The sequence below is a fragment of the Acanthisitta chloris genome, unplaced genomic scaffold (assembly GCF_000695815.1).
Source record: "Acanthisitta chloris isolate BGI_N310 unplaced genomic scaffold, ASM69581v1 scaffold23466, whole genome shotgun sequence".
NCBI classification, from domain to species: domain Eukaryota; kingdom Metazoa; phylum Chordata; class Aves; order Passeriformes; family Acanthisittidae; genus Acanthisitta; species Acanthisitta chloris.
The window spans coordinates 1-58,277 of record NW_008679053.1 but is presented as its reverse complement, the minus strand read 5'-3'; the positions used below and the strand labels follow the sequence as shown (position 1 = coordinate 58,277).

The 58,277-nt window shown below is 42.1% G+C and overlaps 1 protein-coding gene across 1 annotated transcript; it reads left to right on the top strand.

The window, feature by feature from the left end:
• Window positions 1-13,033: 13,033 nt before the first annotated feature.
• LOC103804544 (neural-cadherin-like) lies at window positions 13,034-54,943 on the top strand (the record flags this gene model as incomplete). Its single annotated transcript, XM_009077159.1, has 32 exons — window positions 13,034-13,228; window positions 13,670-13,895; window positions 15,190-15,394; window positions 15,790-15,901; window positions 19,494-19,743; window positions 20,654-20,796; window positions 21,143-21,315; window positions 21,651-21,819; window positions 23,641-23,811; window positions 27,277-27,449; window positions 27,577-27,744; window positions 29,074-29,323; window positions 31,977-32,104; window positions 33,281-33,467; window positions 33,626-33,769; window positions 35,448-35,731; window positions 36,669-38,286; window positions 41,041-41,134; window positions 41,900-42,084; window positions 42,620-42,852; window positions 43,863-44,140; window positions 45,807-46,021; window positions 46,317-46,444; window positions 47,251-47,378; window positions 47,529-47,661; window positions 47,744-47,924; window positions 49,145-49,311; window positions 49,969-50,233; window positions 51,109-51,289; window positions 52,706-52,959; window positions 53,875-54,029; window positions 54,454-54,943. Coding segments are annotated over 32 exons (7,595 nt in total), but the record flags the coding sequence as incomplete, so codon positions are not given.
• Between the last annotated feature and the right edge of the window lie 3,334 nt (window positions 54,944-58,277).

Sequence of the window (58,277 nt, the reverse complement as noted above, 5' to 3'; positions counted from 1 at the left end):
CGGGAGGGGACGAAAGGTTGCCCCGAAGGAGGAGGATGCTGAGCGGGCACGGCCGTGCCGGGCGCTTGTCCCTCGAGGAGATGCGGACGCGGCGATGTTGCTCTCCGCGCGGTGCGGGGAGCCGCGGGCAGCTGTGGAAGTTGCCCCCCGGGCTGGGTGGGTGGTGTGGGGATGTGTCGGCCGGTACTGCCTACAGAGCTTTTGCCCCCTGCCTTTGGAGGAGTAGCTGAAAACGTGCGGGATGGTGTTCTAGTTACGTTGTCTTGCAAGGAATTCTTGTCACAGCAGGTTCGCTTTTGTAGGACCAGAGAGGTCTGCTCATGGGTTAACAGGCAGTTAAAGCCTGTTACAAAAGAGGGCACACCACAGTAGACAGTTTGTCTTATAGCGGGGGCAGTTAGCAGGGAGCCTTTTCGGTCACGGTGGTCCTCCGTGGCCTGGGGAGGGAGAGGTGATGCTGCCCTGGCTGTGGGCGCTTACAGAGCTGCAGCTGCCGCGCACCGCGCTGGGACATCCTCGGCGCCTGGTGGCCGATGCTGGGAGTCAGCTACAGCGCTAGCGACCGCTGCACGGGAGGGAAAAGGAGTCGTTGCAAAATTGAAGACAATTAACTTAGGGCAGGCAAAAAAGAAAAACTGAATCTGGAATCCTAGGGGCTGGTGCAGAGAACGAAGTGGAGATACTGTTATAGCACTAGGTAAACCCTCTATACATCGACTGCTTTTGTATTGTATATCGCTTTCCTAATAGCATAGCAGAGAGAATGCCTAGACTAGATAAAGTCAGACTGTGTTAAGCTTGAGGTGTGTTACAGCTTTCCACGTGCTGCTTCCATTTTATTCAGAGTAAGTTTTGTAGTGTGTTTGTCACCTGCACAACACATCCCATTCCTGCAAGAGTAAGTTTCTTAGGCAGGCAGGCATCTCTGGGATTCTCAGACAGACACAGCACATGATGGCAAAGATCACAGCCCCCACATGCTTCAACACGTTTGTTTTCCTCCCAGCTCTGTTTCACATTTCCTGAGCATTAGGCTGTAAAATCCTTTTGTAGAAAGTAGTAAATAGTGAAGTTGTTCACTTCTATAGTGAAGTTGTAAATATTTTTTTAAAAAGCAAACAATACAAAACAAACCCCAAGCAAATGATAACCAGTAATGTTAGCAGAGACGTGAGCTGTGGTTACAAATGTTTAACACAAGAAAACCTCTGCAATGTGTTTCTAGGTACTAATTTTAAACAGATCACCCGATGTTTAAAGTAGAACTTCTCATTCAAGCTAAAGATGGAGTTGGACAGGGGATGTGCTGCTTGACCATCTTGCTTATTTATAATGGAAGCAAATAACCTTGTGAGCAGTGTTCAACAAATGATTAATTGTGTTGTCCTCTCCAGTCTGGTGGTGTACGGCATGTTTTTACCGCTGTCTGTGCACTGATAATGTATTGACAAGAGATGAGCCTCAGGGAGAAAGGAATTCAATGATCAAGTGGGACAAGGTCATTTAGACACTCCTTTAAGCTACTTTGAAAATAAAAACTCATAACTTTGTACAGTAACAAACTTGGGGTCTTTTTCTGGCTGCGTATTTTATGGAAATATAATGAAATGGTGAAAGGATTTGAACATCCTTTTTTTTCTTATATCTGATGAAACTAGGTGAACTGTCTAAAATCCAACAGAATTAACTTTGGTCTGCTCCGCATCTCCTCATGCCTCTTACTAAATGTAATTAACAGTGACTCACATAGTAATCAATATTATGGAACATGTTCCAAACTTTTAATCGCCTCTTTAATTGAAAAGCAAAACTATTGGACCCTTATTAATTGCCATCTCTTACGTAAAAGTCATGAATGCACTTAGGCATTTCACAGGTGCTGCTTCTCCAGTGAAGTGTGTGTCTTGGGGTTTTGGTTTTGTTTTTCCAAGAAAAGCAAAGCTTTTTTGGCAGTTATAAAAAGAATAAAAAGGAGGTCAGGTAATAACTTAGAGCACTGTTTCTTGCAACTGCAGTCCTAGGAAGACAAGGTATTCCTGTGCACAGTTGAAATACTGAAATAAACTGAGCACAGAGTGTAATAACCCTCTGAGTCTTCCCTGTTGCTCAGTATTGCTCATAGCAGTGAAGGGTATGGGGCTGCTGCCTGTTCTGTGGGGTCACCACTGTGAAAATACAGTTCTTCTCCCATTGAATATACACTTGGTACGTGGACTGTGCATCACAAAGAGGTTTGCACAAGTTCTGTGGCTTGTCTTATTTACAAGTTTGCATCTTCTTTAGGAATCTGGCAGCAGGTTGCTTCTGTGTGTCTCTCAAAGCCTTGCTGTTCTGGGCTCTGTGTATGGGCATAGTTGTGGATTGGACCCAGAGTTCAGACAAAACTCTTATACAAGGATATGAGCTGCAGACCCACCATTTCTCATCCAAAGTTTCGTTTGGGACATTTAACAACCTGGAAACACTGAGTGCACTGTCAGACCAGCACATAGCCTGAGCATGGAAAGGGCTGTGTGTGGTGGGGAAGGGCTGAAGCTCTCTTCTTCTTCCAGTCTACCTCTGTTCATGCACACCTGCAAGTACCTACGTAGGTTCTCATATTTGTTAGCAACTTACACAGGGGATGTGTGCAGCACAACTGTTTCCTCTTCTGCCCCCACAGCTGTCCTTTCTGATGCTGGGAATAAGTACTGCTGCACACTGTGTAGAAGCTTTACATTTAGGACTTTATCATGCTTCAGAAAGGGAAGGAACACAATTTCTTACTCCTGTTCTGTGACTCCAGCAGACTTTTAGCTCTGTTGGGTTTTTTTTGTTTGATTTGGGCTCTTTGTTTGGTTGTTTTGTTTTGTTTTGTTTTTAAACTTGAGAGCCTGTCACAAAGGGCTTATAGAGTGCAGACTGTCTTGGCTTGGAATAGGGAGCCCCAGTGGGTGATGTCCATGTTCCTGCACACACCAACACTGCAGATACACCCCACATGCTGTCAAGCTGAGAAAAACCGTGTAAGATGTCAGACCATAATCTACAAAGGTTATTTTTCTTTGGCAACAAGAGAGTCTGAAAAAAAAGTACAGTGAGACAAATTTCTTCTCCTCCCATATGTTTGCAGTGCTCTGAAGGGTTAAAGGGTAAAGGCTAATAACCCTGGGATGCCTCAAGACATCAAAGTGAGTTTAACACCAGCAGGTAGTTTATGGCTGAAATTAATAAAACAGTTGCAAGGCTGTTCAGTATTTTCTTGTTTTGGAAGTGAGATGGATATCTCTTCCCCTGTTCTCTTTCAGGTGGGATAATAGCAATTTACTACTGTAATTGAATTCCAAGAACTTTTTTTTAACAGAGCCAGAAATGGCCCATTGCTTCCTGGCACCTCTTGACATTTTTAGAACAAGATAAATCTGACTCCAGAAACAGAAATCTGACCTGATCAGGTTTGGAGGTCATCCTATATGCTTTTTTTTTTTTGGAGGTTGTGGGGATGTTTCCTGCCTGTTATCAGACTGATTAAAACCATCTGTGGATACCATTGCTATGCCTCCAAATTCAGGTGCTGGCAGAAAAAACCTTGCTTCACTTAAACCGTGACACTGTTTTAGTGGCCAGGGATCACTGGACAAAAGGGCAAGCTCCAGGATGAAGGTTATTGTGTTACCCTGTCTATGCATATCTCTGGAAAAATCTTGGTGCAAAAAAAATTGAGGTAAATATATATAATGATTCAGAGGCAATAAATAAGTGGTAAGAATGTCTGATAAAGTCAGACATTCTGAGAAACCAACAAAAAGCTTAAGAACTGAAGAGGTAAATGTAAAGTTTATGTTACAAGTGTTCTTAGTAAGGTACATAAGTTATTTAAATTATGAGAAAACCTTTATCATAACAAGTTAAAGAGAAAAAGCAATGAGAGACCTTCAAGACAGAAATTTCAGCCCTTTATTCTTAAGATTAGCGTCTTGAATCCTTTTCTATAGCCTATGATTTAATATTTCTGAGTTTTCATTACATTACAACAGCAGAAAGACATTTAAAAATCTGGTTTAGACTCGGATCTAAGCCGAACCATGCCAGAAATGTCCCTGCATGCTCTGAGTGTTGTTTCACACTCCAAGAGCACTGTGTGGTACGTGGCAGTGTTTGATGTTTGGGCTGACCTGAGGCTGCCTTTTCACACCTGCATTACACATGGGAGGCCCAGAATCCACACACACCGTGTTTGCAGAAGCAGTCTGTTCATATTAGCATCCCTAGGCAGGTGTGCACACAGCCTTCTCTTTTGGGAATGTGATGGAAGTGGAATTGAACTTGCTCCCGTTCCTAGGTCTCCAGAGGGCTTTGAAAGCTGGGTTCTGGGCAGAGAGCAGTGGCCTCACAGCAGGTGTTTTGGTGCAGACATTAGTGTTTTCTTGCTAAGCAGTCAGACTGGCTAGCATGTAACTCAACAGTACTGGAGTTTCAGCTTGAGCAGTGAGGCTGGCTTGCTAGTGGAAACTGCCCAAAATTTTAGAGGAAGTAAAGCAGAAAGTTTAAAAAAAGCTTTTAAAACCTTGATCTGAGGAAACAGATTGCTGGAAAGGACTTGAGATTCTGCTCCCGTATCTATATGCTTCTCCCTGGCTTGGATGTTACTGATGGAATAACCTAAAGGCAGGGCTTGGTGACAGCAAAGTAAGGAGCCTTTGTTCCTGCAGCTACGGATGCACTTGCTTTGCATGAGCTGGGGTGGCTGAGCTTTTGCCTGAATAAACAAACACTATATATGGAATAGACATCTGCTTCCTGAGAGAGAAGTAGCAGAGTCCAGGGCTATGTCTGTGGAAGGGGAAGAGGATCTGTTTATAAATTTAGCATATAAGGAGAACTGAAAGGTAGTGTAGCCACTCTACCTTTTCATTTCTTGTGACACAGCACAGCAGCCAGCACACTGCTCCACCTTTACCAAGGGGACATGTGCTGCTGCTCTGAGGTGCTTCTCTCACAAAAGCATCCACATTCCAAACATGAAATGTTGCTACAATGTCTTTTGGCGTCTATTTGGTCATATAAAACACATATCTGCTGTTCTGAAACTATTTCTGTTTTGTTGATGACAGTAACTTTTTAAGTGTTTGGAAAGAAGTTAGAAAGACCAAAGTATGGTCACGGGAACAGCTCTAACTGCATAAAGACTCAGCAAGCCACTTTTTGTTTTAAAAACATTTGAACAAACTTCAAGGGGAAGAGAATTATGTTAAAGCACAACATGACAAATGCCTGTAGTTTTTCCACAGAAAGACTGGGGTTGGAAGTGAGGTGATTCCTAACCACTGGCACAATCAGATTCTGCTACACCCTCGCAGGAATAAGATTTTTTATCTCCCACACAAACTACTTGAAACTTAATAAGAGATATTTTGATGAGGAAGAGTAGGTGCTGTGTTGTGCAGGATGATAGGAAGACAGAGGCAGTGACTGGGAGCTTGTCCAAATCCTCCAAGGATTTGGTTTCTTAAATGATGCTGCCCTTATGAAAATGTTTAGGACTATTTTGTGGCTATACATTTTGAGACTTTTTTTGTTCGCAGACAAGATCTTGCAGGTAATTTCATTTCAGTGACATGAGTACAGCCTTGTCTCTGTTACTGGGGTGTGCTGTACCACACAAATGCCGATTTTTCTGTATTACTTCATCTGTCCTCTGAAATACTGACTGAAGAGTGGAAGATAAAAGTTGTGGGGGATGAAAACAAACTTAAAAAAATTGCCTCTCCTTCCTGTTAACAGTAACAGTTGAAAGACCTGCAAAGAGCAGCAACTTTTAAATACCAAAATTGTAGCTGTGTTTTACTACACTGTCCTTCTTTAAAAAAAAAAAAGTAGAAGATTGCCCAAATGTCATCTGTGCTGCTGACTCCACAGCTACCCTTACTATGTCAGTGTGGTCTGACCCCCTCACCAGCTGATGTGCCTGCAAATAGTTACGTGTTGCATAGCATTTAATAACATTTTTAATGGGGATTAGTGGACTGTAAACTGGCAAACTGTAATAAAAACCCCAGTTTATGAAGAATCCTGTTATGTGGAGGCTTTTGAGAGCCTGTAAATAGTTGTACTTGCCACTTTCTCTGCCGTGCTGTGTGTTTCTAGTTCTTGTGGTTGGGTGGTAACGATTGGCTCTTGGCAGATACAGTAGGTTTAAAGGTTGAGGCAGAGGTACTCCTCTTGTAATCACAAGTCCGAGAGTGCTTCAGAGCTTTCCTCTGGGAACAAATGTCAAAATTAAAACAGATTTTAAAAGCTAGAGGATAGCACCATAGGCAGGATGATGTGGTGGCAGTAAAGATATGGTGGATTTTGAAGTCCTGTATCTGCCCAAAGCTTTTCCTGTGATGTGCAGACGTCTGCCTGTGGCGGTGTCTTTGCTGTCCAACAGATGCCATGGGTGCCTCAGACACACAGTGTGATGGAGATACCCACTATAGCTGTACATTCACACAAAAAGTGAAAAATTGGCTGAAGATTTGGCTTTGCTACCTGTGTGTGCAATAGTACCTGCAATTGCCATTTACATTGATGCTCCCACTGGATGAGTCTATAGGCAGTGTTGAGAAAAGCAACACTTTGCCTCCTAAAATTGGTGAGGTGGTGTGTGAGTAGAAAACATGTCCAAGTGCTGGTGTATATTAAGAAATATGTCATGAAAATAATTCAAAATGGTCTCTGCAGGCTGTTCTGTTGAGCTTGTTGGTTGTGGTTAATGAAGGAGGGAAAATTGAAACCCACTGTCATAGTTTTAGACAAGGCCGTTGGTACAGTCACATTGCACATCTGTGCTGTGGCTGTGGGCTCTTCATCCACAAGCCAAAGTAGTCGTTTGTGGACTGCCAAGGGAGTAAACAGGCCAATTGCCATAACTGTGGTGGTAAGGGTATTACCTTGCCTTCAAGGCACAGCACTCTCTATTTGGTCCAGTATGAGTCCAGTCAGTGCCCTAGTGTGTTGCAAGGGGATATGATACCCCTGAGCATTGTATCCAAACCTTTGGAGCAGTAGTGAGGCACTAAATCCATTAATAGGAACATCACCCTCAGGAATCTCTCATCAGTGTTTGAGGTGGAGCTGGACCTATCATGTTCATGACTGTAGACTAGTTGTACTAAAGGTATCCCCATACAACCTTTCTTAATAGAGTTGTAGAAAAGAAATTCACCAAAATTGAGCCTTTAATTTTGAAGGGGAGATCTGTGTGGTGAAGGCTTTCCTTGCTGTGAGAGCTCCTTCCTGCCCCTGCACTTCTCCCAGTGGGGGCGATGCCACATGCTGTAGCTGGGGCAGAGGCATGAGCATCATAGGTGTTGCTGACCTGACTGTTCCTTGAGACCAAGTAAAAGCTTTCCCTTTTCCTTTCCCTCAGTGAACACCTTTATTTGGAATGTCCATCCTCGGGCCAGCAGCTGGTGTTCAGGCTTGTAGGAATAAATTTGTCACCAGATTCAAAAGCCACTTGGGCAGGAGAGAAGGGCACAGCATGACTGTGTAAATATCACTAAAATGCTAAAAAGCATTTCCAAAAGTCATGATGAACTCTAGTTAAAGATAGTTACTGCCATAAGGCATTTTGTTCTAAGTTTAAATATGCATAAGTAGATTATTCCTATGTATAGTTTAGCTTTGGGGATATTTTTGAAAGGCACAAAAATGCACATGGAAGTTTTCAGATGTAGGTCTGTGTGTATTTAGGGTTTTTTCAGATTCAGTACTTTTTCACTTATTTGTAGGATGCTGCATATGGGATGAGGCCTGGATTGCACATGCTTTGAGAATGAGGATGTATAAAATTTAGTTTGTTAGTCACTTTACACAGTGACCTAATCTTGCTTGATCCTCAGGTCAAACTGGATTATATGTGACTGGGCCGTAACTACAAAACAAAGATGGAACATTCAAAACCAACTTGAATTTTAACAATCTTTGTCGTTACTCAAGGATAATAAATAGAAACTGGATCACCATAGAGCATCTAGTTATGAAAAAGATTGATGAACTGGCATTTACGGCTTGCAATGTGGTTTATGTGAAGCTGTCTTATGAAATCTGAGTGAGAAAAGTGAAAAGGACTTGAAGTAAAAAAATAATTGAAAAACTAAGGAGAATCATCTGTCTGCACCTTTTGAGATGCCTCTCAGTGCCTAGGCATAACTCTGCTGGGGGTTCCACCCCATTTCTAGCCCTGTTGACTTGCAGAGATGTCAGCGATGGCAGTCAGTGGCTTTTTCTCTAGTCCCCAGAAGAGCAGGAGATCTTCTCAGGCATCTCTTCAAGGGGCAGATCTGCTAGCTAAGGGAAGGGAAGTATTCATTATGGACAGTGGTTTATCTTTTAATCACTCTGTGTTGGGGAGGAGATGTGAAGTATCCTTAAACTCAAAGGATTGTGGTTTCCAGTTAGTCCTGGTTTTTTTTCTGGTCTTCCTGCACAAATCCTCTTTGTTTTCCTTCCCTTGATCTTTCTTGAGGCTCCTCAGATCTGTCACATGTTTGGCAGAGTGGAGCATGAGTTGCACATTGTAACCCCTGATGACTGTAACATTAAACATAAAAAAAAAAAAGAAAACCAATTTCTTGTGGCAGTTAGACAGTCTGGTTTATGCTACAGATCTTGGAATAGGCAGTGGTTCTTCCTATTTCACATTGAAGTGCAGCGTTAATGCATCGTGTGCTCTGTTGGTGGTGTTCCCTGGGGTAGCTGTTGACTGTGAAGCATTTTACTCTGCTGCCTCCTTGCCTGCCCTGTCTGTGAGGGCTCTGGAGCCTGAAGGCTACTTGAGCCTAAATAAATGAGTCCTTTTTTACTGAAATATGCTGATCTTTTCATACTCTTCAGTGTATCTGATTACTTTTTAAAAAATTACTCTTGTAAATTGTAATTTATAAGGAAAATTGCAAATTTATAAGGCAAGAGTTTATAGGACTTCTAGAAGTTATATTTCTGTGTATGTACACACACATTTGAGATAGAAGTTTATTAACTTACTGCATCAGGTGTTTTCTGGCAATTAGGTTATTGTGAATTTGAGGAAATACAGGTCATTTTAAACTAATTTTGTGTTTTGGTCCTGAAGGTAACAAGAGTTTTTTAGCCTGATGGTAACAGTTTCTCAGGTGTGAATTTCCTGGTGATGGTTCAATAATGAGCTGAAGTTCCTGACGTCTTGCCCAGCCACTGAGGACTAGTGGTGTGGCCTGATAGCACAATGAGGGGCTTTGCAGACTTCCCACCTTGGTGTCCTGTTTCAAGCTGGGTACTTCAGAAACTTCGTCACATACCATGCGGTCTCTTTTAAATTCCAATGATTCATTTTGCCAGAGGGGATAGAAGCAAAACATAAACTACCATTTTTAATACACATTTTTTACTTCTCACCTTCCCAACATTAGTCCCCTCAAACCCACATCAGTGTAGCTCTAATCCTCATCTCAGGAAAAGAAAATTACTTCTATCATGTTTCCTCCTTCTGTTGAGGGAGGAAATTAAATGATTAAAGGAACATGGAATTGATACAGGCGTGCAAGAATACTCACTTGCATTTTCAAAACCTATTCCAGTTCTTTGTTTGCTTTCACGTTCTTGTCCAAGGATGATGCAGGTATATCTGCTCTGATCTGCTGAAGTGTATTTAACCATCAAAGACAGAAACTTAGCAGCTCTTCATTGCATGGGTGGCCACATGGTCCCCGTCCTTGCGCTGGCTACATCCTAACCTTTTTACTTAGGTTCCTCTTAGCTGGTGGTTGGTTGACATACCTTTTGTGCCATACCTGATGTGCTTTTCTTAGATGTAATCAAGAGGTAAAGCTGAAGCCTTGGGGACACACCAGTATCTCCAAGAAAACCATCTCCCTTTAATATTCTCCTCTAGATTGATCATACCAAGACACTTTCCAATGTGTGGTGTAGAGGCCAGGTGTTTTATCCTGTTTCAGGGGTACAGAGCCTGGTTTCTTGATTATTTCCTTCCTTTTAGCTCATGATTCAATTGACAAAATGGGTGAGCTGCAACATCACTGGGTGATGTTGCATTTTGATTTAATAGGATGTTGCAGTTGTCAGGAACAAAATAAAACACTATTGATTTCAGAGGCTTGATCCGTTAATGCCTTTGCAGTTATGACAGTTGAAAAACCAATGCACTGCTGGGGAAAGACCCTACTTTATCAGACTGTGTTTATTTCACTGGCTTGTTTCAAGTCAATGTGGTAATTTTCCATAGTACTTGATTGTCATGTGTCTGTAACACCTTAAAATCCTAGAGTTTCTCACATCCTGTGTGTGTGCAGAGGGAAGCTACCAGAACAGAAATGTCCACACTCATAGTGCTGCTTCTGAACAGCTTTTTCTGGATGATAGGGGAAATTAGTGCTGTTTGACCTTCTTCTAGCCTCCAGACCATGTTCAGCACTGCTTTTTTAGGGTTTTGGACTAGAGGTCTACTCTTTTTAACTATCTTTTCTTACATTTACTCCCTGCTAGAATTAGAGCTCTGATTTGTGTGCATATAACTCCAGCTGTTTTGTCAGCATTCTTGCAGGTTGCTTCAATTTAGATTTTGTTTACTTGCATGGGGAAAACAGATTCGAGCCTGAAAATCTGAAATAAATGCTGGGGACCTGAAGGAACGAGCGAGGTCTCAGCTGCAGAAAAATCGAAGCTGAAGTTTATCCCCCCCTGCTGCTTTACCACAGCCCTTCAGGTTTGGCCTCATCCCATGTTTTTCCTTTCATGTGCAGTGCTGAATGTTTCTGGAGTGGCATTTGCTCCTTCCCTCATTTCTTACCCCTAAGCAAACAGCAAAGATATACACAAGATCCTAAGAATGTTTATGGGAGAAGTTCCCTCAAGCTGCAGGGATATGAGTGACATGTAAATGCTTCAGAAATCAATGAGATGCAAAAGCTGAAGGGCAGGGGGATTAACACGTAGTGGAAAGGATTTAACAGTCTTGCTGGTACTGTGCCCCTGCCTAGGGGCAGGATTTGCCACAACAAAGTGATTGCCGGCAGATATTTGTCTAGTCAGGTCTTAAAGATCTCAGTGATGAGTGCTGTCTCACCTCTCCAGCCACTATCAAGTGCTCCATTATCCTTATAATAAAAAAATTGCTGGGGGATTCAACCCTCCTCCAACACCCAATGCCAATCTTTTCCTTGGGAATGAGCATTTGTTACTTTTTGGTTTGTGGTTAGGGAACAGCATCTGACTTCATACCTCCAGCATCTTATAGCACTGTTAGCATGTCTCTTGCAGTCTCCTGATAATCTCCAGGTCTTTCCACCTCTCTTGACAAGTCATGTTTTCTGGTTGTGCTCTTGGCTCTTCTCTGGACACTTGTCAGCTGGTCCACATCTTTCTTGAAATTCTGTCCCCAGAACTTTAATTCACTGGGTTGTGCAGGGAGGTTTTGTAGGCTCCCTCCTTGGAGATATTCAAAAGCCATGTGGACATGGTCCGGTGCAGTCAGCTCTAGGTAGCCCTGTTTGAGCAGGGCGGTTGGACCAGATGAGCTCTAGAGGTACCTGCCAACTTCAACCATCCCATGAGTCTGCAATCTGAAACTTTGCTAGTGTCACAATTTTACCAAGGTTCAGTGAGGGCTGAACATGAGCCAGCAGTGTGCTCAGGTGGCCAAGAGAGCCAATAGCATCCTGGCTTGTATCAGAAACAGCGTGGTCAGCAGGACCAGGAAAGTGATTGTCCTCCTGCACTCAGCACTGGTGAGGTCACACCTCGAGTACTGTGTCCAGTTCTGGGCCATTCACTACAGGAAAGACATTAAAGTGCTGGACCATGTCCAGAGAAGGGCAATGAAGCGGGAGAAGGGTCTGAATTAGCACTGTCTGAATTAGACTGATGAAGGAATGAAAATATCTTTAAATGCTATGTGCCTACAAGTGTTCATTCTGTTACCTGGCCCTAGCAAAATGGCACTGTCTGTAGCTGGCTTAATTGAGACATATCTTGGCTGTAGATAAAATGCTGACTGCTACAGCTGCTCTTGTGAGCCCCTGGCTCATGCTGTGCGTTTTGCCTTGACTTACACTGAGCAATACAGATAAAAAATTTAACAAATGTTCCCATGTATGCGATGTTGGTACATTAGAAAACCAGAAACCATGTAATCTTAGAATTTCCTCTGGCTAAAGAAACCATGTCTTAAATTATTTTAAATAATTTAAAACCCACAAAACTTCAATTAAGTCTTTTCCTTCCTGGGAATGATTACCTCTGGGAAATTTGTCCAGCATATATTTTTACTGTGTGGAAAGGCTGCTCATAAATACAGGCCTTGTGTGTCAGCAGATGTCTCTATCTGTCTATTATTTAGTATTAGATCCCTGAGATCTACAGTTCAAATTGTTTGGAATTTCTGGCTTACTTCTTGGCTTTGGTGCTGGTTTGGTCCACTCGTGGAGGTGCTTGATAGAAGTGCTCCTGCCCTCTTCTACCCTGTGTGAAATGTGGTTTTCCTGAAGGCAGAGGTCAGGGTTGTCCTCTGTGAGCCATATGTACATACACCCATGTGGGTGTTTCTCTTGATAGTGGTGTAACCCTTAACAGATCTGCAACCTCACTAAAGTTTGTTCAAGTGTGTGATCATATTTTACCAGGGAGAAAATGGCATTTCTCATATGTACTTTTCTACTCCCCATCTTTCTACATCTAGTTTATTTTTTTAATTCAAATTTATTTTATATATTCAAAAATATATTAATTTTGAAGTCAAATCGTGAGGCCACTTCTGGAATGCAAATGTGCTTAAGCAAATTTCTTTGAGAAACCCATATATGCATTTAGCATCTGTTAGCGACTTGCTGTGAGTTAAAAAGGTTTGAATTTGTCTCTCTAGAGGTAAAAATAGTGTGTTTAAATCTCTATGGATTCTTTGCCATGGAAGATTCCTTCTCAGTTTGTTTACAGATACTAATGGATAGGATCATAACATTCCTGAAGTTTGTGAACAAAACAAGCTGTCTAGGAATCCATGCATCTTTTGCAGATAATGACTGGTACCTCTGCCACGTGACACTCCTTGCCCCAGAGGAGGAACTTCTGTCCTGGGGCATGTACCCATACCCCTACCTGGCACGTGTTGATCCAGATGCACGAAAAGGCACTCTCATCTACCAGCTTGTTGCACATTACAGTAGCAATGAAAACACCAGTGCTGGGATAACTTACACACTCATTGCAGGTAGGTCTGTTCTGAAAAAAAAAAAGAAAGGTAAAATTCTGTTAAGTTGCAGATGTTTCTTGACAAGTTCCCTTTGGCAGATTTTTGCCTTGGGGAATCCTCAAAGACACAGCAGGTACAGCAAGGAGAAGCTGGAAGTGCTTTAAGTAAAAGTTATGTGGATGGCAATCTTTCTTGTTGCCATTTTCTTCTATTTTTAAATTGATTGCAACCTTACTGTTAGCTTAAGGCTACATTTCTTAGTGATTCCTGTCTCTGTTACACTCTTTTATCTTTAACACAGTGTGAGTTAAAGATAAGGTGCACAACTGGAAAGGAAAAAAGAAGTGCATACAAGGACAGAGACAGATGATGTGAGGATAGCTTAACTTAAAATGGTGAAGATGCAAATGTTCTTGCTGTGAGGAATTTCTCAGACCAGCTTTGTGCATGTGTTGATAGGTGGTGAAGAGCGATTCCGAGTGGATAAGGATACTGGCATTATCATGACGACTGGCTTGCCCTTGACGTGGAACAAGGAGTATGTGATTACTGTGGAAGCCACTGATGAGTATGGCAACAAAAGCCCCTATGCCTCCATTTCCATCCTGGCAGGCTCCCGACCTCCACAGTTCACTAATATGTCCTACACTGTGTTTGTCCCTGAAAATACTCCAGCAGGAGAAAAGTAAGTTGTACTTTGTTAGGTGAGCTCCCTCCCTGCAGTCTGAGAGGAGCTTCACAGAGCACAATAAAGTGAAACTTGTGTTGTTGCTTCTCAGGGCTATACATACTCATTTGCCTATTACACTTTTAAAACAGCTTTGTGTTTTCCAAAAGAAGTTATACCTGTTGTGGTGTTTCAGAGTCTCCAATGCAGCACATGGGGTATAATCTGGGATGCTGGAATTATTTATGCTCTTGGGGTCTTAGTGCATTGCATCGTGAATTAGAACAGCCAAATCCTTGGCTGTACATCTCCTGGAGATATAAATGTGTGCTTAAAAAAGTCTTTTCATTAACCAGATTCGGAGTTGATAGTATGCCGTTTATCTTGTATTTATTTTGTTTAGAAAGGCAAGTCGTTGCCAGACTCTTGAGATTACAGCACCAGTGTGAAGTACAAATAGATAAAACTGAGTCTCCAAAGGGCTCTGCTGGTGCATGAAGAGAGGCTAAGTCAAACCACAGTAGGGAGATGCTCCTGAGCTGGCTTGGGTTTTATTGTCACCATTCAGTTGCTTGAGAGCAGCATGGGCTTTAAGGCAGTAAGTAGCAGGTGGAACAGTGCCATAGGGCCTTTAAGAGTAGGAAACCTCAAAATAAGCTGATGAAATAAGAAAAATTGCTGGACATGTGCCACTTAATCCTTAAAAGAAACTGAATGAGAAGGAGGAGGGAAATTTTTCTCCTTCCCTGGAGCTTTCACTGAGATGAGCTTTAAGTGTATTGTCTGATTGGCCAGAGACTAGTGTGAGAGATGGAGCTTCAAAACATAAGTCACAGCAGGGAGACAAACATTCCTTTCATGTCTTGCCAAGGTGGGCAGCAGGATCTGGAAAGGCCCTGTGCTTCCTGGGTTTCGCATCCATCTCTGAACCATTTCTTTTCTGAATATGCAACTTCAAAGAAACTCAGAAGTATAGTAGGTCACTTACCTCTGTAACTGAAAGTAAACCAGTAACTGCTGTCAAGTATTTAGAAGGGTACAATAGGGAAGAAAAAGATGTTTCAATGTTAGTGGGGTTGAAATGAGTTGTTATCCCAGCCCTGCTATGTCAGGGGATCAGTTTGGTGGGAGAAGAGAGGGTAGATGGGCTCCCTGCAGCACAGGGATTTCCAGTCTGAATATGAAAGCCAAGCGTTGACAGAGACCGAACAAGACACCTTTCCTCATCCTCAACTTCTTCCTGTAGATGCTCAGGAAACAGCTTTTGTTATTGTTGTTTTGAAGCAAAGGGTTATTCTCTCATTCTTTACAGAGTAGCAGTTGTTGAGGCTGTTTCTTTCCAGAGCCAGCCTCTTTCATACACTCTGCTGACAAACCCCTCTGGGCTCTTCAGGGTGAGGCAAGAGAGCGGAGAGCTCAGCCTAACCCACCCCGTGGACTACGAGAGTGAGCACCACCTCTATCATCTCTTGCTGAAAGCTATGGAAGTTGAGAGCACTCTCAGCAGTGTGACTGAGGTATGTGAATCACCTCACATCCTATCCACTGTCTCTGCAGTTTTTGTTACCTTGGTGGTGGGACCAGTTGTGCAGATGGATAGCCTAGGACTCTCATGAGGATGCTGGGGAGGGAGGAGGCCTTAGAGTACATGCAGAAAGCTAGGTTCTGAGCTGGGGTCAGATCTAGGCTCTGCAAATACCTCTTGTTTTTCCTTTTCTGCTTTGCCTCCCATCTGCTTGGAAGTGGAAGAGAAAATACTTCTCTGTGTTACAGGAGCAGTGTGAGAAAAATAGCATCGGGGTGTAAGCAGAGTAGCAAAAGCACTGACTGCCACATCACTGTCCAGAATGAGGTGCCCATTTTCCTAAGTGTTGAAGCTAAGATCCCCTCTCAGCATATCCTTTTGTTTTAGGTCATGGTCCATATCACTGATGAAAATGACTGTTCTCCTGAATTCCAGCGCTCCATTTACAGCAGAGACAACATTCCTGAGACCGTTCCCATTGGCACATCTTTATTGCAAGGTGAGGACCAGCCCTTTACCTTTCATTTCAGTCGCGGCACAGACCTGATAGTTTGTTACGTGTTCATGTTCTTGCCATGAGGAAGTGCTGTCTTCCACAGGCACTGGTTTTGTAAGATATGAATGGCAGCTTTCCTGGAGGTGTGTAGATGGATTTTTAGGTATCCTGGAAGTAGAGTTGTGAGTGTCTCCAGGTGAAGATCTCTGGTGTGCCCAAAGAGGGATCTTGTGTTACCCAAGAGCAATTAAGACAGCTGATAGGCAGTTACTTAGTGACTTGCCATTGCTCGTTTCCTGTAAATGTTGTAGCTGGTTTTCAACTCATCTTTGTCATCTTTTCATGTCCTGGAAGCTGCTGCAACTAGTTTTTCTTTCCTTAATGTGTTAAGAAAAAAATACGTATTTTTTAAATGGGCAGCTAATTTTATCAAATAGGTGTTAATGCTGTAGAATTGACTTGCAAACTGTTAAAGGAGAAAACTTTGGAGATCCTGTGAACTTGTAGTTATGGTTGTGGCTTACCAGTCATCAGCCCGTTTGTTGTGTTTAACATGACCATGTCACTTGCACATAAACCTTGAGTGTACAGATGACATTTTTAGAAGCTAGAATAGTATCCTGTTGAAACGTTAGAACTGTTGGAAATAATTTTAAGCCCCAAGTTCTGACCAAAACTTCAAGGTCACTCTCGAAATACTGTGGCTGCACAAATAAGCGAATTTGGATGCTGCTGCACCTCTTGTCTTGGTCTTCAAAGTCCAAAGTCTGTTTTACTGGTGACAGTTAAGTGCCTTCAAAGCTGTCTCAAGACCTGATGTAGTCTGTTGTGTTGTGATAAGTGCCACAGATGTGTTCTGCCTAAAACAGGGACAACACTTACAGGCTCACTGTCAGTACTGAAGCTGAAAGTAGGGACAGGTAGTGGAGTAGTAATGGGAAGACAGGCTGAGACTTTGGGGTTATAAACCATGTGAGAAATGAGTATGTGCCAAGGCAAGATTTAGCAAAAATTTACTCTTCTAACATATCTTTTGAAGACAATGATGTAAATTTCCTAAATTTGGAGCTGAACTCTGCAGGTTGCAGTGGTGATAAGAAACTTAGCTTTCCTTGCATAAGGGACCTGCAGAGCTTGCTTTCTCTAAACACTCACCAAGACGGTTCAGAGCTTGCTGTACTTAATTTTTCAGTTTAATGGCTCTTGGGAAGAAAAAAGTTCATCAGAAGGATCAACTCCTAAAATTCCTGAATGCTCTTCTCTCCAGGAGACTTGTAAAGCTGATCAGAGCTCACCCAGTTGTGGGGAAAAATGTATGCCCCATGTCCAAAGCAAGCAGAATGGCAAAGCTGTGCAATTGCATCCCATTTTGTTGTCATGCCACACAGGGTACCTTTCAAGAGAAAGAGCCATCTTAGAAAAGAAAATGTGAGGTGGGAGGATAGTGACAGTCAGTGAAAATGGGTGTGTGAGCACTCATTTGCTGTTGAAGGGCTGTGCAGGGTTGTTCATGGCTGCAAGGAAGCTGTGCATGCAGTCACCTGTACCTTGTGCTGAATGAGAGCTGTGCCACTAACTCTGACTGCCAAAGTAAGTATCATCTCAGGGAAAAAGAAGACAAGCAGCTGTTATCCTGGCTGTAGTTCACTGGAGGGTGGGATGTTGCAACCTCAGAATGTCCCACAAACAAAAATAAATGCAAATACGAGACAGCCTTTGCCATTCTGGGCATGCCTGGGTTGCTGTTGATGGCAGTGAAAAAGGTAGTGTGATAGATGCCATTTGCTAAAACTGAAGATGATGTGAATGTAGGTTTTAGTCGTCAACCATATTGATTTTAGCACACATGAAGACTGGCTCGTATCATGTTCGTAGTGCTGATGATGCTGCACTAGCTGAGTCAGTCCATCTACTTAGACATCATGGGCAGGTTTATGCTCACTGCACAAGCTTTAAAATGTCTGGATGCAAAGAAGCTCTCAGCTGAAAGCATGGAGGGGTGCTTTCAGCAGGGGTTAGTGTATGCCTTCAGCTACATCACTCTGCCAGCAGAGCAAGGCTTAGAGTTGTAGCTGGCAACTTTGTGCTCACACTGCACTTTGAGCCAGAGTTAGCTTGCACGAAGCTACCTGAGAGCATGGGTCAAGCCAGCACAGACCAGCTTGTGGCTGCTGTATGGTCCTTGAAATAACTTTGCAATGCAGTTTGCAGGACAGAATGAAATGAATGAGGAATAGAATTCCCAGTTGCTACTGAGAAGTAAGGCATGTTTCTGTCATAGTAAGTGTCTTGACAGAAAACATCTGGGGAAAATGAAGTGTGATTGCTAAGCACATAAAATATATTTTTAGGAGTGGTTACAATGGCTCACTAATGACTGTAGATTAAATCAGAACTTTTCAAATCAAATATGTTTTTCATGTTCTGCATGTCTTTCTAAAAACAACATTTAACCACTCAATATGATGGGTTTAAGTTGCTGCTGTTTCAATCTTTCTTGAGTTTTTAATATATTTTGTCTCTCAGTGCAGCAAGAGAGTGATTAACTCTAAAGCCCTTGCTTTTGGAGTCTGTAACACACACAAACATTTATTCACAACATGATTTGGAGAGATTTTAAACAAAATGTTACAACCACCCCAAATATCCTTGTAAACAAAGATGAGTGACTTTCCACAGGCAGAGGTAGTTGAGGATTTTGTGACTAAGTAGAACAGCATTTCAGTGTACCTTTGAAATCTTTCGCTTCCCCTTTCCTGTTTTGGGTTAGTGTTCTGATAGTGATGGCTTGTTTCTTCTACTCATCTGTGGATGACACTGCAGCTGTTTGCCAGGGTATCAACACACTGCAGTCACTGCTCCACTTTCAGGTGTGCTACCACCATGGCTGCATCTATATCCTAATCATAGAATAAGGAGTTTGTTTAATGGCAGTGTGGGTATGATGTGAAGCCTCACTATTTGGCTCGAAAAATTGCAGGGTAATTGGAGAGGTGAGCTCCTGCTCTTAAAAGTCACTTTTGATGCTATGCTGTGAGGTCTAGCTCTTTGTTGTGCTGGTTTGCTGCTTCTGAGCAGATGGGACACCCAGCGTACTGAATAAACACTTACTGGGGAGGAATGTTTAATCACTCTTCGTACCTTGAAGCATCAGGTAATTAAAAAGTACTTTATCTATAATATAACTGGGAGCTAATTAAATTTGAATGGCATCCCCAGACAGAGTGAGGACACAGTTTATGACTGATAATGTTCTACCAGGGTGCACTTTGATTGTGTGGTTATTACCAGTGTTGACTGCTATTTGTACAGAGCATGTTGTGCAGTATTTTGATCATATCTCTCTTGCAAACTCACCTTGCTGCGATCACTCAGGCTGGGTTGGAGCAGAGGGAAGAGTTTTGATTTTTTACTCACAGCCTCCTGCTAACTTCCCAGACTCTTAACAAAAAAAAAAAAAGGCTCTTATGGATGAAACAGATTTAGGCCATGCCTGTTTTCAAAAACAAACCAAAAAAGAGTTGACTTGATAGGAAATAGCGTAACCAAACCTCTTTTGCAGTATGATTGTTCTGTTAAATGTGTTTTCTAATAGTATTTGCAACAGACTGCGACTCTGGCTCCAACTCTGAGATCACTTACTTCATCCAGAGCACTGATTTTTCCATCACACATCACGGGGTCATCAATTCTAACCAGAGGCTGAACTTTGAGCGAGCAAACCATATGTATGAGTTTGTGGTGATAGCTGTCGATAAAGGCCATCCCCCTCGGACTGGAACAGCGTCTGTGCGCATTCGAGTGGCCAATGTGAACGACGAGGCTCCTGTCTTCTCCCAGTCTGTGTAAGGCAGCTTGAATGTCTGCTTTGGTTTTAAAAGATGCTTTTTATATGTGACTTGTTTTGTGCAATGCTAAGTATCAGTGAAATCAAAGGGTAATTTCTATATAGAAAGGCTTCAGGAGTTGACCTTCCATTTCTAGATTGTATAAAAACCCCATACACCAGTTGTGATAGAACATATTGATTTTATCTTCATAGAGAGAGAACAGAATGAATAAAAGACTTGAATATATTGAGAATGATTTTGACTGCATTGACTTCTAGATCTCAAAGTGGTTCTCCATGGATAAATATATGACAGACAAGGATGGTAGTTAGAAAACACTAAAACTTAATTTTATCACCAACAGATTGTATTGTAAGCTAATTTCATAAGGCCCAGTTTGTCCAAAATGCCTTTTCCTTTCCTGTCCTGGATCAATGTAATTTCTAGTTTTTGTACAAGTTTGAAGTATGGACATATTTTAAATACAAAATTATACATATATTTATTTACAAAATGAAATACTGTTTTACATCTGTAGTATCAGATGCTTTCCATTAATGTATAGGGACATAAGAAACACTGCATGACAGATACTGGTTTTTTTTCTTAACTTTAGAAGACAAGTGTTCCTGGTTTGAAGTGCAGTGTAGTAGGATGCATACTGATGTCTTCCAAAAGATCCATACAAATTATACATACCAAAAGTACAGGATTGCAGTCCTAAAATAAGTACCCTGTGCCGAACAAAGACGACCAAAGTCGCATCGTAAACCAATTAAAGATTCCATGATTGCACAAAAAAAACCCCCAAAGCTTGAAAAAGGCAGCCCCATTCATAATGAATTTGTAATCTTGCCTGATGGTTAACATGGTGATGGTTATTCTGATACTGTGTGTGCTACCATTGCTCCCTTATGTCCATCAGTTACAGAACTTTCCTTTCGGAAGATGCTGGTCCCAGCACATTAGTGGCTACCGTTCGGGCAGAGGACCCTGATGGAGATGGGCTGCTATATCTGATTACAGGAGGCAATGAGGAAGGCAACTTTGAACTGGATAGCCAGAAAGGTAAGGAAAGAGATTTTAGAACACAGTTATTTACTGTCTAATCCCTATTGACTCTGCTTCGCCTGTATGTCAAAAACCGTAAGAAAGCACCATATTTGTATAAACTGCAAATGGGGATGCTTTGTCTCGGTGAGAATCAGTGCTTTGATATGTGGTAGTTCTCCAAATACCAACCAAAACTTGGGATCCTGGTCCAAGTCTGTGCAGTCTAAGATGACAGATTCCTGTGCTTTGCGGTTGAAATACAAACTGAGCCAACTATACAGTGGCAGAGAAATGTGATGCTCACTTGATTGTGTTTGTTTACACAGTAAATTAAAATGACACTTTATGCTTCCAAATTTAGGCATCATTAAACTCCGCAGAAACCCACCACCCAAGCTGAAAGGGCCACAATACACCCTGAACATCACTGCCATAGATGACAATGCCTCAGGGGGACCCACCCCTCTCAGCAGTTTTGCTGAGGTCATTGTAGGAGTTAACGACATTAATAACAACAAGCCTGTCTTCAGAGAGGTAAGATGTCTTCCTGCTGCTAGTCTTTTCCCATCCATAATTGAGGTTATAGCCTCTCCTTGGCTACTGGTGATTGCTGGTGGGCTGAAGGTACTGTATGTGCAGAGCAGAATGAACCCGTAAGTGAAGACCAGTCAGCTTTCTTCATACATAAAGGCTTCATTCTCCTTTTCCCTTCCTCTCCTTTAGAGACTGATTTCTTTGTGATTCTAAGTAATAGCAGTGATTTCCTTCTGAGTTTTTCCTCAGTCCTGCTGGAAAAAAATATTGACACTGCAGCAAATTCATGTGGTTCTGTGTAATATTTAGGGTCGGATGTTTGGGTGTATTTTTAGTGCGCTTACTACAGCGACAGCACCTGGGTTCTGGAGAATCAGCCTCCAGGCACGTATGTGCTACAGGTAGAAGCGTATGATGCAGACCTTGGCGTCAATGGAGAGGTGAAGTATGGGCTCATGCACCGAGATGGAGCTTCCCTGTGCTTCAACATTGACCCAGACACAGGTCAGTAGCTTCAGGTTACTGAGATAAATAAAAATGTCATTGTATTGTAATGAAAATGCCACTGGGCTCATGCCCAGTGTTAGCTGTAACAGTTTGTAGAATAAACACTGGGAAATGTTCAGAGTGTATGGATAGCTGTGCACATTGATTAGATCAAATTAAGGTTGTGGTGATTGAAATCATAGAAGCATAGAATGGTTTGGGTTGGAAAAGACTTTTAAGATCATCTAGTTCCAACCTCCCTGCCATAGGCAGAGACACATTCCACCAGACCAGGTTGCTCAATCCAACCTGGCCTTGATCACTTCCAGGGATGGCACATCCACAGCTTCTCTGGGCAACCTGTGCCAGTGCCTCACCACTCTTACAGTAAAGAATTTCTTCCTAATCTAAACTTGTTCTCCTTCAGTTTAGAGCCATTACCCTTTGTCCTATCACTACATGCCCACACTCCCTCTCCAGCTCTCTTGTAGGCCTCCTTTAGGTACTGGAAGGCTGCTATCAGGGCTCTCTGAAGCCTTCTCTTCTCCAGGCTGAACAATCCCAACGCTCAGTCTGTCTTCATAGGAGATGTGTTCCCACTCTCTGATGATCATAGAATCATAGAATCAGCTGGGCTGGAAAAGACCTATAAGATCATCAAGTCCAACCCTACCATGGTTACTAGACCATGGCACTAAGTGCCACATCTAGTCTCATCTTAAAAACTTCGAGGGATGGTGAATCCACCACCTCCCTGGGCAGCCCATTCCTCACTCCAACAGGTCCATGTCCTTCTTATGTTGAGAGCCCCAAATACTAATTAAGTAGGGAAACAAACCCCAGTTCAATAAGAAGATAAAAACCTATTCTGTATCACTGATCTTCCTATTGGATCAAGTGTGGCTATAAAACTGCAGAGTAACAAGTGTGATTTTGACAGCTTCAGTTTGTTCTTCCCTTCAATGTGACCACAGTTTATTTATCATCTCATGCACAAATCGGAGATCCAGTGCAGTGCAGGCAAGACCCTCAGAACAGAACAGGGCAATGACAGACAGTCTTGATGTATTTCAAATGAAGAAGTTATAAAAGTTGTTGGTGTTTCTATAGTCAAAACAGTAAAATGGGATATTAGCATGTCCAAGACTGTGCAGGAGACTGGAAGGGCTTACAACAAAGCCGCAGAACCCTGGCCCTGAGCACAGTAGAGACATGGGTCTGGAAGAGGTCTCAAGAAAGCCAGTTTGAAGTCTGCTAACCAGAAGAAAATAGCTGAGACAGGGAGAGACTTGATTAGTAAGGAGGAAAAACTGAGGATATGAGAAAATTGTTTGATTTATTCATTGAGCTATGTGATCTTACCCAATTTTAATCAGTTGAATGAGGCAGCCTCCATCTCCTGTAGGAGAGATAACTTTGGTCACATCACTTGTGCCTTCTGTGGTGTGACTCTTCCCCAAACTAATAAGAAGCTGTCTTTGAAATATTCAGTTACTTCAACTATCACTGGAGTAAACCTAACAGAGGCCATTCGATGAGGAGAAAAGCCTTCTGTGCTCCATGGGCTGTGAGGTAACAAGGTACTTGGACTGAAGCTCCTGATGGGGGCAGCAGGAAAGAAAGCTGGTGGCAGAATCTGACATGTGAGGAGAGGAGAGATGGGGGAAACCGGAGCTGATCTTGTCCAAGACATGTGCTTAAGGGTTAGTGTGGATTAAGCTTGACAGTTGGTGTTGCGTGCGGTCAGAGCTTCCTCTTGTGCAGGAGATGTGCAGATCCCTCTCTGAAATTCAGTCCCGAGGCTGTGACACGCAGAACAGGAGGTGTCTGTGTTCCCAGGAGTTATCACAACCACGCAGAGTTTTGACCGGGAGAAGCAGAGGGAGTATACGCTGTCTGTTACTGCTACCGACCAGGCACAGGAGCCGCTGATCGGCATGTGTCAGATCACCGTCCTCATCGCTGACGTCAACGACAACGATCCCAAGTTTGAGAACAGTCGCTATCAGTGTGAGTGTTACTGAACTACCTGTACCAGTGCTGCCCCAAGAACCTGGTTATCACAGTGGTCATTTTTTTAGCTGACCAGTCTTCCTTTGTTGCTCACCAAGCCGGTTACTGCTTAATCCGTTATCAGTGGAAACAGGCAGAATTGGCCAGTCCTCTTTATTCATTGCAGTACTCTTGAAAACATTGTCAATCTTCACTCCAACAGATGAGGCAGATCTGATCCCTTCCCTTTGCTGCTTTTCCCTGCCCAGTTTTTCTCCACACAGAATTTTCATGTGATGTCCCGAAACAAAACATGACATCCTAGGTAGGAATTCATCAACCCTGCCTAGAAGAACAATTGTCACATGCGTCTCTTTAGCACAGCACCTCTGTGTAAATAGGCTGAAGTAGCATTTATCTCTTGTCAAACAGCCCAAAATCACTGGTTTCTAGGCTGCCTTTAGCTGGGAGCCCAAATGTCTCCTTTAACTATGTTGCTGAGTCAGTTTTTCCCCACTGGCTCTGGTGACGTTCCCTTTTTCATCCCTACATGATGTGCCTTTCTTCAGTCTTTTATTTATTATTTGACTTGATGCTTCTCCAGTAGAATCCTGCACTTCATTACACTTGGACTCGTCATTTGTGGATGACTTTAAATGTAGAGCATACTCTGTAGCTGTTGAACTACAGCAGGCCCTTCCTTACATAGTTGCCTCAAAATGACAAAAAACTGTTGATGATGCATGCAATGACAATTCCATTTTGGAGATGTTTTGCCAGTTGTGTGGAAATGTCATGGAGGGCAAAGTAGTGACCAATGCCATATTAAAATGAAGATGGCTCATAAGTAAATTGTCTTTTCAGCAGAGCAGGATTCAAAACCAGGTTGGGTGTTAATATGTTGGAATTTTAACAGGCAGGAGAAGTGATCTGCTGAGAAATAGGCTAAATGTACATCCACACTTCAGAGTTATGCACAAGGTCAGAAAGAAAATTGTCTTGCACCTTTCAGAGTATCTTGTAGCAACTAACTCCAAGTGGCAAATTGGTTAAAATGTGCAGATTGGAGCAGGATTCAAAACCAGGTTGGGTGTTAATATGTTGGAATTTTAACAGGCAGGAGAAGTGATCTGCTGAGAAATAGGCTAAATGTACATCCACACTTCAGAGTTATGCACAAGGTCAGAAAGAAAATTGTCTTGCACCTTTCAGAGTATCTTGTAGCAACTAACTCCAAGTGGCAAATTGGTTAAAATGTGCAGATTGGGAATAGCCATTTCTACATTCTTACCAGTGTTTTCTGCAAACCTGGCCAAAGCAGCACTGAGAAATCAAGTAGGAATGATCTCTCTGGGGAGAAATATTTTTGAGCAGAGCAGACAAGTGCCTGAGGTAAAGGCAATGTTTGAGGGAAGATGAACCTTTCTATTCTACCATCAGACATGCAAGTCCTTCAGGTGAAACTGCTCAGGATTTATTCTCAAAAGCTGTGGAGCTGAGGGGTTGCCTTCGGTAATTATGGTGGCTTCAGTATTTCTGAGGAACAGACAGATTATTTTTTTTTGTTTTTGCATGAATGTAGGGTACCAGCAAAGGTCCTGAAGCAAAGACAGCCCTTTGGGATGGCAAAACTGCAGATAGTGAGGTCACTTCATGCATAGCACTTTCCTGGCATCTATACATAAGTAATCAATGCTTGTACGTCACAGAATTAAAAATAGCTTCTTCCCTAACAAGATCAAATGCCATTAGTCATAGGTTCCTATTCATCCTGGGAACTGCTGGTTCTTTATTCCTCTGCACTAGGATGTTGGTCAAATCCCTGATTTAGCCACACATCTTATCATCTGCCTGCAAAACAGACATTAAAGCAATGTTTAGCTCCCTCCTGCCAGCAGCCAGCAAAGCACATGAAATGAGAGAGTACAGCCCTGTCAAGTAATTTTATATTTTTTCTTACAATGTGATATAACAGAATCTGACTGTTAAACACAGCATAAGCACACATGCAAAAGAACGTATAGACATAAACCCCGATATTTTACAGTGTTTCTGAGCAAGTAATTCAATTTTCATCAGTCCATTTTAGTGCTGGTAAATCTCTTCTGAGACTAGCTTTGACTGTTACTGACATACCATGGACAAGAACCCCAGGACAATTAATGACCTAGGCGATGAGGGAAGCTAATTCAAGCTCAAATTCTTGTTCATGGAGCAAGTGGTTGTTGTGTTTTACAATTTTGCTGCTCTGCTGCCTCAGACTGTAGGTATAAGGCAGAAAACCAAAACGCAGAACGTGACCATTCCACTTTATAAGCAGTATGCAGCTGTGATTGTCCCACCTCAAATATGATAAAGGAGACACATACCAGGGAGATCGAAGATATGATATGGTTTCTGAACAAGACATGATTAAACAGACTGACTGAGTTGTCAACCCAACTGCAACAGCTTTCCCACTGCTAGGGCCATCTCAATATGCTGTGATGATGGAGTCTTAGTGCATGGAAATGGCTCAGAAAAACGATCAGGCAAGCACCCATGGCTACTTGGAGGATTTGGGACTGGATGGCTGAGGATGGAGGGAAGAGAAGGACCAAAGTCAAATCAGAGCAATGTAAAGACGAGTGTGGAAGAAAGAGCCAGCAGGGATGCGATAGCTTCATAGAAAATTGTGCCTTCCAGAGTGGAGGGGAGTAGGAAGAAACAGCTCATGATTTCCTATCATTTTGTTGCTGTCCCTTCCAGGAAAGACAAAATTAATTACTTTTCTGTGCAATGGGCACTTAAAATGTGTGATTCTGCCACCACGTTTTTAGATGACGATTATATGAGCAGGTTCTAAGAAGGATTGGTCTGTCTAGAGCTATGGGCACAGAGCCATGACCTCTGTCTCAGGTGGATTGCTGGGAGCAGGGCGTGAGACCTAAGGAAAGGGACATGTACAGAATTATCCTTTCCCTTGCCCTAGACAGCTTCTCCAAAACACTAGGGTGCTGGAGGCATCTTCACTGTGACCTGAGTCTTTGTGCTGTGTGATTACCTGATGCCTCCCACTGGCAGTGCTGCTGCCACCACTCACATTCCGGATGAATTCAATTCACACAGAATTCCCTTTGATACCAGCCTGCTTTTATCATCAGCTGAGCCCAGCAGCTTGGGCTGTGATCCGAAGCAGCAAGCGTGCGAGCAGCTGCAGGGTTTGCCAGCGCTGCTGTGGAGAGGCACAAGTGCTAGCAGCAGCAGTGTCAGTAAACCTGCTTCACCAGCAGCTCTCTGAACAACCCAGCATGGCAGGGGAGAGGGAAGGGGAAGCTAAAAGGGGACTACAGACACTCTGTTGGTGGCTATACTTTATAACCTGCCTCATTACAGGAACATTTACTCTCCTATCAAGGGGACTGTGATGTTTTACAGGAGTATTTCTTTATACACACAGCCTGGCAAACCAGACATGCTGACAGTACCTTTGTCTTTTCAAAGACTTCCTTAGCGAAGACACTCCAGTGGGGATGAGTTTCCTCCGTGTTGCAGCTCACGACAGTGACCAGGGTGTGAATGCTGCAGTCACATACTCAATGTTAGAGCATCAACTGGAATACTTTCAGATCAACCCCAGCACAGGCTGGGTGTATGTGAACTGCCCACTACCCCAGGTAATGTGAGACTCTGCTTGGTGCAGAGCAACCTCCAACCCCTCAAATTCATTGCAGAGGGTTAATTGCAATCTTGTGGTTTGTACAGAATGGTTTGCAAATATCCTCTGTCTTCTTTGTTTGGTAGACAACGCGCATTAGCCGCTATATTGTAGCGACAGATGGTGGGAACAGAAGCAGCACCGTGGAGCTGATGGTAACTGTCACTAATGCACTCAGCCAGCCACCCCAGTGGGAGCAGAGGAGATACTGGGTGACCATCCCCGAAAACACCATTCGTGACACCAGCATAGTGGTATGTTAAATGTGTGATTGCTTCCCTCCCTCTTCTTTTCATTTCAACTTCTTCCTTTGTTGTGCTCTGTCTTCACGTCAAAAGTATGTGGATAGAATCTTAGTATCATCAAAGTCAGAAGAGACCTTTAAGATCATCAAGTCCAACCATTAACCTGTCACTCTTCTGTAACCCCTAAACCCTAAACCATATCCTCCAGTACCAGATCTGGACACCTCTTAAACACTTCCAGGGTTGGTGACTCCACTACCTCCCTGGACAACCTATTCCAGAGCCTGACCTCCCTAACAGTGAAGAAATTTTTCCAAATATCTAGTCTGCATCACCCCTGTCTCAGCTTATGACTGTTCCCTCCAGTCCTCTCACTGTATGCATGACAGAAGAGACCATCCCCCACCTCTGTACAACCCCCTGTCAGGTAGTTGTAGAGGGCAATGAGGTCACCCCTGAGCTGCCTCTTCTCAGGCTAAACAAACCCAATTCCCTCAGTGGTTCCTCATGTGACATGCCCCCTCTGCAACCTTACTGCATTGCACTGTTCCCTTATTAGCCTTCACTGCTGTGCTTCACTCTGAACCCTGTTAGAGTTTGTCAGGGTTACCTGTTGCAAAGTAGCTGACGTTTCAGCTGGCAGCACTTTTCCCAACAGCTGTCAGGGTGTGCTCCCGGAGAAGCAAGGCCTGTGTCCTGCCAGCATGCAAAATCCTTGAGTATGCAAAATCCCACCTAGGGCTGGCTTCTCACTCCTCCATCCACAGTGGACTGCGCTATCTGCCTGTGTCTTTCTTACACCTTTCTCAGTTTAGCATTACAGCGTGGAATGATTGTGGTTTGATTTGGTTTCTTCTAACTCAAACCAATTCCTTTTTAACCTGTATAGGCTTACTCTGCAAGGACAGTGTTTTCCATAAATTGCCAAATAATTCCTGCATGTAATATCCAAACACTTGCAAACAATTGAGGTGTTTTTTTTCTGTAACTTGCTGGGTAAAATGCTTAACTCAAAGGAGAAATGGTCTCCTTTTGGATCACTTTTGTTTTGGAAGGAGGAGAGAGGAGGAATTTCCTTTAGCCAATGATGCAGTTCTTGCTTGGTACATTTACAGGCAGGTAAATTTTCTGTTAATTAAAGACCTGCATCCAACCTAAATGTTGTAAAATGAAACTCAGCTCTGTAAAGTGTTTGTCTTTTGTCTGTTATCCAAGTCATACAAGCATGTATGTTCTTGGAGAACACACGTGTATGTATGTTCTTGCCTTCAAACTGAACACATAACACATGCAGCCCTGTGCTTCATGAATGTATGTGGTGGCTCTTTTCTTCTTCAGACCATCAAAGCCACATCCCCTCTTGGTGATCCCAGAGTTACGTATAATCTGGAAGAGGGTCAAGTTCCAGAGACTAACATGCCAGTTCGTTTCTATCTGAAGCCAAACAGAGCTGATGGATCTGCTTCTCTTCTAGTCGCTGAACCACTTGACTTTGAGACAACTAAGTTTTTCACCCTGACAGTGCGGGCACAAAATGTAGCAATGACTCCTTTAGCTTCCTTTGCCACTGTTTGTGTGAACATAACAGGTAAGCTTTGCTGCTGTTAGAACAGTTCATTCAGAACAGTGTTCATGTTGCTTTTAGTATAGCACCATGAATTAAGGTGACATCCATGAAATGCTAAGCCACCTAAGAATGCTTTCTATACTGTCAAACACTCTGCAGTCATTAAAAAGTTCTCTTTGAAACAATTTGTAAATACAACTATAAAATGTGGAAACATGATAGTGCAAAAATAGGCTGTCTGAATATTTCGGGAACACTAGTGTCTGGTTCTATAAATGCAATTGGATTTTCTTTTGATAGGAGGAGAAATCTAGTAATCGTTCCCAAGCTATAGAAAGGAGACAAGTATTACTGGAAGTATTCTGAGCTATAGAAAGAGAAACAGGCCAGATAGACTGGTGTTTTGTTTGATATCTGTTTAGGTTTTTTTGTTATATTCAGAATTTTCTGTTGTACACTAGGTTTAACACTAGAAATGAAATTGCAAAGGTCCTTGCAATAGGTGCAAATTTCAAAAATTTGGTCCAAACCTCCTTATAGTAGGATGTTTTTGTAAGGTTCAGCTCCTGTAGATCCACATATAACTGTATATCTGATATTAGTTCCTGCTTTTTGCAGCATTAGTAGAGTTACTTTTCATAGGTAGACATTCAGGTGAAAATATGAATAAGTGAAGTCTCCAGCAAAAACATTTGTCTCACTCACTACCATGGAACGAAGTAGTGATTTGAATGGGAATCCAGCTTTCCTGTTTCACTTTATCACAGCATTGGCCTGTCTGCCACAACCCACCAATGCAAAAGCCCTTCAGGTTTGCAAAGCAAGAGTGCTTCAAGTCAGGGTTTGAGCTTCAATGTAGATTATGGACCCTGCCCACAAAGGTTTTTTCCTATAGTGCAGTTATTGGTGTATATATATAAATCAGAATTTGGCAGAAACTTCATTTTTGCTCACAAGCAAAAATCCATTTTCATTAACTTAGTATTTTGTATGAAAAAATGCTTACACACACATATGCTTCAGTAGGAGAAAAAAGTAAGTTAAACACCGTTCAAAGAGAAATAGCCACCAGAAGGTTTCACATGCAGAGTTGCCCTTAATTTATGCGAAGTATACAGAAAAGGAAGCCTTTTTTGGCATCTTATTTTTCTTATCTTGCTCAGTGAATTTGCTGAAACATTTCTCTGATGAGACATATTCTCTTCTGTAAAATATGAATAAAAGGACTGTTAGAAAAGCAGTTTTCTCAGACAACTATGCATAGAAGAGAGAAAGAAAATTGGTATTTATGGGAGTCTGCACTGCAAAAAAAAAAAAATTAAGACCCTGGTCCTTCAAATAGATGTTTGTCAGAATCAATGGAGTCATGTGGCAGTAGTAAAACTAAATGTGTGCTTCAGGGTTTGCAGAATGAGATATTGTGAATTTTGTGTGCTCTTCACAAGGAGAGATGGATCCAAGGAACTGCATTACAAGCATTACAGCTTCTCTGTTTTGGCACAGTTCCACGACACAGGAAAATTACATTCTTAGTGTGGCTGTTAAACTGTGAGAAGTACAACAGGATGAGGGGGCTATGCAGTATTTCTGAGTTTAGTCATCTTACAGACAAAGAGCAACCTGGACTGATGTGCCATATGTTAAGCAGGAGGATGTGATTCCGGAGTAGTTTAAATGGATCTGATTCAGTGCTGCTGTGGTTCTCCTGCCTGTCCCTTGTGCTCACCTGGCCCTACACAGCCATTTTATGGAGAAAATTTATCAGAAACTGACCTCCAAAACACTGGACATGCCTTTTCTAGTTTGAGTCTCTATAGTGATCAGGCAAGGAGACAAGCAAGACCAGCACTGATGTGAGTTTAATGTGGCTTTGCCTTGTGCCTCATCTGGCCTGACTGCAGACAGCCACTATTGGGGCAGCCCTTCCTTTCCTTCACCTGCACAATCTCACCACATCCCTTCACTGGGTCTGGTGATCAAAGGCTGCAGAGCATGTCTGGTCACAGCTAGCCCTTTTCACTCAAGAAAATCAGTCTTAGAGCAACAAAATGCATGCTGTCGACACTGGGCCACTTGATCCAGCCCATGGGAAGGATGATCCCATGGTTTAGAGCAGGATGACAGGAGTGGGAAAGATCAGTATGCCTCCTTTGGACACTAGCCAGTAGTTAGATGAGGGGAGGCTAATGTGCAATTGCATCCTAGACAATCATGAGTTCATACAGCCTAACAATGCTGGCTATACTGCTCTCCAAAGGCCAGGAAATATGCATTCTTTGATAACTCTATAGATTCTGTCATTTTCATTTCCACTGTATGTTAATCTTAATGAAATGCTGAAATTAACTACTGCTGTAGACAACCAGCTCTTTACAGACTGTGGATGAAAGGCCTCCTGGTCCTGGCATTCATGGACTTAGTATAAGAATATTGCTGGTCAAATCATTAGCTAGTGTCTTGGCTGAGATAGGCCACTGTCTCCCAGAAACTGCTCCATATCTATTAAATGCCTCCTGACAGCTGCCATGAGAAGACCCAAAGCAGGATTGCTTCTTACTATGAACAATGTGAGTTCTTTCTCCAAGCAAAATACAACTGTGGGGGGGGGGAACCCCACAGTAAAAAAAGTCTTTGAATATTTCCTTATCATGGTACTCGTCAACTCCTTTTGCAGATGTCAATGATAATGTTCCATTCTTCATGTCTTCTAACTATGAGGTGTCTGTGCCAGAAGGAGCTGCTGTTGGCACATCGGTGGTTCAGGTCTTAGCTACGGACTTGGATTCTGGCCTCCATGGAAAGGTTTGACATAACAACCAATTCTTCTCCTCCCAAGAGCCAAGTTTTAGTATTGTAATTAGGGAGAATGTGCAGTCAGCAGATGACAGGGTAATGAGCCACCAGCACTTCTAATAGCACCTGTCAAGCATTTGGCTAGCACTTGCCTGATGTACATAATGTGGCAGGCAGAGAAGATGCTTTTTGCGATCTTAGAGTCCTGCATCATAGCAGCTCATCCTGATCCAGCAACCATGACAAAGCACTGCTGCATGATTCCCAGTGTTACTCCCATGATAAGTGGATGTGGCTGCAGGCCATGTTTCCAAACTTTCATCTGTTTGGCTCATTTTTTAATTGAGCATCAGTGATTATGGTCAGCTAATCACAGCCGCTGAAGTATAACCAAGTAAATAGCATTTCATTTGGCTATCCTTAGTCAAATGATTGGCCAAACCAACATTTGATCTTCATTGTCATATTGACTCAAGCCTAGGAAAAAGCAGATTTCTGAAGGAAATTGCTCATTTTCTGTGCATTTTCCTAGCCATTTCTAAAAATTCTACTAGCTCTTCTGTGAAGAAACTCTGGTTAGTGGAGATCTGCTGTTCTAGCATTTTGCAACTTTGGAAGAGCAACTGGTGTGGTGGAACTGTCTGGTGGTGCTCTGGGCATGACTTGGGTTTGGGGATGAAAATGTTTTTCTTTTTGGAGAACAACCTTTATCAAAGGCAAAAATGTGGATAGTTCTCATCAGTGGAGGTTTTCATTTATTCAGTCCTGTTGAATGGGACCCAAATTATTAGTTAGCACCAATTTATTTTTTGAGAGCAGAAGCATAGTGGATTTCTAGAAGCTGAGGAGACACCAGGGAAGATGTAATTCCATACATTCTTTGTCCTTCTGTTATTCATGACCTTTCTTACCTGCTCCTAGTAGCCACTGTTGGAGATTAGATACTGGACTTGATGGGCCTTGATACCACTGGTACAGATGTTCTTCTCTTGGAGAATTCTGGGCTTTTTATATCAAAATGGGCAAAAGACTTAGAGAAGTTATGTTCAGATGATCTGTCTTCCCTCAGAGTGTTGCTACTTTGTAGACAGACCCAGGAGGCTACTGAGGAAGGGAGTGGTCAAAGCACTTGGACATACAAATGCAAGTTGAAAATGTAACCTCTCTTGACCATCTCCTTTTTAGGTTCACTACTTAATATTAAAAGATGCTAGTGAGGATTACCAGTTCTTCACCATTGAGCCTGAGACAGGAATTATTTCGACCCATGCATCTTTTGACAGAGAAAAAAGAGCCTCTTACTTGATTGAAGTTCAGTCTCAGGACTCTTCAGAATCTGCTAGACCGGGAGTTCATGGGCAGCCCAACACAGGTAAAACTATTAAGGAATTCTGTATTGGGTAAAAGATATCAGAGATTGGGTTATTTAACTTTTATAGACTTGGGGGTATGTGTGCTGTCTGGAATGCAAGAAGGTATTCCACTTGTGCCATTTCTTGTCTGCATGTTCCTCTTGCATCTCCTCCTTAGACACAGCCTATGTAAGGATTTTTGTCAGCGATGTGAATGACAACGCTCCAGCATTTCCTCGGGCAGTGTATGAGATCAGCATAGATGAGGACAAGGATGTTGGAAGTCCTGTTGTGACAGCAACAGCAGATGATGAAGATGAAGGTAAGTGGACCTTGCATATATTTTGAAGTCCTTTCGGTGTTACTGTGGGTTGTGTGTACAGCTACTTACTTCATGAGCAAACAGATCTCTGCCTTCAGGAGACAATTACACATTTCAAGCATTTGTAAAACTGAAGAGAGAAGTGTTGGGCACACACGAGCGTTTTCTTTTATTTAGGTGCTCAGGTTTGCAGTGCAAAGGTTAAGCTAGCTGTCATTCTCTTTGGGGCAGAATGAAATTACCTGGAACCATAATACTGCGGTAACTTCACAAGAGGTGACATCAAAACCTCATTCACTCTTAGTCATGGGCTTGTTTTTTCCTGACTCCTGTGCTTTCCAGATCTCTCTGGGAGTCAGTTTTACTTACTACTATTGTAAGATAACCAAGCCTGTGTGCCTTTTGGTGAGTCAATGAGTTGAATATGCTTGTGGAAGAATTTGACAACCAGCAGAAAATACAGGATGACCTGGTCAGAAATGAAGGCAGGAAGAAAGGGAAAGCCAAATCTTCTGTTTGGGGTCACACTGGCATCAGTTCTGATGGTGTGGAACTGCCCCTACAGTGTGGTGAGGTGAGATGGGCTGAGCGAGTCCAACAGCACGTCCCACCAATCAGTCCCTGTCTTTGCTTTGCTTCTGCCGTGGCCTTTTTACTCCTTTCGTGAGTTGGTCCAGCTCAACTTGCTTGAGAAAAACAAACCCATTGAAAAAAAGAAGGCAAGCTGGTGACGGAGCCCAAATGAGAACTAGAGGAACGCGTTGCTGGGAGCAGGTGAGAGCTGGCCATTCCTTTTGGTGGCAGTGCTATAATCCCTGTGCCTTTTAGTGCCCATGAGGGAGATGTAAGGAGGCTGTTTAAAACCAGCTGCTGCACTGGAGTGTATTTGACAAAAATGACTAGCAAGCGGTGCTCAAACTCGTGCTGCAAAGGCAACCAAGTTCTTCCAAGCACTAGTGTCAAGCACAGCCTTTTCATGCCTTGCCATGCGTGTTACTCTAGCCTTCTCATCCACAGCTGACTCACAATTTGAAATGCTGAATGTTCTTGCTGCACCTAGCAATTCACCTGTTTCATTTGGCAGATGACTTTCTATACTGGAACGCAATAAATAAGTAAACAGGAAGTACCAAACAAATTTTTATTGTTGCTATTCCTACAAGTTTTGCAGCAATCAAACAAGTGCTGTTATACAGGTGGAATGTTCTGAGATGAACTGTGGCTCAAAATACAGGATTTATGTTATATTTTAGCACCACCCAGTGGTTAAAGAGACAAAGAAATGAAGGAATATTGGGCTTTGAAATGTGAGGCTTAGGAAACTGAGTAAAAATAGCTTCTAGTATTTTAATGGTATGTTACTTTTTATTATTGGCAACTGAATGCACAGTAAGTAGAGGCACACAATTCATTCTTTACCAATCAACTGGTGCTTGTCTGTGACTGCAAATTATGTTTGCAAATATAAATGCAGACCTAACCCCCAGTCTGCCATACACAAACCCTTCAAAGTACACACACAAATGGTTCTGTTTGTGCCTGTGTCTATATTTCATACACACACACACACTGTAACAGTATGGGCAAACAAGGTTTCTCTTGGATACATGTTCACTGTGTATAGCTGGATCGAGCATTCAGAGAGTGAACAGTCAGCAATTGTTTCTTTCTCTTGTAGGTGCAAATGCCAAACTAAGGTATCAGATCACATCAGGAAATGTGAAAGGAGTTTTTGATGTGGAACCTGAAGTTGGAACTGTCTTTATTGCTCAGCCTCTAGATTATGAACAAGAACAACATTATGAGCTCCGGCTTGTAGCTTCTGATGGAAAATGGGAAAACCACACTCTTATCATCATCAATGTTGTCAATAAGAATGATGAAGCCCCAGTCTTCACTCAGAATGAATACCAGGGCACTGTCTTAGAGGAGCTCACAGATCTGCCTGTACTTGTCCTAAAGGTAAAGCAGTTTGCACAAAGCAGGGCAAAACCTGACTTTGTGTTCAGCTCAATCCCATCCATTCACAAAAATCCAAAAAGATAGTTTATTTAGGGTGAGTGAGGTCTGGTATTCAGACTTAGCCAGCAACTTCCTGTAAAAAATAGAATAAAGTCTGGTGAATTTGTGTAGTGGACTTAGTCTCTTGCTTAAGATAAGTAAGTTGGATTTGATGATATTAAGGGTCTTTTCCAACCTGATTCTAAAATTCTGTGATCCTAAATGTTGAAAAATGTGACAGCTTTCCTTTACAAAGCAGAGTTGGCATATTTTGAGTAACTGTATAAGCATAGCATGGTTGGCATGTGTACCTTATGCATGCAATGGTTGCATTTATACCACCAAATAAACATTACCAGGGGTTGTTCTTTGACTCAAACTCAATCAATTTAATTGTTTTGTGTTAGAGCAGTCCCTGACTGCCCAACCAGCAGTCTCACAAACAGTCCCTGGATGCAAATCAGGAGCTGGGTGTTCTCTCTGGCCTATGCTGATCATCAGCTTGGATGTATGGTCTGTTTTCACAGCCTTCTGTTTACTCGGAGAGAAACAGCCCGTTTGCCTATACATTCCAGATCCAAAGAGTTTCACAAGAAACATTTGCTCTGCAGATCTATTATTACTTCCACTTGATTCTTCCTATAGTTATTTCCTCTTTCCAAAATATGCTGGGAAGTAGAATATATTAGTCTGTCTAAATGTGATCATTTTATTTCTCTAGACTGTGCATGATGTTTATTGAAAGACTATTTGACCTGAATGACTCAAACCAACAGATGCTTGCTGTTAAAGTGCATGCTATTTATTTAGCCCGCACAATGCCAGCTGCCATCAGTAAAAGAACAGTGATTTTCCCTTTTCTTTTCCATAAACACTTACCTGCTGTGGCTTGTTCCAGGTTTCTGCAATAGACCCCGACCAAGCGGCAGATCAAAATGCCATTAACTATTCCCTGCATGGACAGGGAGCCAGCAGTGAATTCAGCATCGATGAGAACTCAGGTGAGATCAGCGCAAATAAAAGGTTAGACCGTGAGAAGCGATCGACATGGCGCTTTCTGGTCCTTGCAACAGATGAGAGTGGAGAGGGACTGACTGGCTTTGCAGATGTGATCATAGAAGTGAGGGATGTGAACGACAATGCACCCCTTTTCCTCTGTGCCTTGGATGGCTGTTTCACAGGCCACATCGCTGAGGACTCTCTGGCAGACACACCTGTCATGGAAATGACAGCAGTGGACCTCGATGACCCAAAGGCTGGTGCGAACGCTGTGCTAACCTACAGCATCGTTCAGAATGTCAAAAATGAAATTAATCTGAACTTGTTCTCAATTGACTCAGTTAGTGGCACTATCTCTACAGTGCTTGGGTCCCTGGACCGGGAGAAGGAAGACAAGTACCTAGTAGTGGTTGAGGCCAGAGATGGAGGAGGACTCACTGGGACAGGCACCGCCACTATTTTGGTGACCGATGTAAATGATCATGCTCCAGTCTTCGTGCAAAGGATTTACACAGCATTTGTCTCTGAGAACGCGAGTATTAACACTGAGGTGCTGGTGGTGTCTGCTGTGGACAGAGATGAGGGAGAAAATGCTATGGTGACATTCAGCATTCTGGATGGGGACAACGACCACAAGTTCTCCATAGAGACAGATGAAGTCAACAATTGTGGGTTTATCCGGCTACGAAAACGGATTGACTTTGAGAAACCCCATGAGAGGGTATTCAATTTGACTGTGAAAGCAGAGGACATGGATTTCTTCAGCATCACTCACTGTGTGATCTATGTGGAGGACTCAAATGATCATGCTCCTGTCTTCTACCCCCAGTTCTATGAAGTGGCTGCACTGGGGGAAGACGTGCCAGTTGGCACCAAAGTTGTTCAGGTTTCTGCTGTTGACTTGGATTCTGGCCTGAATGGAAGGTTTTCTTTCCACCTGCTAAATAAGTCTGATCCAGGTGGCCAGTTCTCTTTGGCTAGTGATGGGTGGCTGATGGTTGCAGGACTGCTGGATTATGAGACAGTGACACAGTACCGACTCATAGTCATTGCCACTGATATGGGGCAGCCCCCTCTGACTGGCAGTGCCACTGTTTTAGTGACTCTGCAGGATGTAAATGACAATGGGCCAGAGTTCGAGGCTCCGTATAACCCAGTGGTCTGGGAAAACACAGCTTCTCCACAGGTTGTCCAAATGAACGAGACCTCCACACTGCTGTATGCTAAGGACAGAGACACTGCTGCTAATGGAGCACCTTTCTCCTTTCGCCTTCTCAGCAATTTCGTTGGTCTGACTAACTTCAACTTGCAGGACTTACACAATGGAAGTGCCTTGCTCACTGCACTGCGTACCTTTGACAGGGAAGTGCACAAGGCGTTCTACCTGCCCATCCTGATCACAGACAGTGGGATCCCACCAATGAGCTCCACCAACACACTGACTGTGAATATTGGGGACCAAAATGACCACCCACATTCTGCTGGCTACATGGAATGTCTCATTTACAGCTATGATGGTAAATCACTCCCTAATGTTTGCTTTCAAGTGTGACACTAAGGTCAAAGAGCCAGCTGTGCGTTTCACAGGAGGACTCTGTCCTGTTCCACATAAGCTAAGATCTTAGTAGAGGTGCTACTGAATTTTGCTTAAGCCCCAACAGAGAGTAGAGTAGGACTCTGGGCCACTTGATTTGTGGAAGAAACTGAGCTAGCCTTGAAAGAAGAGCATAACTGTCTGCTATTCTATGCATGTTTCTATCAGCCTTGAGTAGCAATCTCTTGGTTTCAGACACAGTTTTCGAGAGGCATTAACATTTCAGGGGATAAAAATTACCAAAGTTCATATGTCACTGAGAAGTGATGAGTCTGAATGCTGAGAACCTTCTTTCATGGAATCATACAATGGTCTGTATTGGAAGGGACCTTAAAGACCACCAAGTTTCATCCCCCCTGCTGTGGGCAGGGACACCTTCCACTTGACTAGGTTGCCCCTTCCAACCTGGACTTGAACACTTCCCGGGGACAGGGTATCCTCAACTTCCCTAGGCAACCCATGTGAGTGCCTCAACACCCTCACAGTAAATAACTTCTTCCTAATACCTAATCTAATCCTACTTTCTTTCAGTCTGAAGTCAGTCCCCTTTGTCCTGTCACTACATGCCCTTGTAAAAAGTCTCTCTCCATCTTTTCTGTAGGCTCTCTTCAGGTTCTGGAAGGCTGCAATTAGGTCACCCTGAAGTGTTCTCTTTTCCAGGCTGAACAAACCCAATTCTCTATGCCTTTCTTCACAGGAGAGGTGTTCCATCCCCCTAATCATCTTGGTGTCCCTCTTCTGGACTCGCTCCAACAGGTCCATGTCTTTCTTGTGCTGAGGGCCCCAGAGCTGGATGCAGTACTCCAGGTGGGGTCTCACCAGAGTGGAGTAGAGGGGCAGAATCACCTCCCTTGACCTCCTGGCCACACTGCTTTTGATGCAGCCCAGGATACAGTTGACTTTCTGGGCTGCAAACACACGTTGCTGGCTCATGTCCAGCCTCTTATCCACCAGTACCTCTGTGTCCTTCTCGGCAGGGCTGCTCTCAATCTGCTCATCCCCAGCCTGTATTGATACTGGGATTGCCCTGACCCAAGTACAGCACCTTGCACTTGGTCTTGTTAAATCTCATGAGCGTCCTATCCTTCAGGTGTGATAACTGCACCACTCAGCTTGGTGTCATCTGCAAATTTGCTGAGGGTGCACTCGATCCCTTCATCTACATCATTAAAGAAGAAATTAAATAACACCAGTATTTCTCCTGCTTAAACCTCTTCCTCCTCCAGACTGAATTCAGTTTTAATGAATACATTTAAGCTGAACTCATGTATAAACTGCCTGAGACATTAATCTAAGGCTTCAGCTGACAAATGCTGTTATGGGGGAATTTTCTGTGAATGTTGGCTGCAGGCAGTGTGAGAGAAGCCATCTTTCCCTTCTTCCTTTGACCATCAGCTGGCAGTTTCCTTGTGATCCAGTGTCCCCACATAATAAGCCCAACAGCAAAATAAACCACACAAGTAAAGAGATTTTGGAATGCTTGCATCTATGTTGGATCAGGTCATTCCTTCATCTCCTACTCTGCTGTGTATCCTGTGGTTTGATAGCATATTAAATAGATTGCCTCTTGTGGACACACTAGAAACTACTTCTGAGTGAACCTTGTTCACATTTATTTGTACTGAAATGTTCTGCCTGTTCCGTAATCACTCTTAAGTTTACCTTCCTGTGAAGCTGAAACCAAGTCTGGTTGCTATTTGCTGAGAAACTCTGCCTGTGGCTTAAATACCAGACATTTTCATTATGCCTGAATTCCCTTTTAGCTACTTCTTTAAAGGTTAAAATAATTTCTGGGAAGGATGAATCAAGATTTCAGATCTTTGATTATTTAAAATATTAAGGAGAGGCAGAACTAGAAGGCTACTATCATGTTGATGTTACATTAGCATAATGTGGGAATCAGACACCAGGGCATCCTGTATACTGTCTCCTGCAAAATATCCAATGAATGTTGCCACAGTTGCCAGAGGTAGAGTTTTCTCTCATTCTCGCATGCAGTCCCTCAGTGGTCAGGGTATCTGCTGTTTCCTGTCACAAGATGAAGTCCTGCATTTATCCTCTTCTTCATGTAGCCTTGATTCTTTACTCAGTAGTTCTGGGAATTTAGATACCTGTGAACCTTTCCTTCAGAAATAGCTTTTGTAAAACCAGATCATACTAATTTGTGGGCCTTTCTGAGAGGATGCAAAACCAGCAGAACACATGCTGCTTTCCATCACACTGCAAAGTCTCACCATCTACTCAAAATAAGCTTGATTATTGTATCTTGGACATCCTCTCTTTCCTGCTGTGATTTCCTCCAAATTGCTCTTGTTTTTTGCCCTTTGTAACTCACTCAGCATTTTGCTTGTTTATCCTGCCAAACCCCAATCCATGTCTAAACCACTTGGTAAGTTGGATACTCAGCTAAAATAGTTAAAATTCTCAGAGGTGGCTTTTCTTTTCTCCTTCCCATTGCTTTTCATTCACTTGTAGAATTAAACCTATGTGGCCATACAGCAAGCATCCAATAAACAGGATGTCATGGGGCATTTGAAAACTGGTGCACATCTTCAAGAACTATCACAACTATTTTTGTAGAGGTTGTAGGCTTAAATCTAAAGTGAAACTTGAATGGCCAACTTGTTTGTACATGTGAGAGGTCTGACTGTACCACTTATATGCTATGTTGTTTTAGGTATTCTCCCCACGACTGTACTGGGTCAAGTCCTTGCTCCTGATGATGATGATTGGGATCACAAAATCTACCAATTTGAAGGGAAAACATCAAGGTATTTGGAGAGAAAAATGGGAGTTGGGTAAAATATATGGAAAACTTGCCCATACAAATAACCATAACAAGTATTTACACTGCCTTTTCTTTGAAAACAAGAGCGCAAAAGCATCTTGTTGGTTAGATGCTTCTGTGTATAGATTTCCAAAAGCTCTTGTGAGTGTGATGCTGCCGTGAACAATACTGCATGCCAAAACAGCCTGCTTCCCATTTCCTGATGGGCCAGAACACCATTGTAAATTCCTGTTCACAGTCATACCCATAATCAGTATCAGTGAGCCACTGCAAAAAGTACTCATTAACTTCATCCAAGCTCCTGGAGAGTTGGTGTTTCTATGTCATCACTGGCTTAAAGGTCTTATTTGTATTGGATGCATACACACTGGAATGTCTGGATTGTGACTGGGATTGAAATATAGACGTGCCATTCAGAGGTTTTGACAGAGGTGTCATTCTTAATGAATGTGTGTATATGAGGAGTTTGCACTGTTTTCAAAATTATGGCTATTGCAGCCTTAGTCTTCCTACACAGTTAATACAGCATAGCAGCAGGAAGAAACCTGAATGATGTACTGGTGAGGAGTCATTAGGAGCCAACACGAGGCAAGTAAAAACATTCTGTTCTGCTGTGTCCCTTCATGAGGGAACACATCTGCTTTCTTTGATAAACACAAAGTGGATCAAAAAAACCATCAGTAATGATAATTAGTACCTAGCTTTTGAACTTCTCATAGCTTGTTCCTTGGCTTAACTCTTATTACAGGTACTTTATCCTTAATGATAACTCAGGTTTGCTGACTATTAAAGAAGGAACCCCACCGGGAACATACAACATAAGAGTTAGAGTCATTGATGGAGTCTGGCCAGATGTTATCTCAACAGTAAAGGTTACAGTGAAGGAAATCAAAGATGATGCCCTCCATAATGCTGGTTCTGTACGCATAAAAGGTAAGCAGTGTGATGAAGTACAATAGGATCATTATACTGAAATCTACATCTTTAACATTAGATACTTAGAATTCTAATGCTTTTAGACATGGGATGAGAGTTAACAGTTTTATAGGTGAGGGTTGGAAAATGCATCTTTGCATGGTCCTCTGATGCAGCATGTAAAACAGCACCTATGGAGGAAAAAAGACAGCAAGAAAAAAAGCTTTTCTGATTTTTACACCAACTTTTTAAAAAAACTGCAGTTTGTATTTCAGAAGAGAAGCTTTATTTGAACAATTGTCTGCCTGAAATTCACCAAATTGTTTCAACCTTTGTGGAAAAGTAAGATCTTCTTAAACATGTCAAAAAAATTTGAGAACACAAACCCCTTGCCGAAGCTAGCCAATTTCAGAGCCTAAAAACGAAAATACTCCTGAATCTGCAGTCGAGTCTGTTTTCTGCAACCTTAGCATTTATTCTGTGGTGCTCCTCTCTTCTGTTGCTACAACAGTTGCAAGATAAGTGTTTGTCAGGTTTTCAACTTCTGTTACAGGTATCACACCAGAGGAGTTCATATCACAATCCCCTGAAAAACAAAGTAAATACTACCAGATGAAGAAGCTGCTTTCAGAAATTGTATCAGTTCAAGTGGAAAATGTTCACATTTTCAGTGTATTAAATAGCCCAAGTCCGACCCGAGGGGTTGATATTTGGTTTGCGGTTAATGGTCCACCTTATTATAAACCAGAAAATCTTAATGGCAATGTAGCAGCCTCCAGAGCCTGGGTAAGTATCCATCCTATATATGAAACCACATTGTGTCTCTTCAGATAATGTCCATTGCCTTAGGAATGTGCACATTTAGAATGACTGAGGGAGTAATGTGTGAGAAAAAATGGATATTTTTAATCAGTAAGGTCAATCAATCCTTTCGCACTTATCCTAGAAGTTTCAAATGTGAATGTTTTAAAAGACATTCTATAAACACATATTAAGTCACCCAAATATACTGAGCCTTTAGGACTGTGAATATGTTTTTCCTATTGAAAAGACTGTAACGCTCTGTATAAAGGATGTGTTTATCTGTTACCTTTCTACATGGTGTCTTAAGTTTTCAGTTTTTAGTCTTCTACACAGAAATAATCTCACAAACCAGTCAGAAGTTTCAGTTTTCTAAGCTAAGAAGGCAAAGCAGTTAGAGGCACTCTCCTGTGGAAAACCAGGTTGGAAATGTGTGTTGACAATTTAGTAAAGTTCCTGCCCCTCCTACCAAAAAAAAAATTAAAATAAAAAAGCATTGATAGGAGTTAAATGACTCACTCTGTTGGAAATGTGTCTATTGGTACAGAGGCTGAAATAAGAATTATATTTAGAATTGATGCTTCTGTACCAACTCAGGCTTGCCAGAAAACTTATCTCTTCATTGTTAATGCCAGTTCACCCTCCCAGTATTTTCAAGATAGAAGTTAAAATTAAAAGTACAGTTCAGATGCTATGTACATCATCCATCAGAACTACCAGTGATTAAAATTTATGCACTCAGTCCATAATGAATAAGACAGTATTTTTGCCATCTAGATGCTTACTCGTGCTATAATTAACTTATACCAAGGTTTTGGCCTTAACAGATGCCAGACTGAACTGCCTTTGGCTGGATAGTGTGAGGTAGACATTAGAATGAAGTGTCGCAGCAACCAGTTTTGAAAATAAATAAGAGTTGGGCTTTTCATTGCTATCATTGGTCAATTTCCTCTCTGTGGCAAAGTCAGATGAATGCTACTAATTGTTCTTCACAGCTGGAAAGCATCTTGAATATAAATATCACCCAGATCGGCATTGATGAATGTGTGACTGCAAACTGCACTCACAGCAGCGGATGCATCAGCAAACATGAACAGACTCATGTACCAACCATAACCACAGCTGGAAGCATTTCATTGGTGTCTGTGACAGTCCTGAGTCATGCTGTGTGTGGCTGTGCAGCTCGGGAGAGTCCTCATCTCTCCTGCTCCTCATACCAGACAAACCCTTGTCTCAATGGTGGCACATGTGTGGATACTGATTTGGGCTACAGGTTGGTAAAGTTTTGTCTGGTGTGCAAAGAAAATGCATCTGGTTCAGTCTGTAAGGAGGATAAGTGGAAGCATCAGGAAGCATCATTTTGTGTCTTGTTTCTGTGGCAGATCTGAGTTTTGTTATATTTCAGGCACAGGTCTTGCAAAACAACCTCTGTTTTCAGGTATGCACTTAAGTTCGTCAGTCTCAAGGAAAACCTTGGGAAGTTTCCAGGCTGCACCAGTTTCATTAATGCCTCCCTGCAAAATGCTCTTATTTTGTGCAGCCTACCTAAATGCTGTTAAATGTTTTAATCACATCTTGTGTCACTTAATAACCTCTTCCCCACACCGCTTGCCTCATTTTTTCTCCAAACATGAGATCTCATAGATAATATAGTATAAAGATAAAATAACGATGGGACTACACTGGGGCAGAATGAGCTTGGTCCCCTCCCAGAAAGCAGCCTTAAGCATGTGTGCTTAAAAATGATCATCCCAAGACAGAAAAGCAGAAACTCTGTTCAGTCTCCTCAGAGCACCCTTGATAGGGGTGACAGGACCCAGATTGAAACTGAAGAAGCCCTTGTCATGCTAAAGTTCTGAGTTCTGACGTTGCTGCTCAGATGTAATCAATCAGGGAAACTTTGCTGTCCAGAAACCCTTGATAGGCTCTGCCACCTATCATTTGCTCAACTCTGATGTTTCTTAGCCTCTTCTCCATTTTCAGTACTTTTGTGAGTGATTTTTCCTGCACCCTACCACTGTCATTCTGCTCTCAGTAGGTGCTAGCAATCTATGGGAAGCAGAAACTAAGAAATAGGTGGCCAGCTGTTCTCCCTCCCTGCTACCCTGCCCATTTCTGTTGCTCCTTTGCTTTCCCACATATAGGTTTTGTTATTATCATGCTGTGGCTACTCTTTTCTACAGAATCCCCAGAATATTAAGGGAAGAACCCCGAGCATCTATTTTTGATGGTGTAAAGAAAATAAACTAGCAAGTAACTTGCAGTAAGAATTAAGATGTCAAGACCTACAACAGTCACATGTCACACCTCTTCTCACATTTTCTGGGTGATATTACCTTCCCATGCCCTTCCTGGGGAGACTGATTGGACACAAGCAGAATTTTTGTCACAATGAGAACAATCAGCCGTTGGAATAATTTCCCCGGGGAAGTGGTGGTTTCCCCAACATTGGACACTTTCGAGATTCAACTGCCAGGATCCTGGGCCATCTTGTCTAGACCATTCTTTTGCCAAGAAGAGTTGGGCAAGATGATACTTGAGGCCCTTCCAACCTGGTATTCTATGATTCCTTTGCTTTCCCCATCAGCATTATAGTCTTCAAACAAGCTGGTAACTAAGCCTAGTGAAAAGGGGGGTTGTTTTTTTTGCCGAAGATATAAGATGTTTTTATGGGCTTTATATATTACAACAGCACCATTGTCTATTTACAGAATATCTTTGCATAAGCTTATTGTCATTTAGAACTAATTCTAAATTCTGTTTGTACAGACAAGTCAATAGGGAACATTTTTTGACAGAAGTTTTGCTGGTGCTTAACTTGTGCTATGGACTAGACAACATGGGCTCCTGTGTTTAAAGTGGAGAGTCCTGCTGTCAGAGGAGGCTTTTCAGCTTCTGCTTGGATGATGGTTATTTGCTTTCATTTTTTTATTTAATAGATGCAAATGCACTGCAAATTTTCATGGACCAGACTGCCAGCAGACAAAGCACAGCTTCAAAGGCCATGGTTATGCCTGGTTCCCTCCTCTTCAGCCTTGCTTCGAGAGCCGCATCTCCTTAGAGTTTATCACCGAAGTTGCCGATGGCCTTCTGTTGTACTATGGACCAGTGGCACGAGGGCAGCCTGGAGAACGGGAAGATTTCCTTGCTTTAGGTTAGCATCTTATAGAACATTTGTTTGTGTTTGTGTGAAAGTGAGATTCTACTGAGATTCATGAGGTTTTTAAAACAAAAGGTTCAGAAAGTTATTTTGGAGAATAAAGAAAATGCACAACCACTTGCCAGTATGCCCAGTTTGTCTCCTCGTGACACTCTGTTAGAGGTTGTTTGGTTTTTTAAAACTGTCTAAAGAATTTCTCCAACTCTAATCTAACTGTTAACAATTGTTTCAGTTGTTTCTGAATGGGAACATGGTTGATGCATATCCAGTAAGAGTCTTTCCTTTGCAGAGCTCTCTGGTGGTGTCCCGTCGCTGACCGTGAGCCACAGCTCTGGTGAGCTTTCCCTGCAGCTGTCACAAAAAGTTAATGTTGCAGATCGCCGCTGGCACAATATTAAAATTATAAATGATGGAAAGGCAAGTGTAAATATGGGCAGTCCCGTAGAAGCACTAATCAAGTACCTAGTTGTTCCTTCCAAATCCTTTCTCCCTTCCATAGAGCCCTTTTATCAATCAATCTTCCATCATCTCTGAAACAGCAGGGATTGAAGTCTGTCAGTTCAGACATCCTCTTAGTCTTGAAGCAGTGAAACAGAACAAGGCCTTAGGAAGTTGATCATGCTATTTATTTTGTTTAATGATCCTACCTGTTGCTTAGACAATAGAGCTGTGATAATTCAGGGGCTAAATGCTTCCTAGGCGGATTGAATGAATTATCCTTAATTTCTCTTGAGTGGAAAGCCCAGCCTCACCAAGAGACTTTAGATGCCTAGCACAAAGGAGATAGAAGATAGATATGCTTTTGTGTACAGGGTAAATCTTGCTGATGTAACACTGCTGAAGGCATCTGCTAGGCTCCTCATTCCTCTCCAGCATAAGAGAAGCTGAAGGGCATGTCAGGGAAAACAGACCTTCTGCTCTGCTAGATTGTATATCTGTATTCTGATTTGGCAGAAAACTCCACGTAAATGCTATACTCCTTCTACTGTGTCAATAACTTGGCATGGTCATGGTAGAGTCAGATCTTTATTGTGGCTCCTTAGTTATAGGCAATATGCAATAACCTTCCTGATTAATATGTGGAGTGTTTTATTATTTTAATAAAGTTTCCTGTACTGTAATTGCTAGTTACTATTCTCCCTTCTGCTAAGTGAAAGAAAATGTGTAATTAAAATGTATGCATGTCTGTGGATACAATTGTTTTAAATAATGCCTTTTCCTAGGAAGTGAAGCTGATTCTTGACCACTGCGTCAATGTTTCAGTTAGAGACAATGACAGTGTCATTAAGAAGATCTCGCAAATGGATCTCTCTGTCTGTGAAGCCTCTGGAGAAATTGTAGGATCTCTAAGGTAAAACACCACAAACAAAGCAATCAACAAAAACTGGGAACTTAACTACTCAAAAGAGCTAAGAAAAAAGGTGGAGATGGGGGAGTGAAATCAGCTAAACTGCTGGATTTTGCATGCCACTAATTCTTTCTTTCCCTCCCTCCCCTTCAGCATAGGTAGGCTCTTCAGTGGCCATCAGCCCCTGCAGCTGGGTGGAGTTAAGAAGACTTTGCCTTACCACAACTCCCAAAGGCAATTCAGAGGGTTTGTTGGCTGCATACGCAATGTCATTGTTGATAGTAAGGTAGGACCACAAGGATCAGTCTTGGGTTTTCTGCTGTTATCTGTAGACACCTGAAGTGATGGTTCTCTTTGGCCTTTTTCAGGTCTATGATTTAGAGCATCCTGCAGAGTCCCTGAACAGTGTTCCTGGCTGTGTCCTTACGGATGAAATGTGCCAGAGCGATGGAATGGCCTCCTGTGGCACCCATGGCAAGTGTGTTGGTGGTTGGGATTTCTTTCGCTGTGACTGTTCCCCAGGATATGCTGGACCAGCATGTGAAAAAGGTACTGCAAGCTATTGAGGATCAGTGGGAACAGCATCAACCATCCTGCTCTAATGTTCAAAGTCATACTACCATGACTTTGAACTTAGTAGCATAAGACTGTGCTGTACTCTGGGAATGATTTAGGTCTGCAAAGATGTAAAGATCCTTCTAACTGTTGTTAAATAAAGATAACATCACAGGTGAGGGTCATGTTGGGAGCTGCTTTACTTTGCAGAGGAGGGAAGTGGTCGGATGGGTTCCTTTGTCCTTTTAATGACCACTTCTTATTTCTCAGTGGTGAAAGGTGCCTTCTTCCTCTGATCATGCTGATCATAAAATGAAGTTTAATGACCATGTGAAATCTGAGGGCATAACTCTCTTGTTACCTTCAGGCCCAATTTTCCACCTGTAAAATGGTGATAATGGCATTTGCATCCATCATTGGAAACTTCTTTTTTTCAACTAAGCTGTGCCCAAAACAAGCAGATTTAGGATTGCTGTCAAGTAATGAGACTGAAATGGGTCTCTGCTGCACAAGAGTGTCAGGGCCTGGGTAGTTTAGTGGTGTTTGATTTCCACAGAAGTGTGCTGTGCAGCTTCATCAAACACTCTGCTGCACAACTCTCAAATGGATTTCTGAGGGAAATAATTACTTTCAGTGCATTTTTTCCTAGTTAAAATAATAAACACTGACCTAATGTCTCTTTGTAATTAATAAAAAAAGCCCTGTGCCTGCCCTGAGGCTTTCTCTTGTGGCAACTGAAAGGGGAAGTAAACTGCATATTTTCTAACAATGAGGTAACCACAGGGCTAAACATTTGATTCTCTTTTTCTATTTGGTTCATTTTTTGGGGTTTTGTTTGGGATTGTTTTTTCTTCAGAGCAATACCAGCTACTTTACTGGAAGATATGTTCCCAATTTTAAAAAATAAAAAGTTATTTGGCACAGTGTAGGAGAAATTGGGTAGGACATACTGCTTCTAGCAGGCAGAATGTTAGAGACAGTATCTAATTGTCTCTTTCCTGCCTAAATTCTGAGTCCTTGATTTGTTGTTTTTCTCTTAATTCCTTTTGCAGTGGGGGGTGCTTTCCATGATGCTTGATGATGTTGCCAAAATTTCTTAAGCAACACTTCTTAAACTCTGGCATTCAGAACTGGTTTATTCTCAAGGCGCGGAGATCTGAGGGAGCAATCATTTCTGAGATTTTCCCTTTGGTTTTTGTGTGTGTTGTGCTTAGTTCTTCCAGAATGGGCTTTTGGCAGGGACAGCTGGATCCATTATGAGCCAAGAAGTATCCTCAGCACTCACAGCACTCGGATCCAGCTGATGGTGCGCACCCGTATCTCCCACAGCACCCTTCTCAGCTTGGCCTCTGCAGACAGGAACGGATACATCCGACTGGAGGTGAGCAGCCAAAGGCTGTTCTGTTTGAGCACTCTAAATTTGGCATGGAGTACCCTAGTAAGATGCAGTTCCCAATTAAGGACACCTATTTTGTAATATAATAAAGAGGAAGAATTTTCCACATGAGGGGTAGCTACTCTCATTTATGTTGTCCTTTGTAGTATTACTCTTTCATGGCATAAATTCTAGTTGTTTCACTGTCTGAAAAATGTACAGGTGAGTGCATGTGATACCTGTGAATGAGGAAGACTGTTTTGTCCAGCATGCAGTTCCCCTTTGCTTCTATCAGTCTACAGACAGATATAATATGTCTACATTTTTGTTGCTGATGAAAAAAATTGTCTGGATTATATGAGCTAGAGAGAGGCTGACTATTCTAACTGTAACAGAAGAGTCAGCTGGGAAGACTTAGAGGTAGATATCAGTAGGGAGAAGACTAATAAAAGGGTTCATGTGAGTTAAAAGTGATCTGTAAAGAAAAGAGCTGATAACTCCTGGACCTGCAGTTTTCTTGTGGTAACTTTTATCTGGGCATAAAGTATCTAAAAACAAGAGTGCCATTTTTATTTTATTTCACGTCCATTTCTTGAGGCAGGACTGTGTAATAACAGGTAGAAATGCATTTCTGTTATTAAGGTCTTTATCATCTTCCTCTAGGTGGTTGAGGGTTTCTTTAGCGTTAACTTCAGTTTGGGGGACAAAAATCACTCTCTGAGAATGAGGACATTACGTATAAACAATGGCCAGTGGGTTCTTCTGACCATGGAGCGCTACAACAATGAATTTACCCTGCGTGTTAACAGTGGTGGAGGTGCTCAAGAGGTCACCTCTGTCTTGGGTACGAATAGATGGTTTGAAATGGATTGGGCAAGCATCGTGCTAGGAAATCAACTTCCCAGTCACTCAGAGAATGATTTCCAAGGTAAGTGATATGATGGAGGGAATTAAAGCCTGAAAGTGGCATCTTTGAGTGTACTGGAGAGTCTAAAACCCAGATAACAATTCACATCCAGACTACTATGCCCTTCTATTACTAGGGAATTCAGCGCCAGTGTCTAACTCTATTTACAGTTGTATCTAGTTCTAGTGAAGATGTGAGTTTTTCTGTAAATATTAAAAGATACCACTTCAGATTTTTATTTCATAGAGTCATAGAATGGTTTGGATTGGAAGAGACCTTAAAGGTCTTCTAGTTCCAAACCCCCTGCCATGGGCAGGAACACCTTCCACTAGACCAGGGTTTCCCATGCCAAGGGCTCCAAGCACTGTACTCATGCTGTGATCTTTACTCCTTTTTTTTTTGTCTTAGAAGGGCTTAAGGAACAGACACAACACCTTCTGTTAGGAAGAGAAAGAATTGCAAGGCAATTTGTGGAGTTCTTTCTATTTCCTGGGGTGAGGACCTCAGACTTTGAGGTTGTGGCTCAACAAGAAGACAGCTTTTTCCATTCTGTTGCTTCTCATTCAGCCCCATTTATAAGATTTTATCTTAAAACTAGATTAAGTTAGTGGAGATGTTCTGGTTCATAGCACAGTTCTGCTAAATTGTTGCATTGGTACAAAGCTGCTGTTCTTGGAGAAGTATTGTTGATCTGTAGATTGACCAGAACACAGAGATACATGTTCTGTGGGTCTTCTAAAATAAAACTGATAAGGAGTACGATGACCTTTTTGGAAAATGTTCTAAGTTTTCTGCAATGCTCTAAGTTCTTCTGTATATGTGCTGGGTGCAAGGCATGAGGTGGGGAAGCAGCTAACTGAACGTACTTCTCTGTATCCTCCTCTGCTGTGACGCAGGTTGTATGCGCGATGTCCAGCTGAATAGTCAGCCACTCCTCGTGGAAGGCAGAAGCACAGAGTTTGGCTTAATTCTGAGGCGGCAAGGAGTCACCATGGGATGCCATTCCAGTGCCTGCAGCAGCCAGCCCTGTTACAGCCCTTTCCTTTGTGTAGATGTATGGAGAAAATATGAATGCCGGTACATTAAGCTTTTGTTTTCATCTGGGGATGGTTGGGAAGCTCTTTCTTTCCACCTTAGACCAGGCAACTTGCTTCTAACAGTGAAGGTCCCTGCGGCTGCTGGCCAGGGAGGGTCATCCTAAGGACAATTCCTTCCCTCCATCTCATCTCTCATCATGGACTAGACTTGCCTTTTTCTGCAAGTCTGATATATGGAACCTATTTCTCCACCATTTTTTCCATGATGAGAAGCTCACAGGCCAGCCAGAAAGTGAAATGTCCTTTGATAAAAGATGGATTGCAAAAGCTTTGGTTTCTCCTCTGTATGACAATATGAATATATTCTTACTGTATGTGTAGATACAGTGTGTGTGTAAATGAGCACATAATATATATACATATATGTATATAAAATATACATGTATATTTTTTACATGTATGTATAAATATATATTGCAAATGCAATGCATATTTACATATGTTTTCTGTAAAAAAGTTGAAATTAATCATAACTTGTATGAAACAAGGAGACTTGCAAAACTAGACTGTCACAAAATTTGGATCCTACAATTGGCTGCCCAGGGTCAGAACCAAAGCCTCACAGCTGGTATCCTACACAGTTTCTTGGAGAAGATCCACTATCTCAAGAAAACTTTCAAAATATGTATTGAAATATGCAAATCATAATATAGGCATTTCTGTTAAAACCCCAAAACATAAATACATGCAGGACTGGGAGAAGGAACCACTTAAATTCTTTGAATTCAGCCAAAATTTGGCACTTCTGAGGCTTGATGACTCTTTGCTGGAAGAGGCTGTGAGATGTTTTCAAGTGTGCCTTGGGACACTCCTTTTTTTCAGTCTGCATGTGAAGGAACACTATGAAGGCTTTTCTATTTTTTTAGTAGTCTTTCTTCTTTGGATTCCAGAGAATAGGTCTGTGATCTCACAGTATTCCTCCAGGTCCTCTCCAATTATATGTCAGAATAAATCAGTCCTAAAAGACAAGATGGGTCATTCTGAGGTCAGTGACATTTCTCCCAAAGGTCCAAATGAACATTACAAAGCTTATATTGAATGCTTGCTACCCCTTTTCCCACTGATCTTGGCTTTCCATTTCCTTTTAGGGGCTTTGATTAGAATATGAATGTAGGAAAAGGGTTAGTCTGTCCAGAACTGATGGATCCCTTTTGTAAGGAAGGAGTGTAGCTCTTCTGCATATTTTCTGGACAAGGAAAGCAAAACTTGTTTACATAAGCCTACTAGCTCACTAAGTTAGACTTCACATGTATTTCAAACTCTCAATGTGGATTTGGGTTTGCTTGAAAAGACTTTATTATTGTCTTTAGGAAAACAGTAACCAACTTTGCACAAAACAACATACAGCTCCAGGTCCTTTGCTTGCTAAAATACATCTTCTGCTTCGGTTGTTCAGGTGCCCAGCTGGGAAAGTAGAAGTGATTGACACCCTTACAGGGCTCAGACACTGTACCTCATCCCCTTGTGGACACTGGACCTGTAGGAATGGGGGTACCTGTGTGACTCAATCCCAAGACAAGACTATCTGCCAGTGCCCCGAAGGTTACAAGGGAAGATGGTGTGAAATTAGCCAGGTGAAGGCTGGAAGACCCGTTGGACTCAGTTCTGGCTCTATTTTGGCAATCAGCATGTGCCTCCTTGTCTTCCTAGGTAGGAAATCATGTACCTTTTTTTCTTCCTTTTTAATCTTGTACCTTGTTCCATTGAATTAAGTCTGCTTTACCCTTGGATGTTGTGATCAGTGTTTCACCTTTTCTGGAGATCTCCAGTTGGAAGTTGGTTTGAGGATGCTAAGAGACAGGCAACAGCACATAGTTAGAGTTTACTTGCTTTGAAGTCAGTTCAAGCAAGTTTAAGACTTCTCTCTTTTGAATCACTTATTTTGAATCCTTCTTAAATAAGAGGTTTCCATCTGAGTGTGCAACTCTGTGTTCAGTCACACCCATTTGAAACTCCCACTTGCCCTGAGCCTTACATTTGTAATAGGTAGGACCTACAGCTAGTACTTGCTCTTCACATATTAGGAAGGGAGAGAGATTCCTCCAGAAAGTTTATGATCTCAACAGGGAAGCCTCAGTAAGAGTGTGGGGCAGAGGGAGATGTTCACAGTGTGTCCAGTTTCAGGTGCCCTTTGGCTGAAAAATTAATAACACCATAAGAGTGTGTTCATGTTGATAAACTGCATACACATCTCAGAACAGTAAAGACTCCATGATTATATTACACTTGTAACCTTCATTAAAACAGTGGTTTACTTACTTTGGGTATCTTATTTACTCAGGATTGGTGAAAGGCCAGAGATTGGCCAAAATGCCTTCTATTTAAATGGATTCCTTTAGGTAAGTAAAATACCCTTTTAATGAAGTTTATGATGTAATATACATAGATTATTCTTTACATTCATGAATTTAAGTTGTTTATATATTAACAGTTATTCATTTCTTACCTGCAAATTTGGTTGTCAAGAGTTGATTTAATATCTCAGGAATCATATAACAAATTGTTTATCATACGTCATACATGGTTGTATGTTTTATAACAAATATATGTCTTTATTTCTTCCAGCACTCTTGGTTTCCTACACAGTGTGGAGTCAGTGGGGAAGTTCAGGGTTTCGGAAAGGAGGAATTTACCACATTCCTGAAGAGCGTGAAAGCTGGGAGGATGTTAGAGAAAATGTCTTCAATTATAACGAAGAAGGAGGTGGAGAACGTGACCAGGTATGATGCAGTTTCAATCCAGCCTTTGCAAATCCAACCTCTCCTCACTTTCCTTTCCTAGACCTTTTAGGTAACTTACTGTCATTTTCAAATTGGCTTTTTTTTTTTTTTTAACCTAAAGTACTCTTAAGTGGGAGGCTTTTATTTCAACCCAATCTGTACCTTTCATGATGCTGGTCATGCATGGCCACCTTTGAGGGGGCTGCTCTGGACACAGCATTGTTGCTTTAGCTGAAAACTGTCAATGCACAAAGGGATTTAGTATGAGCTGAAGTTAGCCCTCTGAACTAGGCCCTCACGTTTCTTCAGCTTGTAGAAAACTCACAGAATCCAGTATTGTGTCATCTTGTGTTTTAAAGCGTTTTTTTAACCTGTTTCCTTTTGAGTTGTTTCTCTCTGATATTTGCATCCTTTTTGTTTCCAGAATGCTTACAATATAGATGAACTGAAGAAACCTCTCCATAAAATTCCCCACTTCTCCTCACGGGCAGCTGCTCCACACTCCAGGACATCAACTGGCCCAAAAAGAGATCCACTCCCAAAACATGCACATCAAAAACAATCAACATCAGCTGTTCCCAGCATCCCAGACTTCAAGGAATATGTTTCTCAAATCATCTGGGATGCAGACAACGATCTAAAGAGTCTTCCAGCTGACACTATTCATTTGTACTGCTTGGAAGGGCAGTGCTCTCTAGCAGGGAGCCTTAGTTCATTAGATTCCATTAGTGGTGATGAAGATCTAAATTACGATTGCCTCCAAGAGTGGGGGCCAAAGTTTGAAAAGCTTAAAGAACTCTATAAGGTCTCAAATGAAAATTTATAACCGGAGTTAAAGGAACTTGACACATTGTCATGACATATGGACACTACTTTTAAAATGCCCTTTTTTTATATTACAAGTTACATCAAGTAACTTATGTGATGCAAGTTTTTAGTTGCAGTAGTATGATGTACTCAATTTTCCCAGGAGTGATCTGAATGATCTTTTTATATGCACTGTACAGTTATTTAAAGATAGAAGTGCAAAGACTTTTAAAGCATGAATTTTCTCAAGAACTTTGAAAAGTAGGATTTCTATAGAATAACATTAAAACATCCTTTTATATTTGTGTAGACCACAGTGACTTACTAGAATTATCCTGGATGCAAGAACTTGAATTACTTTCTCCCTAGAATTAACATGAATCCTGTCGGGTGGGTAACAATGGGTAGGATATTCTTGGGGGTTTTTTAATTGAATTTTAGACTGTGAAATTATTATTACAAATGTTAAATATAAAACATTTTTCATTTCTGGTTTCTTGTCAGCTTTCGTCATATGCCTTGACATCACACACACCACCTCACTTTTTATTACAGGCTGCCCAGATGTGTGAGACTTTTTCTGTCTGACCCTTTTTCTAACTGCCTATAACGAGGGGAAAAGACTAGAAAGATCTTAGCTGTGAATAGCACTTTGCTTCTATGACAATTTTATGCTCTTAAAAGCAGTTGTAAGTCCTGAGGAAAGTTTCTATTCAGTAAACTTTTATGTCCAGCTTTGGTTTTCATATGGAACCCTTCTTCAAAGTCTGCAGCTGCAAAACAGAAGAGCTGATAGCAGGTGTGAAGAGACGCTAGAAGGACATGCAGGCAAAAGTTGGAACTGAACACTTTCAACCAGGACAGTCATTGTAAAAATCGGGATCATCAGAAGGGAAACCTACCCTCTACTCCTTTGCCTCCTCCTACTCCCACTCCCCCCAAAAGGACTGGTTTTAGCATGGAATAGGAGTCAGAAGCTTCTGAAATCTGACACTGATTTGAACACTCACCTCTGTGACCATCACCTTGTTCTTTTCCTTTCTCTCTACCCGCTGGGGAACAGGGGCAGCTCCCAATGCATGGGGTGATGTGTGAATGGTAATAGTTGCTTACAGAGTGCTTGAAAGCTCTGAAGTGCTAAATACTTTTCCACTGTTTTCTACTCAGTGGAGTTTTTTTAATTACCAGTACAGTATGATTTTATTGGTCTTGACACTTGCTTTGATTTATAAATTAGATCTTTCATCACTCATTTTACTTGGCATAAAAAATGCAAATGTAAATTAGCCGTGTACTTAGAAGGAAGATTTTGATACTGTTAGAACAAGTATAGTTTACATTGAAAACTGATTGAACAAAAATGCCCTGTGAACTGAATAAAACTCCCTGCATTCATTCCATAAAGTTATTTATATCAATGATACTAAAATACTAATATTTATTAGAAGGATTTGGAGTGAAGAGTCAGCATGAGCTGCCCCTTCATGCTGAAGTCTCACATGGCTGGGGCACTGCTAGTTCTTACAAAGTCATAAAAACCAAACATTGTGGCTATAGTAGTGTATAGCCTTATCTTGCTTAATGTAAATTTTTGATCCTTTCTAAAGATGTGTGAAAGAAACTACAAAATCACATCTGGGTATATTACATATGTTCTTGCTGCAAATGAAAAACTGCTGAGCCTCAGTAAGGTGACTCATCCGAATCTTGAACTCTTACAACATTTTCATGAAGTGCATATACTTTTTTATTGCTCTTTATTAAGTTGCCTCTTCTGAACTTGGTATCAAGGAAAGCGTAGCATAATTATTGGTAAAGGGTCTCTTCCAAAAGACACTAATTTGAACAATGTGCTACAACTAATGCTATCAGGCTAATTATGATCTCCCTGAAGATTATTTCGCAATTCATACTCTGAAACCGAACATTTTACATGAGTGCATTAAACAATAACTCAAGAAAGCTGAAGCAGTAGTTATTTTTTTCCCCTTAGATAACTGAACACACAAAGTAACATGCATACCAGAAGATAACATATCGCATCGAAGTCAGGGCACGTAAATGAACTTCTGTCCTTGTGGAAGGTGGGGAAGAGGAAAGTTCTGTGCCCTTGGGTCACATAGCCAAATGCAGAATGATAAGGGCTGAGAGGTCACTGTCTAGCCACACAGTTAGATCAATGAAGACTGAGAAAGAGGCACACCAGACACTAGTTTAATGCATAACCCGTTTTGCTTGCTGCAGAAGTAGTGGCTGTTGAGTAGATGACCAGCAGTGCTGTAGGAAAGGAAAAGACAGCCTAGTTGCTTCCAGCAATGTCAGGGCAAAAAAGACTTGAATCATAAAGTCATAGAATTATAGAATATCCTGAGTGGGAAGGGACCCACAAGGATTGTCAAAGTTCAACTCCTGTCTCTGCATGGGACTGTCCAAAGAATCACACCATGTGCCTGAGAGCATTGTCCAAACTCTTCTTAAACTCTGTCAGGGTTGGTGCTGTGACCACTTCCCTGGAGAGCTGTTCCAGTGCCCAACCACCCTCTGGGTGAAGAACCTTTTCCTAATACTGTAGTATTATTGTATATAATTGTATATCTGCATTGCAGCCTTTGTGAACTCTTCTCTCATAAAATATTTGAGAAATTCAGCCAAATGACTGAAATAGACAAAGCATTCTGCTAGTCATCCTGCTTCTCCCCCAGACATGGATGTTCTAAGAACAGGCATATCTGAATAATGAAAACATACAAAAGTGCCCCAAACTTGTGCAAAACTCTTAGTTTTCTCAAATATTTTACAGAATCAGTACAGAAAAATGTAGAAATTGGTAAAAAACCTTCAAAATAGCAACCCTGGAGGGATTTGCATGAGGCGTTGAGCAACCTGGTCTAGTGGGAGGTGTCCCTGTCCATGGCAGGGGGGTTGGGACTACGTGATCTATAAGGTTCATTGCCAAACCCTAAAAATTCTATGATTTGTCCCATTTTAGCAACAGAAATTTTGCTGTCCCAGGGTGGAAATCTTGGCTCACGTGGGGGAGTTGGGCGCTGTCACCTTCCTTTTCCCCAGCATAAAGCAAACCCGACCCTGAAAACACACTGAGATAGGCAAAAATTATGTCAACGAGTCATTTCTCCCCCAGAATGCCCCCTGGGGATGCCAAAAGCCAAAGACTCCTTGAAAACAGAGGTGGAATTCCCACACATGGAGAGCTTGAGAGCCAACTCCTGGCTAAGAGAGTGGCATGGACAGACATGGATTGTGCCAATACAAACACCTAAAGAACAGTTTGAGTTACTGGTGGAAGAAGTAGCTGCTTCTGCCACTGTCCTTCTCCACGGAGAGCATTTTCCCTGCCCTTTGTTAAGGCGTTAGGGTGTGCCCTGGGCAGGAGAACGGAGGCTGAGCCCTCGTGTCGTCTAGTGGGAGGTGTCCCTGCCC